At 35.6% G+C, this 72,089-nt stretch overlaps 4 protein-coding genes across 5 annotated transcripts; 2 read left to right on the top strand and 2 right to left on the bottom strand.

Moving 5' to 3' along the window:
* The first annotated feature begins 5,714 nt into the window (after positions 1 to 5,714).
* Positions 5,715 to 12,190, top strand: LOC113094031 (pre-mRNA-processing factor 39-like). 2 transcript variants are annotated; one of them, XM_026259656.1, is made up of 14 exons: positions 5,715 to 5,885; positions 6,984 to 7,435; positions 7,504 to 7,629; positions 7,732 to 7,850; positions 7,928 to 8,095; positions 8,179 to 8,341; positions 8,685 to 8,792; positions 8,917 to 9,081; positions 9,478 to 9,604; positions 9,684 to 9,952; positions 11,183 to 11,367; positions 11,448 to 11,522; positions 11,728 to 11,845; positions 11,933 to 12,190. In XM_026259656.1, the coding sequence occupies exons 1-14, from the start codon at positions 5,873 to 5,875 to the stop codon at positions 12,017 to 12,019; spliced, it is 2,175 nt and encodes a 724-aa protein (XP_026115441.1). In that variant the 5' UTR covers positions 5,715 to 5,872; the 3' UTR covers positions 12,020 to 12,190. The 2 variants fall into 2 exon arrangements, with proteins under 2 accessions (XP_026115441.1, XP_026115440.1); XM_026259655.1 differs by having other exon boundaries at positions 11,930 to 12,190.
* A 5,393-nt stretch (positions 12,191 to 17,583) lies between these two features.
* Positions 17,584 to 21,687, bottom strand: LOC113094026 (peptidyl-prolyl cis-trans isomerase FKBP3-like). Its single transcript, XM_026259651.1, has 7 exons — positions 21,530 to 21,687; positions 20,775 to 20,876; positions 20,612 to 20,710; positions 20,396 to 20,531; positions 18,763 to 18,830; positions 17,847 to 17,944; positions 17,584 to 17,753 (listed from the first exon to the last, which is right to left on the bottom strand). The coding sequence occupies exons 1-7, from the start codon at positions 21,635 to 21,637 to the stop codon at positions 17,699 to 17,701; spliced, it is 666 nt and encodes a 221-aa protein (XP_026115436.1). The 5' UTR covers positions 21,638 to 21,687; the 3' UTR covers positions 17,584 to 17,698.
* A 2,892-nt stretch (positions 21,688 to 24,579) lies between these two features.
* LOC113094027 (salivary glue protein Sgs-4-like) lies at positions 24,580 to 25,473 on the top strand. The gene has a single exon (XM_026259652.1). It carries the CDS (start codon positions 24,580 to 24,582, stop codon positions 25,471 to 25,473), a length of 894 nt encoding a protein of 297 aa, XP_026115437.1.
* Positions 25,474 to 47,624: 22,151 nt separating this feature from the next.
* Positions 47,625 to 67,720, bottom strand: LOC113094033 (MAM domain-containing glycosylphosphatidylinositol anchor protein 2-like). Its single transcript, XM_026259659.1, has 9 exons — positions 67,310 to 67,720; positions 62,809 to 62,957; positions 61,348 to 61,525; positions 56,129 to 56,149; positions 55,266 to 55,421; positions 54,626 to 54,787; positions 52,098 to 52,231; positions 51,457 to 51,556; positions 47,625 to 50,003 (listed from the first exon to the last, which is right to left on the bottom strand). The coding sequence occupies exons 1-9, from the start codon at positions 67,602 to 67,604 to the stop codon at positions 49,915 to 49,917; spliced, it is 1,284 nt and encodes a 427-aa protein (XP_026115444.1). The 5' UTR covers positions 67,605 to 67,720; the 3' UTR covers positions 47,625 to 49,914.
* Between the last annotated feature and the right edge of the window lie 4,369 nt (positions 67,721 to 72,089).

Raw genomic sequence — 72,089 nt, 5'->3', positions numbered from 1 at the left:
ATAGTTTTCACCTTTGGCAGATTTTTTCCCCCCGTTTTAAGAAATAACCAATAAAAATCTAAAAATAAATATATTGAGTAGATAATAAGAATTAATATCTGAGGTCATTATGCATCTCCTGCAAATGTCTTGGTTTGATGATGTTCATATATTAGCACTGGAATACAGAGTGTAATCATTTTTTCTTCCCCAGATTATTGCTGATGTGAGGAAGCAGTGAGGAATCCGCTGTATAGTGATCATGCTCTCTGCCCTTTAACCTCTCAAATCTGAATATATACGCCAATCAATCTAATTTTATATCGAGTATGAAGAGATCTGTAATATGCTTGACTGTATGTAATGAGAAAATAAATCACTTAATGCAACATCCATTATTTCTTTGCTGGGTTTAAAAGTTTTTTTTTATGAATGATTATGTCTTCTTTTATTATAAACATGAGTGCAGTATTAGCATTGGTATCAACATTATTAGAAATGTCTGAATGAATCAGAATCAAACGATTAAGTGATTAATGCAGAGATTTTCTTCCTTAGTATTTCTGTCTTGTTTTCTGGTATAAATGAATGCTTTCAAACGATTAATGGCTTTAGAATATGAGCTGGTCATTCTGTCGATTCATTCAGGGCTGCTCTGGGTTTAGTACAAACACAACACTAGTCTGTGGAGGTATAGTCTCGTCTCTGAGAACAGCTTTCCTCAGCTTTCCTTAAGACTGTCCTTGTCCTGTTTGCAAGTGGCTAAAAGGGAAGAAAAAAGAATACATAGAATCAGTTCACAGTTTTATGAAAAGCAATGAAATCCTTATAATCAAGTGATGATAAACTTAATCGGTAACACTTTTGAATAACGGTCCATTAGTTAATATTAGTTAACTACTTTAGTTAACATGATCTAAGCAAGAACAATCCTTCTACAGCATTTATTAATCTTAGTTGATGTTCATTTCAACATTTACTATTGCATTATTTAAATCAAAAGTTGTGCTAACAATGAAAAACTGTATTTTCATTAACATGAACAAAGATGTATAAATACAGTAATAAATGTACTGTTCATTGTTCATGTTTGTTAATGAATTAACTAACATTAACTAAAGGACTAGTATTCTAAAGTGTTACTACATCTTTGTAAATAAGTAACGGTAGTGAAATTAAAGAGAGAAGCTTTAGCTCCATCATTAATCTAGACAGTCAAAGGGCTCACTCTGTATATTGTGCTCTTAACACCATTTAGTTTATTATATAAACGGCAATATAAGTTAAAACGTAATAAGAATTCATTTAAACTTTGAATTCTTATGAAGTCTCAGCTTTCACTGATAACTACGTTAGCGATATCGCTATCTATTATTAATAGTCTGACACTGGCTGTCAACATAATGTTAAAAATGACCAAAAACATCGAGAAAGAACAGCTGAGTCTCACCTGTGAAAGATAACACCCCGAGATCTGTTTTTATTATCGTGTGACGGTTTGTAGGTGTCCAATCTGTCTATGATTCTGGTTTGTTTTCTTCTTTCCTGATGTGAGAGTTATGAGTTGTCCGCTCCAATATGGCGGCGACGTTGACGTGCGGTCGAGCGGCCAATGAGGCGTCTAGGTATTTTATTTTATTTATTTTTTATTTATTTATTTTTTTGGACTCCGAAGCGCGTTTCGGGAATCGTTTGATCGGGGCTTCGGAGTTTGCAAAACATTTGATTCAGATCGGGACTCCCAAGCGCGTTTCGCGAATCATTTGATCGGGGCTTCGGAGTTTGCAAAACATTTGATTCAGATCGGGACTCCGAAGCGCATTTCGTGAATCATTTGATCGGGGCTTCGGAGCGAGTTTGCAAAACATTTGATTCTATCATGTAGGCTACTAGATCAAGTTTTAATAAAGAGAAAAGAGGTTTAGAGACAGATTTTTGTTAATAGCCTGTTAGTAATCCCACAGTCCATAGCATCAGTAACTGTATAATTTAGTAAGGGAAAATTAAAACAAAATAGGATGAGTTTCAATTTATTTTTTTTGTAGCAATGGTCATCTTAACCTCTGTGCAGTGTTCAGGGTATTTCAGGACCCCAAATTATATTCTAATTCTAATACTGCATCATACAAGTGTTTATTTGAGTTGAATATTTCGATATTCATGTAAGGAAACGAAGCCATAATTTGATAAGTTTACATTTACATTTATTCATTTAGCAGACGCTTTTATCCAAAGCGACTTACAAATGAGGATAAAAAACAACAACACAACAAAAAGAGCAACAAAAAGTTTATAAGCGAGAATAAATAAGATACTTGCAAAATGAAGGCAGATATTGTCTGATATGTTAAGAAATAATATAAAATAAAAATGCTAAATAATTTTGCCAAAATATTTGACTCAAAAAGTCCAGATGATTCAAGCTGTTCGTGACTGTGAGTGTAACAGCAGCAGCAGAGATTATTAACCGGAAATGAAAACATTTAAAACTCTGATTCCTCGATTTAAAAAAAAATAAATAAAAATGTAGCAAAACATCACATTCAGATGATATGTAGAAGTCTCTGTGATTATCAGTGTCAGACTGTGTGTGGTGTTTTGTCCGGGGCTCGTGGGACAGGCGCACTACTCTGACTGTGACGTCATCATCCTGGGGAGGGACTTTGAGAGGATTCACATCATCCCAGGAGCCAAACACGGGAACATCCAGGTGGACACACACACACACACACACACACACACACACACACACACACGGTTCTGGCGTCCAAACAACATCAAGGTCTTTATAAACTGTTACAGCACTTACTCAGATTGACACATAGCATAGCTTTTAGCCTCATGGTTGTAGTTTGAGGTTTAGGAATTAGTTTTTTTTTAGCTGTCTTCTGCTGAATGCTAAAAAGATGATGCTTTGAACACCAAACGGTTGATGGTACCCATTCACTTCCATAGTATTTCTTCCTGTAGCATAGAAGTCAATGGGTGCCGTCAACTGTTCGCTCTCAAAAAAACATCTTTAGTGTTCAGCAGAAAAAAAAGCACTTGTTCAGGCTGAGGAAGAGTAAATGATCGCAGGATTTGATTGTTTGATTCCTCTCACACAAACAATACAGTTATATAAGTGTTAATCTAAACTGTGTTTGAATATGAAGCACTTTGTGTGTGAAGACATTTGTCAATCAACCAATCAGCTGTCACTCGATTTCAGAGCCGCTAACTAGAATAAGATCACAGCTACTTTTATTTTCAGTATAAATATGGAGTTGATAACACGAGACTTGATGAAATAAATTAATATATTGAGTAGATAATTAAAATTAATATCTGAGGTCATTATGCATCTCCTGCAAATGTCTTGGTTTGATGATGTTCATATATTAGCACTGGAATACAGAGTGTAATCATTTTTTCTTCCCCAGATTATTGCTGATGTGAGGAAGCAGTGAGGAATCCGCTGTATAGTGATCATGCTCTCTGCCCTTTAACCTCTCAAATCTGAATATATACGCCAATCAATCTAATTTTATATCGAGTATGAAGAGATCTGTAATATACTTGACTGTATGTAATGAGAAAATAAATCACTTATTGCAACATCCATTATTTCTTTGCTGGGTTTAAAAGTTTTTTTTATGAATGATTATGTCTTCTTTTATTATAAACATGAGTGCAGTATTAGCATTGGTATCAACATTATTAGAAATGTCTGAATGAATCAGAATCAAACGATTAAGTGATTAATACAGAGATTTTCTTCCTTAGTATTTCTGTCTTGTTTTCTGGTATAAATTAATGCTTTCAAACGATTAATGGCTTTAGAATATGAGCTGGTCATTCTGTCGATTCATTCAGGGCTGCTCTGGGTTTAGTACAAACACAACACTAGTCTGTGGAGGAATAGTCTCGTCTCTGAGAACAGCTTTCCTCAGCTTTCCTTAAGACTGTCCTTGTCCTGTTTGCAAGTGGCTAAAAGGGAAGAAAAAAGAATATATAGAATAAGTTCACAGTTTTATGAAAAGCAATGAAATCCTTATAATCAAGTGATGATAAACTTAATCGGTAACACTTTTGAATAACGGTCCATTAGTTAATATTAGTCAACTACTTTAGTTAACATGATCTAAGCAAGAACAATCCTTCTACAGCATTTATTAATCTTAGTTGATGTTCATTTCAACATTTACTAATGCATTATTTAAATCAAAAGTTGTGCTAACAATGAAAAACTGTATTTTCATTAACTTGAACAAAGATGTATAAATACAGTAATAAATGTACTCTTCATTGTTTGTTCAGGTTCGTTAATGAATTAACTAACATTAACTAAAGGACTAGTATTCTAAAGTGTTACTATTTCATCTTTGTAAATAAGTAACGGTAGTGAAATTAAAGAGAGAAGCTTTAGCTCCATCATTAATCTAGACAGGGGTGCAGGAGAGGGCTCACTCTGTATATTGTGCTCATAACACCATTTAGTTTATTATATAAACGGCAATATAAGTTAAAACGTAATAAGAATTCATTTAAACTTTGAATTCTTATGAAGTCTCAGCTTTCACTGATAACTACGTTAGCGATATCGCTATCTATTATTAATAGTCTGACACTGGCTGTCAACATAATGTTAAAAATGACCAAAAAACATCGAGAAAGAACAGCTGAGTCTTACCTGTGAAAGATAACACCCCGAGATCTGTTTTTATTATCGTGTGACGGTTTGTAGGTGTCCAATCTGTCTATGATTCTGGTTTGTTTTCTTCTTTCCTGATGTGAGAGTTATGAGAGTTGTCCGCTCCAATATGGCGGCGACGTTGACGTGCGGTCGAGCGGCCAATGAGGCGTCTAGGTATTTTATTTTATTTATTTTTTATTTATTTATTTATTTTTTGGACTCCGAAGCGCGTTTCGCGAATCATTTGATCGGGGCTTCGGAGTTTGCAAAACATTTGATTCAGATCGGGACTCCGAAGCGCGTTTCGCGAATCATTTGAGATCGGGGCTTCGGAGCGAGTTTGCAAAACATTTGATTCAGATCGGGACTCCGAAGCGCGTTTCGCGAATCATTTGAGATCGGGGCTTCGGAGTTTGCAAAACATTTGATTCAGATCGGGACTCCGAAGCGCGTTTCGTGAATCATTTGATCGGGAGCTTCGGAGCGAGTTTGCAAAACATTTGATTCAGATCGGGACTCCGAAGCGCGTTTCGCGAATCATTTGAGATCGTGGCTTCGGAGTTTGCAAAACATTTGATTCAGATCGGGACTCCGAAGCGCGTTTCGCGAATCATTTGATCGGGAGCTTCGGAGCGACTTTGCAAAACATTTGATTCAGATCGGGACTCCGAAGCGCGTTTCGCGAATCATTTGAGATCGGGGCTTCGGAGTTTGCAAAACATTTGATTCAGATCGGGACTCCGAAGCGCATTTCGCGAATCATTTGATCGGGAGCTTCGGAGCGAGTTTGCAAAACATTTGATTCTCTCATGTAGGCTACTAGATCAAGTTTTAATAAAGAGAAAAGAGGTTTAGAGACAGATTTTTGTTAATAACCTGTTAGTAATCCCACAGTCCATAGCATCAGTAACTGTATAATTTAGTAAGGGAAAATTAAAACAACATATAATAAGTTTCAATTATTTTTTTTAATTTTTTTTGTAGCAATGGTCATCGTAACGACGTATTTATATGTCTATAAGGCTGTAACCAGAAATGACGTCACGGTTGTTTTGAGTTTCGTAGCGCGGTGCGCATGCGCAGACACTCGTGTCCTTCTCTCGGCGCTCGACGCATCGGTTGTTGAATGCGACAGAAGGCGGCCATTGGACCACATGTTATCAACCGCATTAAACTTCGAATAAGTTGTGAAAATATCTGCCGTTTGATTCCAGTTTCATGGAAGATTCTGGTAAGTATCTTTCCCGCCGTAGTTTTCCCGCATTTGCGTGCGTTTGTTTCTGTGGTAAATGAGCGGCGTCGGTTAGTTAGCATCTTAGCTAACGCGTGAAGAGACCAGGCCGACACCAGACCGTGTTCATACTGTAATAACACGCTGTGCTGGTTTTGAAACGAATTCGCCTTTGACATGGCACTGCGAGCGTGTTTTGATTAATTACTCGCGTACGTTCACAAACTAATGTTAATTCGACGAATCATCGAGTGTCGTTTGAGCAGGAAACGCGACACAAACGTAATATACAACTATTATTCCTCCTCTGTGTGTGTTTACACAGACCAAACACATGATAACCCTTAGCAGTGCGAAGTCTAACAAATAGATGCAGTTTAGACGCAATTATGAGCATTTGTAAACGACTGGATTATTTTTGAGGCGTCTTTATCACAACTTTGCGTTTGTCAGATCGACTTTATTTGTAAATCGCTTTATGTAATACTAATTGTGTCAAAGCAGCTTTACAGTCTTTAAAGAGGTCTTATGCAAATTAAAGTCTTCGATTCATTACATTTGTAATGGCATTAAATGTTGCATGAACTGCATATTTCTCAGTATTTTTTATTTGTTTTCCTGAAGAAATATATGAACATCCTGATATTAAGAGACAATGCTGTCCACAAGTTTGTGATCAGAAAATGTATTTTTCAGCTCATCAAGGCTGCATTTATTTAATAAAAAATACTCTTAAAAATTGTGAAATATTATTCTAGTGTAAATCATCTGTTTTCTGTGTGAATCTGTGTTAAAGTGTAATGTATTTCTGTGATGCTCCGCTGTATTTTCAGCATCATTCCTCCAGTCTTCAGTGTCACATGATCTTCACAAATCATGAAAATATGATGATTTACTGCTCAAGAAATATTTCTGATTATTTCTTTTAAAAATCACACCAATCCCAAACTAGAACAGCAGTGTACATTTACTGAAAAGGCTTTATCTCCTTCTAGAAGTGTTTCTAACATCTGATGAACATTTTCGCTGTAGTCTGCTGTTGCTTGGTTTTATATTGCCAGCAGAGCTGTGAGATGATTGCTGATGTGTGTTTTTCAGGTGAGCTCATGACCGAGATGTTGGACAAGAATAACGGGGACGCTCCTGCTATGGAGGTCCCAGGGGTCGATTACGTCACAGAGCCGACGGTGAACCCAGAACCCCACGAGTATGATCCGATCCAGCAGACGTCTGCTTCAGAACCGCTTCAGATGCAGAACGACGACCACACGGCCAGCGCTCCAGATCCCGGTGTGGAGATCTCCAACGGACAGCACACGGAGCCGGACGCTGTGACGCAGCCCGAAGCCGGCGACTCGGAGAGCCCTTCCAACATGGAGCTGGAGGACGCTCCTAAAGAAACCTCGGAAGCGGTGGAACCGGCGACAGACGCAGCTGCCGCACAAGATCCCGGGCTTCCTGCGGAGTACGAGCGGCTCTTTAAGGTTGTGGAGGACAACCCTGAAGACTTCAACGGCTGGGTGTATCTTCTGCAGTATGTTGAGCAGGAGGTGAGTGTCTTTAAAGCAGTCACATGCAGACGTTCATCAGTGGCTCATGAGCGTTTCTCTGCTTTCAGAGCCACCTGGAGGCTTCGAGGAAGGCGTTTGATGCCTTTTTCCTGCACTACCCCTACTGTTACGGCTACTGGAAGAAGTATGCAGATATCGAGAAGAAGCACGGATACATACACATGGCCGACGAGGTGAGTCTCAGTGACTTCAGGACTGAGCAAGGCGCAATAAAGTCACCAGAACACACATTTAAAAACAAAGCATCATGATTTGAGTGTGTTTTCCTGACGCAGGTTTACCGCCGAGGTCTTCAGGCCATTCCTCTCAGCGTGGACCTGTGGCTTCACTATATCACCTTCCTGCGAGAGAACCAAGACACTAGTGACGGCGAGGCGGAGAACCGCATCCGAGCGTGAGTGCTGCGCTTAACAAACAACGTGATGATCTAATGACCGAATCTACTGGCTTACAGTCCATGTGTTCCTTCAGGTCCTATGAGCACGCCGTTCTGGCCTGCGGCACTGATTTCCGCTCCGACCGTCTGTGGGAGGCGTACATCGCTTGGGAGACGGAGCAGGGGAAGCTGGCCAACGTCACGGCCGTGTACGACCGCATCCTGTGTATTCCCACGCAGCTGTACTCCCAGCACTTCCAGAAGTGAGCGTCGCTTCAGATATCTGCTCCGGTACGCCTTCAGGCTTCCCACTGATTAAACACCATCGCTCTCTCTCTCTGTTCAGGTTCAAAGAGCACGTCCAGAGCAACAACCCCAAGCACTTCCTGTCTGAGGAGGAGTTCGTGCAGCTGCGGGTGGAGCTGGCTAACGCTAACAAGCCCAACGGAGACGACGCTCCGGGAGAAGAGCTTCCTCCGGGAACAGACGACCTGCCGGATCCAGCCAAGGTAAGAACGCCGTCTGTCATCCGCGGGCTTCAAAACATGGCAGAGGTAGGGTACGGCGTCTGATCCTGGACACGTGTGCAGGTTTGAAGAGGTGTCTTTCCGTTAGCAGCCAATGAACACCTGAGGTTGGCATCCAATCAGGGACTTGGGCTTAAAGTGGGACGGGCTCGTGACGGCATGCCACCGTCCCATCACCGGCCAGAGCTGATTCACTGGGTGTGCAAACCGTACTGTTTCTGTCAAACTCATGGTGACGTAGACCTTTTGCGTAGCTGGACATCAGACGAGATAAAGTGTTTGCTCCTGCGATGCGATGCTCAGGACGCTGTGTTCTGCTCTCCAGAGAGTGACGGAGATCGAGAACATGAGGCATAAGGTGATCGAGACCCGCCAGGAAGTGTTCAACCACAACGAGCACGAAGTCAGCAAGCGCTGGGCCTTCGAGGAAGGGGTGAGTGTCTCCTTTATAATCATCTTAAATCACTTTGTGAATCGCTAAGCAGAATTGAAATGCATGCGTCTTGTCGAAACTCAGTTCTTTTGGTTTCCTAACGAACGCCGGTCTCGCTCCGCAGATCAAGCGTCCGTACTTCCACGTCAAGGCCTTGGAGAAGACGCAGCTGAACAACTGGAGGGAGTACCTGGACTTCGAGCTGGAGAACGGGACGCCGGAGCGTGTGGTGGTTCTGTTCGAGCGCTGTCTGATCGCCTGCGCTCTCTATGAGGAGTTCTGGATCAAGGTAGTTACACGCTGCAGCCGCTCGCGCTCGCTCCCTCTCTCCAACCTTTGACCTCCCTCATCACTTCCACAGTAACTCTTGCTGCACTCTTTGTGTGTAACGTTGATATTTGACTGTATCTGTTATATTAGGGGATGGCCTGCTTGCCACACAAGATTTGACTGCAGCATTTGCCAACTACGTTGCACCTCTCCGTCTCCTTCTACCTTACAGAAACTTATCTTATTGGTTCCATGAAGGTGCTGATGGGTTTAAAACAGAAATTCTCAAAACGATCTTGTCAATGGAAATTCAGCAGTTGCGGGGATGTGAAGCGAAAGCTCAATCTTTATGTGCTCTCTTCCCTCTCTCTCTCTCTCTCTCTTTCTCTCTCTGTCTCTCTCTTGTTTTGTGAAGTACGCCAAGTATCTGGAGAGCTACAGCGTGGAAGGCGTCCGGCACATCTTCAAGAAGGCCTGCACCATCCACCTGCCCAAGAAACCCACCGTGCACCTGCTCTGGGCCGCGTTTGAGGAGCAGCAAGGTGAAATATGAGACGTGCCGTCCAACTGGTCACAGTAAAGAAGTGTATTTTCCGTCTGATGTGTGTTGATGTGTTTCAGGCGGCGTGGAGGAGGCGCGGCGGATCCTGAGGGAGATGGAGGAGGCTGTTCCTGGTCTGGCGACGGTGAGGATGAGGAGGGTGAGTCTGGAGCGCCGGCACGGACACATGGAGGAAGCAGAAGCCCTGCTGACGGATGCCATCTCCAACGGGAAGAACAGCAGCGAGGCGTCCTTCTACGCTGTGAAACTGGCCCGACAGCTGCTCAAAGTGCAGAAGAGCATCGGGAAGGCCAAGAAAGTGCTGCTGGACGCCGTCGAGAAGGATGAGGTGCTGGTTCACTTCCAACATGAAACAAAGATTTTAGATTCATAACTGTAATATCATTATTTTACATATTTAATTATGCATTTTATTTTTTTTTATTTATAAAATGTATACATTTTGTTTTAAAAGATTATATTTTTTTTAATGAATTATAATAAAGATATTGTTTTACTTTCAGTAAATGAACAAAAAATATTTAATTGTCTGAATGCGAAATGGACATTTAATCTTAACTAATATTTTTTTTTTTATATTCAAAAAAAATATATATATATGTATATGTAATTTATTTTATATGATACATTTTTAAACTTTTTTATTTTGAATTAAAATAGATTTTTTACTTTCAGTAAATTAACAAAAAAATGTTTAAATTGATACTTACATTGTTAGAAAAAAATTCTATTTTGAATAAATTCTACTCATTTTAAGTAGAAACACAGGTTCCCTAAAAATCTGAAGCAGCACAACAGTATCAACACTGATAATAATGATTTCTAAAGGATCATAAAACCCTAACCCTAATCCTAACTGCAGTAATTATGCTGAAAATTCAGTGCTGTGTCACAGAAAGAATTATATTTTAAAGTACAATAAGATTAGAAAACAGTATTACAAATTGCAATAATATTTCACAATATTACTGTATTTTTGATCAAATAAATACAGCACTGATGAACAGAGGAGACTCCATTAAAGACATTAGATATCTAAAATATATACATTCCTATTAGTGTCAGCCCTAGATTAGTTAAAATGTTTCAAAATACAACTGCGTTGTTTTGATTTGTGTGATGGAAAGACAAATAGTGTGTCATTTAAAAATAAAAATAGTATTAAAATATTGTCTCATTCTAGTGAACCAAAAAAATAAAATCAGTTTAAAAATGGAAAGCGATAACTTTGTCATAATATTGTTTCAAAAATTAAAGCTGGCGCGGTTATTGCATGCTTTTGTCCTGCACTTTATTTATTAGTTTATTAGAATTGGCAAGAAAACAACAAAATGGTTTGAGTAACATTTTAGTCCTTGAAGACCAAGAAAGTAGTGCTTGAAGAGTTTAATTGAGCAGTTTCTGTACTCATAATTACGCTGGTCGATGGAAACCCAAGAGTGTCAAAGACAAACAGAACATCGTCTGAATGAAGCAAGGTTTTAATGTTTAATCACAGAAGTGAACTGAACTCTAGCAGCCTCAGCCGTTCTCTCATCAGGTTGTTTGTGTTTCTCAGACGAACCCGAAGCTGTACCTGAACCTGCTGGAGCTGGAGTACAGCGGAGACGTGCAGCAGAACGAGACGGAGATCCTGGCCTGCTTCGACCGAGCGCTGAACAGCCCCATGTCTCTGGAGCAGCGCCTCACCTTCTCTCAGCGCAGGGTCGAGTTCCTGGAGGACTTCGGCAGCGACATCAACGTGTGAGTGTATGATCTGAGTCTCAGACGGCTGTGCTTCTCTCAGCAGAGCTGCTCTGACAGGTTCTGTTGTCTTCTCTCAGCCTGGTGTCGGCGTATGAACAGCATCAGAGACTGGAGACGGAGCAGGAGTCGCTGAAGAGGAAAGCAGAGAACGGGTGAGGGACAGGAAGAGCAGAAACACGTCATAAACCCATCCTCCTCACTATTTCTGTCATGTTTTCTAGTATAAATATCTTAATCTACTTTAATCAAGTGTAGAGATGTGGCTCCGTGTGTAACAGTGACTCCATTAGTGGATTCGTGTATTGAAGCGCTGGTTAGAGGATGTGAATCATTGAGACGGATGTGTGTCGTCTGTAGATCAGAGGAGTCGGACTCAAAGAGACAGCGGACAGACGACCAATCAGGAGCCTCGGGTCAGATGATGCAGGACATGCAGGACAATCACGCCGGATACAACTACAACAACTGGTACCAGGTCAGTCCTGCAGTGTGTGTGTCTCTCTGTCTGTGTGTGTGTGTGTGTGCTCAGCGTGACCGTGTGTGTGTGTTCTCTCTCCAGCAGTATAACTCATGGGGCGGTCAGAACTCCTGGGGTCCGTACGGTCAGTACGGTCAGTATAACCAGTACTATCCTCCTCCTCCAACATAACGGAGCCGGCCGTCTGCTTCAGCTTCTACATTCATCGTCTCCAGCCACACACTGTGTGTTCCTTTGGTTTGTTAATGAGATCATCTCCTCTCTGTGTGATCCTGTTTTCAAAGAAACGTGACATGATGTTTTTTATTTTGCCTTGGTTTCATAATAAAGAGATTGACTTCCTTCCTGTCTGAACGAGTGATTTTTATTGTGTGCTGTTCAGTAGTCTGCTGTCAGTAATGTAAATCATGAAGATCCTGTAGAAGGGAAAATCAGTCCATTGTGTCCATTTTTGCCACTGAATTAAGTTATTAAATGTTTATTTTTATATTTGCACAAAAACAACTATGCATAAAAAGTATAACAATATACTATACATTTAATTGTCAATGCATTTGAGATTAAAGTGATAATATTTGCTTAAAGTTCCTATGTGAACTGGCAAAATTGCACAAAAATTAGTTTATAATCTTTAAAAACAAATTGCATTAGATACATTGATTTCCCTAGTAATCGCTATATATATATTTACATAATGCCAGTAAATTATGCATTATGTATTTTTTTTCTTTTTAAATGTTGCTTTCGAAAAAAAAAAATCCTACATATGTGTACAGATATAGTCTTGTGTATTTATTTATATTAAACTTTTTAAAAATAATCTATCATGCAGCTTCTGAAAGACAGTTGCACAAAGCACCTTTAAAATAATTCACACCAATCCTTATTTTATTGGTCTAAAATTATTATTTGTAGAATTATTATAAAATGTAGGACATTTGCTCGTTTATTCTCATATGTATTTACTATTTTCGCAAAACAAAATATATACGTATATATTGTGAACACAAGTGGCAAATTCGTGTATAATATACATTTTTTTAAATAAGTGGTGGTGGAACTATGATGTCACTTTGTAGGCAAAAAACCGTTATAGAAAAGTATATAAATATTTTTTTAGAATAACCAATTAATAGTTCCCTGTATTTTATATTGTTGTTCGACAAGGTTTAATTTTTTTTTTTTTTGCCCTGAAATGCAAGAAGCTAAGCTAAAATAACATTTTTTTTTGTACGGAAATGTGTATTTAATAACAGCAGAGTGAGCGAGGGTCTGGATATGGTACGATTAAATTTAGTTAATACAGAAATTCGTGATTTTATGTGTCCTTTAGTTATGATTTATGATTTATTCACTATTTATTACTAGTGTCTCGTTTCAGTTTTGTATTTATTCCGGTTTATATGAGAAAGTTAATGTAGCGTGTATATCTCACGAACTATGGTTGAACACAGAGTTTATTCTTGCGATAATCCAGAAGTTTATGGAAAAACCCCATTTGTTTTTTGGCGAGATCTCGATTGACGTCACGGTCACGTGGTCAGACTCTTCCCAGAGTTCCTCGCTCCGCGCATGCGCGCTGCCCTTTCCTCATCCGGTTGTGGATCGACGAGCATCATCCGAAGTAAGGCCCGCTGATCAAATCACTTCTCGGTCGCGTTTGACGGCTTTATTGTGCGTTAATGCTGCATGAACCGCTGCGAGAACCGTTCCCGTGTTTGACGATCAGATCCCGAGCAGAAATCCGTGAGAACGAGCCGCTTCTGTGTGTTTGTGTCTCTCTCCGCGTGCTTCCCTCGCGCCGCCGCTGACGACACATCACTGAGCTATTATAATAATAATATAATATAATATAATATAATATAGATCAGTGGAATACACTCATGAACTCTGATTAAACACCGTTCAACAAACACCGAAAGAATCGGTTAATAATTCCTGTGCATTAAACCTTAGTCTCGGTGTTGATTCTTAATATTGTAATGTTACACGTAACATTTAAAAGTGTTGCATTTTAAGTTTAAATTATAAAGTTGCATTATAAAATTGTTAGGTATTTAAAACGTTAAAAAAAAGTTGCTTTTAACTTAAAACTTAGTTTAAAAGTTAAAAGTGTTTGCTCTTAACTTGAGCCATTTAAAATGGCTGTTAAACATTTTAAAAATTTAGTTTTTAACTAGGGCCGGGACTTTAACGCGTTAATTGAGATTAATTAATTACACAAAAAATAACGCGTTAACTAAGATTAATTAATTACAGAAACAAAATCCCGCATTTTTAATAACGTATTTTTGCACCGCGGAACGTTTCTCACTGGATGAGTTTCGGCGGACCGATTATACTGGAGCACCAACTAGCGTTCGCATATCACCACAGCACATCGAGCCTCAAGGATCACCTCAACGCAAAACATATAGCATCTAGCGACTTTACACTGTTTATGTTGAACTATGTATTATTTTGTTGGTGCAACAGTTTATGTTGAACTCTTTATTGTTTTGGCCAAGGTTATTGAGAGTTGGACTTAGTATGTTATGGCCTCTGAAGCAACAGAGAGATGTTTTCTAATAGTCAGTGTTTCCAATGTTCTGAATGTAATTGACAGTATTGTGTTTTACTTAAAAAAAAAAAAACACTTTACAGAAGGTTCCAGCACCTATAAGCTTCCTGAATTTCTGAAATGTACTATTTCTAAATTGTTTCTAAATATGCTATTGCTACACTTAATGTCAAAAATTGCACTGGTCTGCTAGACTTGGTTGAACAAAAATAAACAATATTTTGTTGCTTAAGCTTATGTATTCAGTCATTATTCAATGGTATACTATAAATCCATGTGAAGAAAAAAAACTTCTCACTGTTCTCAGGTCAAATATTTATATGCGATTAATTTCGATTAATTAATTACAAAGCCTCTAATTAATAGATTAATTTTTTTAATCGAGTCCCGGCCCTATTTTTAACACAAGTAGTTTTACCTTTTTTTGGTTAAACTTAGTTGCTTTTAACTTAAAATTGTATTGAGCTTTCATAAAATGCTGCATTCAGCATTAAAAGGGTACCTAACTTTAAAAACGTTTTTATTAAAAGTTTTTACCTTTTTAAATGTTTAACATTTATCTTCAAAAATAGTTGCGTGAATGTTCAGAATTGTTTGCTTTTAACTTAAAATTGTTTAACATTTGTTACAAATAACTTGAAATGGTTACAAATAATGTTTAAAATTGTTGCAGTTAGCATTAAAAAAATATATTTAACATAATTACTTGAAGAACACTGTTGGGTATAAAACGTAAAAGTTTTGCTTTTATCTTTTAAAAAATTGTTTACCATTTAAAAGTGTTTGCTTTTAACTTTAACACAATTTAAAATGGCTGTGTTAAACATTATATTCTTTTTAGTTTTTAACACAAGTAGTTTTACCTTTTTATTTGGTTAAACTCAAAGTTGCTTTTAACTTAAAATTGTATTTAGCTTTAAAATGTTGCTTTCAACATTTAAAAATTATTGGTTTTATCTTTAAATTTTTTTTAACCTTTTAATTGTTTAACATTTAACTTAATGTTTTGTGAATGTTCAGAAGTGTTTGCTTTTAACTTAAAATTGTTGAACATTTGTTACAAATAACTTGAAATGGTTACAAATAATGTTTAAAATTGTTACAATGAACATTGAAGAGTCTTTAATGTTGTAAGATGTACCAATTGATGCAGCTGATATGGTGTGTGTGTGTGCAGCTCATCATGCAGCTGTTCCTGCGCGCTCAGACTCTTCACACACTCGATGTGTCTGGACTCCAGACCGTCCGTGATCTCAAGGTGAGCCGCTCCGCTCTCGCAGCTGTGAGCAGAGTCTGCTGAGGTTATGATGTGTGTGTGTGTGTATGACGATGGTGTGTGTGTGTGCAGGCTCATGTGCAGGCTCTGGAGGGGGTGTCAGTGGACGAGCAGGTTCTTCTTCTGGCTGGATCTCCTCTGGAGGACGATGTCTCTCTTCTGGACTGTGGTGTGTCCGAGCACTGCACTATCGAGCTGACCGTCAGACTCCTGGGAGGTAATCACAATTCTACACTTTTGTAGATAAAATAAAATATTATAATAATAAAATAAAAAAGGTAAATGTTTTCATATTTAAAATTTACTTTTTATGTATTTTTGGTAAATATGTAAAATCGATATGATTAATTTATATATATATATTGTGTAAGGAAAGTATTCAGACCCCTTAAATTTTTCTCTTTGTTATATTGCAACCATTTGCTAAAATCATTTAAATTATTATTTTTTTTCTCATTAATGTACACACAGCACCCCATATTGACAGAAAAACACAGAATTGTTGATATTTTTGCAGATTTATTAAAAAAGGAACACTGAAATTTCACATGGTCATAAGTATTCACACCCGTTGCTGTGACACTCATGTATGTAGCTCAGGTGCTGTCCGTTTCTTCTGATCATCTTTGAGATGGTTCTACAGCTTCATCTGTGTTTGATTATACTGACTGGACTTCAGCGGTCTATAGAAGAGCTTACAGCTTGACAGGGCTCCACTCACTGGTGTCTGTGTTTGTGTCGATCAGGTAAAGTCCACGGATCTCTGGCTCGCGCCGGTAAAGTAAGAGGACAGACTCCCAAAGTAAGTCAGTGGTTCCTTTATTAACGAGTGTTTGCTGTAGTGTGGGACAGAAGGTCTGACCGTGGTTCTGTCCGTCTGCAGGTGGACAAACAGGAGAAGAAGAAGAAGAAGACTGGTCGGGCCAAGCGTCGCATCCAGTACAACCGCCGCTTCGTCAACGTGGTGCCCACCTTCGGCAAGAAGAAGGGTCCCAACGCCAACTCCTAAACCAGCTCGACTCGCTTGGAGAAACTGATCATAATAAAGATTCTCTCTGAACTCTGAGCCACAGACTCCTGCTTTACATGAACACCAGGACACGGATCAAATAAGAGAAGAGGAGGTGAAGAAATATACTGATTAAAATAGAAAACTTTGACTTGTGCTAATTATTCTCATCTGGAGGAGGTTACAAACAACTCCTTAATTGCATGTTAAATATGATCCATTACTATATGTAAAACAAACGGGTCAAATTAAATATAACAATTTGATAGGTTTAAAGATATTCTGTAAACATGCAATTCATTTTACTCACACAAAAAAAATCTTGCTCTTTATATACATCTATGAAAACAATGTAGTTTCATAAGCGTGCTTTTATATATTTTAAATTTAATATATTCCATTTATACATAAAACAGCAAATAACTTGTAAATATAACATTCATTTTATTTTTTCAGAGATGAATTAATATTTAAATATTTTTATCTCTATCTACTAGTTTATATCTATAGACAGAGACATAATATTAATTTAAAATAAATAATTATATACAGTACACACTACCGATCAAGAGTTTGGGATCAGAATGTTTTATGTTTTTAAAGAAGTCTCTTCTGCTCATCAACACTGCATTTATTTCATCCAAAATACAGAAAAATACTGTAATCTTTCAAAATATTATTACAATATAAAATAATGGTTTCTATTTTAATATCCTTTAAAGTGTAATTTATTTCTGTGATGCTCCGCTGTATTTTCAGCATCGTTCCTCCAGTCTTCAGTGTCACATGATCTTCAGAAATCAGAATAATATGATTTATACTAATATTCTTTAATCCCAAATTTTGACTGGTAAAGAGTATATATTTATGAACACACACACACACAGCTGGGTTTGTTCAGGGTTTGTCTTTTATTGGAACTTTACAATCATGCAAAAATAGTCAGAAAAGTTTTCCTGTCAGACTGAAGAATCTCCATCATGATGTAATGAACAGCTTCATCCATCAATCGATGGAGACGAGCTCCACCTCAAAGATCAGCTTGGCATTGGGAGGGATTCTGGAGAGGAAGGTTAAGGCAGGAGAACGTCTCAGACACACACACACACACACACACACACACACACACACACACACTGATACTGAAGGATACTTGGAGTCAGGAAGGCCTTTCCTCCCATAAGCCCATTCAGCTTCGATCTCCAGCCGCGCCGTCTCGCCTTTACTCATCACCAGCAGGCCTTCATCCCACTGTACACACACACACCCCACACACACACACACACACGCACGTCAACAACACACAACCATCATACCCCTCTAAACTACTAAAAACGATAAATAATAATATAAAATCTAAAAATAATAAATCAACTGATAATAAAAAAATCTTATTCAAAAACTACAGAAGTTAAAAAGAATTATATAAATGATGAAACAAAACTTTTAACAAATGAAAACAAAATATAAAAATCGAATCTAACTTCAATTTTTTTTAAAACAACTATACAGACATCTACAAACAAATAAAAACGATCAAAACAGCTAAATTACTAAACCTTTAAAATGAAATTAGAATATAAAAAAGCTTGTAGAAAAAAATACTAAATTACTAAAAATGGAAATAAAATTTAAATAAAAATAGGAAATATAAAACTTAAACTAGACTTGTACTAGAATATACTACATATATTTAACTAAAATGAAAACTAATATATATATATATATATATATATATAAAATTTAAATTCAATGAAATTATAGCTAAAATACTAAACTTTAAAATGAAAATAGAATACAAAAATAATCTAGTTAGGAAAATAAAAACTAATTACATAGTTAAAATGACAAAAAAAATGAAATTACTAAAACTAATTAAAATAAAAACTATAAAAAGTATAGGAACTAAAAACTAAATGACTTTTTTTATTAAATTGATAACAGACTTTTAAAATAAAATAAATTATAAAACTTAATTCAAAGCTGTATAGACTTTAAAAAGGCAAATACTAAAGATAAAATAATAATAATTAAACTACTAAATGATAAGAGAGTATGAAGTGCTGTACCCCTCGGATCACTCGCCCCATCCCAACCTTGAAGCTCAGAGGTTTGGTCTGCTTCTTCTTCTTTGCAGCTGAAAAACAAAAATCAAATAAAAGAGCATTTATACTAACTATGATCTGATTACCCAACAAAAAACAGATTTAGCTTATGGTGAATTATTTAATATTAAGTATAATTTTTAATATGTTTTAAAGGAGTCCCATTTTCCACAAGTTTATTTGTTTCTTTAGGGTCATCTTGAAATGTCTGTAACATACTCTGCGTAAAATTCCTCAATAATCGTGTAAAACTACACCCCCGTCAAAAGCAGCTTTGCTAGTTCCGGTGCATGTCTCTTTAAATGATAATGAGCTCTGCTGACCACGCCCATCTCTTCCATAGCGATTTCAAATAATCATGAGATATATAAAGTTTGGGACATGCTTCTTCTAAAGGTGTGTTAAGGTTAGCGCGTTGTGTGTGTGTGTGTGTGTCGAGGTTAGCGTGTCGTGTGTGTGTGTGTGTCGAGGTTAACGTGTCGTGTGTGTGTGTCGAGATTAGCGTGTCGTGTGTGTATCGTTGTTAGCGTGTGTGTGTGTGTGTCGAGGTTAACATGTCGTGTGTGTGTGTCGAGGTTAGCGTGTCGTGTGTGTGTCGTTAGCATGTCGTGTGTGTGTGTGTGTCGTTGTTAGCGTGTCGTGTGTGTTGTTGAGGTTAGCGCGTCGTGTGTCTTGTTGAGGTTAGCGCGTCGTGTGTCTTGTTGAGGTTAGCGCGTCGTGTGTCTTGTTGAGGTTAGCGCGTCGTGGGTCTTGTTGAGGTTAGCGCGTCGTGGGTCTTGTTGAGGTTAGCGCGTCGTGTGTCTTGTTGAGGTTAGCGCGTCGTGTGTCTTGTTGAGGTAAGCGCGTCGTGGGTCTTGTTGAGGTTAGCGCGTCATGTGTCTTGTTGAGGTTAGCGCGTCGTGTGTCTTGTTGAGGTTAGCGCGTCGTGGGTCTTGTTGAGGTTAGCGCGTCGTGGGTCTTGTTGAGGTTAGCGCGTCGTGTGTCTTGTTGAGGTTAGCGCGTCGTGGGTCTTGTTGAGGTTAGCGCGTCGTGTGTCTTGTTGAGGTTAGCGCGTCGTGGGTCTTGTTGAGGTTAGCGCGTCGTGGGTCTTGTTGAGGTTAGCGCGTCGTGGGTCTTGTTGAGGTTAGCGCGTCGTGGGTCTTGTTGAGGTTAGCGCGTCGTGGGTCTTGTTGAGGTTAGCGCGTCGTGGGTCTTGTTGAGGTTAGCGCGTGGTGGGTCTTGTTGAGGTTAGCGCGTGGTGGGTCTTGTTGAGGTTAGCGCGTCGTGTGTCTTGTTGAGGTTAGCGCGTGGTGGGTCTTGTTGAGGTTAGCGCGTCGTGTGTTGTTGAGGTTAGCGCGTCGTGTGTGTTGTTGAGGTTAGCGCGTCGTGTGTCTTGTTGAGGTTAGCGCGTCGTGTGTCTTGTTGAGGTTAGCGCGTCGTGTGTCTTGTTGAGGTTAGCGCGTCGTGGGTCTTGTTGAGGTTAGCGCGTCGTGGGTCTTGTTGAGGTTAGCGCGTCGTGTGTGTTGTTGAGGTTAGCGCGTCGTGTGTGTTGTTGAGGTTAGCGCGTCGCGTGTCTTGTTGAGGTTAGCGTGGCATATGTGTTGCACGCGTGTCTCACTAGCAGGGATGTTGCTGTCGAACACAGTCCCGTCCTCCAGTGTCCCCGTGTACCAGCAGCTCACAGTGTCTCCTTTCTTGGGGAAGTTAGTCTTGTCTCCTTTCTTCAGGATGGTCTTTGTGAACTTCGGAGGCCCCTGAAGATCAACCAACCAACAATCAATTATTGACAAGTGACGAGTGAACAGGAGAAAGGTTCTAATGATGCTTGTCGTACCTCATCCACTGGCTCCATCTTGATCTCTTTGGGAATATCACTGATTTTAGCAGCTTGAACCTTTTCAGTCACGGCATCCACGTCTGTGCCCTTAAACCTCTGAGAAAAACACAGCAATCATGGAAATATAATTCACATGCACAAAGCTGAGTGTGTTTGTTACCTTGCTCTCAAACAGCTGGTTATACGCCTCGATGAGCTGCTCTTTCTTGGCTGTTTTTGCCACATTCTTGATGTTTCCAAGAAGTTTGTGTTCAGATAGAAACTGGAAATAAAGAAAATAAAAAGAACTTTGAGAAAAATGATGACAGATGAATTAAACCTGCGTTTTGAGCAGTGTAGAGTAGCGCTTGTTGTTTGTCGTTTCTCGGTTCACAAATGCAGATTTTATGTTTACGCAGGGCGATATGCAAAGCAACATGTAAAAAGACAGTATAAGTCATAATAATCAGTAATTATGTCCACACTGGATCCAACAACTGCCTCGTTTGTACGGGTTTTACACAGCATCATAGTATGGTGAGCTGCTAACATTTCCGTCACACGCTTGAGGTATTAAGCCAATCACAACGCACTGGATAGCTGGCCAATCAGAGCACACCTAGCTTTTCCGAACGATGAGCTTTGTAAAAATCCACGTGTTTCAAAAGGCGGGGCTTAGAGGAGAAACAATAATTTACCGCATGTGGAAAATAATGTTTTTTTTTTAACCTTAAACCGCATAAACACATTGCATAACACCAACAACACAAAATAATGTTATTTTTAGCAACGTCACACGACCCCTTTAATTCAAACGACATAAACGCATGAGTATATTCACAGATGTGACGCATGCGCTTTTGCGGCGTGACTCCGTGACTCTGAGCGTCACACCGGGAGCTTTTAGCGGTGAATGCGGTAGAAGTGTAACGCTACCGAGTGCGCTGCGTTCTCCTGTATGAATGTGATCAGTTCTCTTTTCGGTATTTCTTCACTCTTGAGCTGCTCGTCGCTCCACGCTCGTTCTGGATCCGCCGCCATCATGAACAGCACGTGCCGGTGAACAGCCAATCAGCGCTCAGCGCGTCTTAAAGGAACAGTGGCAGTCAGAGCTGCGTAGACCCTTCTCCATTATTCTCCACTGTTACCATGGTTACCTTGTATCCACTGATCTAGATCAGTGTTTGTATCCTATTTTATTTGCAATTATATTATTAATTATTAATAAATAAATCTATACGTGCAGTTAACATATTAATAAATTTAATAAACGAAAATAATATATATATGATTAAATAAAGTATATTATTTAATGTATTGCATTCATATTTATATCATTTTACTTATTTAAATATAATGTATTATTATTATATATAATATGTATTAATATATCAAATATTAATGTAATAACATACACATTAATTTGAATATATACAATACATAAATTAAATTATATATCAATTTATGCATTATATGTATTAAAATGCATATAATTTGTTCCCTATTTAATACCGAACTGGGAACAAGTACTTGATTATTTAGTGCAGTATTTCAGCAAGAGACTCACTGATTAGACAATATTGATAATGCGTATTAAAATCTTCATATTTGTGGTGACAGATGAAGCTCTCGTGTCTTGATTTTGTAAATTAAAGAAAAAAAAGAAAGTTTCTTCACATCTTATTGATGTTTTATATGAAAATCACCTGTCTGGGAAATTAATATGTCATTTATTTCATAGCCTGTGTGTAAAATCTCTTCATTAAAGTGTGTTCAGATCATGTTTGAAGAATAGCAAATAAAAACCATATAAAAGATTTAAATGTTTATACAATTAATTGAATTGAGTCTATACTAATATTTACATTTTAGTAATTTAAACAGTTCTCCTATGTTTTTAATCCAATATTATAAATGTCATTGGCATGAACACACACACGAGGGCAGTAGATTCACACTCATATCAAGGCTTTTATTCAGCAAGGAATTGATCAGAAGTTATAAAAAAAAGCCTAATATTGAATGTTTATGGAATGTTTTTATAACTTCATTAATATTTGATATACGTATCATTGAGAGAAAACATTTGTATGATGTTGTACTTGACTGAACGTTGTAAGAAACATTTTTTGAGACCTTTAATGCTGAAATTGCAACAAGACATTTTAACGCTCTTTGAAATTTAAAAAATAAACATTTAAAATAATGTTTCATTTCGTATGAAAACATATGCTTCTGTAATCAGCTCTGATCTGATCCGTTTGATCCTCATTTAAAGCTGCTGTCTGTTTCCAGAAGGACAAACAACGCAGGGTTAAAAGAATCTCCTCAGATCTTCAGAATCCATCATGTTGGGTCTAAATTGAATCGGTCTGCTCTGATATGAGACTTGAATAATATAAGAAAACAATCTCTGGATGGGGAGGAATTATATTTCACATCAGAAATGGCAGAACTGTGTGTTCCCTGAAACAGTCCTCTGTTCAAGCTTTTTCACCGTCAGGGTTAAACAGCTCTCAGAGATTACAGAGCTGAGCCGGGCAGAGTTTGGCTTCCAGGAAACCAGCTTTATATGATCACAAATACAGTAAAAAATCATCTGTTTTCTGTGTGAATCTGTGTTAAAGTGTAATTTATTTCTGTGATGCTCCGCTGTATTTTCAGCATCATTCCTCCAGTCTTCAGTGTCACATGATCTTCAGAAATCATGAAAATATGATGATTTACTGCTCAAGAAACTGTTAGGTCTTTTAGATATTAAAGATTATCTTCTGAACAATCAACCAAAATGAAGAGCGTTTATGCCTGAAAACAAGAACAAATATCTGCCAGTGTGGAAAGAAAATGTAATTTGTAACATTATAGATCTTTTGTTACATTAGAAATGTCGGAAGTTTTGTAACATTATAAATGTCTTATGTTACATTATCAATGTCAGAATTTTCGGAACGCATGTCTTTCGTAACATAAATGTATTATTTTATGTTGTAAAAGTCAGAATTTTTGTAACATGTCTTTTGTTACATTATTAATCTCAGAATTTTTGTAACGTCTTCTGTAACATTATAAATATTATTTGTTACATTATAAATTTCAGAATTTATGTAACATGTCTTTTATAACATCATGAATGTCTTTTGTGACATTATTAATGTTTTTTTAACATTATAAATGTCGTTTCTTACATTATTAATGTCAGAAGTATTATTCATTTTATTATAAATGTTTTTTAATACGTTCTAAATGTCAGAATTTTTCTACCATTACAAATATCCGATTCTTTTAACATTATAATTGTCTTTATTGAACGGCAGATGTAATGTAGAAGGCTATGTAATTTTAGGTCACAAATGTCACAGTTTCTTTAGGTAGATTTAATTCTAAATGAATCAGTTAATTTGTTACTGTATTTTCTCTACTCTGACCTACTCTAAGAAACAGAAGTGTTCAGCTGGGATGTTCTGAGATAACACACAGAAAACAACTGCAGTAAACACAGACTGAAATCTCTGCCGAGGTGTAAACGCTGAAAGGACTTTGGTTAGACTTTAGAACAATGTTGCTAAGAGCAGTCGACCTTTGACCCCTCACTGATGCTGCATTCAGTCAGACTGGCCTCTGGAGCACCGTTAATTATTTCTCACTGATGGCGCGATCCATCAAGGGGATGGGATGGGAAATAAACGAGGAGAAGTGAAGAGAGCCGGCCTCCAGTAAGTGTCTGTGTGTTGATCTCCCATGATCCTCTCCTGCTCAGGAACGGACTCCTGTTCTCTGTGAGAACTGCATTGAAAGAATGAACTCGGAAGGACGTGAGGACACAGAACACATCTTTGTGAGAATTGAGATGCGCTGTGATCTTGCTGCTCAGCTGTCAGTTCAGTGCTGTCTAGTTAGGGAGCTCCCTATGTAGACAGCTGATCGGACGTTGGAAAAGATCCAGAGAAAACATGATTTATACGTTTTATTCAGCAGGCGATGAGCTGATGGCCGTAGATAAGTCCGCTTATCCTGCGTCCTGCGACCTGCGTCCTGCGACCTGCGTCATGCGTCATGCGACCTGCGTCATGCGACCTGCGTCATGCGACCTGCGTCTTGCGTCCTGCGTCATGCGACCTGAGACCTGCTACCTGCGTTATGCGACCTGTGTCATGCGTCATTCGTCCTGCGACCTGCGTCCTGCGACCTGCGTCATGCGACCTACGACCTGCGTCATTCGTCCTGCGACCTGCGTCATGCGACCTGCGTCATGCGACCTGCGTCATGCGACCTGCGTCATGCGACCTACGACCTGCGTCATTCGTCCTGCGACCTGCGTCATGCGACCTGCGTCATGCGACCTACGACCTGCGTCATGCGACTTGCGTCCTGCGTCATGCGACCTGCGTCATGTGTCCTGCGTCCTGCGACCTGCGTCATGCGACTTACTACCTGCGTCATGCGACCTACGACCTGCGTCATGCGACTTGCGTCCTGCGTCATGCGACCTGCGTCATGTGTCCTGCATCCTGCGACCTGCGTCCTGCGACCTGCGTCATGCGACCTACTACCTGCGTCATGCGACCTACTACCTGCGTCATGCGACCTGCGTCCTGCGTCATGCGTCCTGCGACCTGCGTCCTGCGACCTGCGTCCTGCGACCTGCGTCATGCGACCTACGTCCTGCGACCTGCGTCATGCGACCTGCGTCATGTGTCCTGCGTCCTGCGACCTGCGTCATGCGACCTGCGTCATGCGTCCTGCGACCTACGACCTGCGTCATGCGACCTGTGTCATGCGTCATGCGTCCTGCGACGCATAGAGCAGCAAGTTCTGCGACCTGCGTTCTGCAACCTGCGTCATGTGACCTGCATCCGGCGTCCGGCGACCTGCGAAATTAATGCATTATAATTACAAATAATAAGTAATAATCTACAATAAAATGCTAAAACTCCCACATGAAATCAAGATATGAATTGAAATCATATTTATTTGCCCTTCTGGAATCATGGAGTTTCAAGGAATTGTGAGAAATGAATTTAATATATCAACACTCCTATATATATATATATATATATATATATATATATATATATATATATATATATATATATATATATATATATTTAAACAATTGGGCAACAAGCAGTGTTTTCAGAGTTTTTTTAATTAAACTGTAATTTAAATCATGATAAAAAAAATACAGAAAATGAAGGTTCATTTAAATAAAAACAATTAGAAAACAATCATAGTTTACATAAACTATATATTATGATTCTTAACTGTCATTTTAAATATAATATGATACATATGCTAACCTCACTACACACATGGCACACTGTAAATATGATACATATTTACAAAAATATATATTTGCATATATAATCCCAGGAAAGTTGAAGTTTAGTGTTTAACTGAGCATCATTGACATTCATCAGGCAGCATCAGTAACGAGCGCTAGTCGTTAGCATTCGCTCGGTCACTGGAGCATCATGGGAAATGATTTATTCAGGAGCGCCGCGCTCTCTTTACCGACACGTACCGCTCTTCATCTCTTATGAAAGTTCTTATGAAAACTCTGCGGCTGATCTCTAGCCGTGTGACCGGAGGAGAGTTGAGTCGGGATCATCGTTATCCTGCGGATCACACATCAGGTTATCAGCCGGAGACTTAACGAGGGTCCTGACGACTGTAATAACACTGTAATACAGCTCTATACATCAAATGTGCAGCACTTTCTCAATGGCATAACCCCCCCCCCCCCATATATATATCATCAAAGTCTGTGAAAATGTCCACCAGGTACACCTAAAATGTAGAATTTAAAGTGTGATTCTAGTGTCCAGATACTTGCTATTGTAGCTTGTGTTTAGTTTCGATCCACCGGTTAAGCACAACTTAATATCTGCAAACTAAAGTTTTCAGCTCTGTGATAAACTTTTATCTTCTGCTTCCTGCTTTTTTTCACAGAATGAACTGAAGCAGGGCCAGAAAACAGCCCTGACTATGAAATATCACTTTAATTTGAGTGCAATAATAAAAGCAAAAGACAACATTAGTCCTGGGCGAGTGTCTCCCAACGGGATTCTGCTCATTCTGCTCTAAACACAAGCCAGAAATTAGAGGAGCGTGTCTTTAAGAGTCAAACACATGCAGTCATTACACTCAGGAATCACTCGGGCAGTGTTTTTAGTAGACGTTTGCAGTTTGTCTGCCTTTTACCTTCACAAAGTTAAAGAAGTACTAGTCAGTCATCATTTACTCACCCAGAACAACAAGTTTCTGTTTAACATGCAGTGAACATGCAGAGAGATATATAACTCAAAGCTCTTCACCACGACCTGTCAAAATAAAAGTCTGGTTTAACTTAAAGAAATTGTGACATAAATATATTTCTATTGTATAGTAGAGGGTAATATATTACTAATAATTAAAAATGTATATTAAGGAATAATCACAATAACAAATTTGTAAATAAAGTTGTTTTTATTAATTTTATTAATTTTTATTAGGCATGCTTTTTAATTATTAATATGTAATGAAAAATGGAAAATGGAATGCAGATAAAAAAAATAAATAAATATATAAAAATAAAACATATTTTGATTATTAATTATAATAAATTGTTGTTAAATTCAATAATAATAATAATTAGATATGTATTTTTTTTTGCTAAAATTGGATAAAATAAATAAATAATAAAAACAGAATCCAGAAAAATTAAAATGGAAATGGAAAAAAAGAATAAAAACATATTTTTTATGACCTTAAAAACAAAATTTTTAAAATACTTTTTTGTTATATTATATGTTTCAGTGTTCAGAATTGAATTTAATGATTATAATGAAATCCAGAATAAAGAGGATTTAGGAAAAAAATTAAATAAAAAAATGAAAAAAAAGCAAATTTTCATCAGTCAGAGAACATCCAGACACATTGTTTTTATAAGTTCATGTAAATGAAGGTTTTTTGTTAGGAATATAAAAAATGTATTAACTAATAAAATAACTCGTGATAACGTTAATAAGACACATTATTTTTGACCTTAACAATAAAATTTTAATTATAATAAAAGTTGAGATTTCAACGTTCATAAAATGTTCTAAATAATATTCAAATAACGTTATATTTTAGGTGTAAATAAACTTAGAAGAACGTTGTAAGAAACCTTTTAGTAACCTTTAAAAATAATATTTTAATTATGATAGAAAATATTTTTCAAATTATTATTATTATTATTTTATTTTTTTACAAGCTTCAATTTCTTCCCGTATAATACATATTTTTCTCCTTTTGATGAAAAGTGTAAAGTGTCTCTTCTAACTTCCAATCTCTGGATCCTCCTCACATACGCTGGCATCTGGAGAGCTAAAGGTGTGTTTACAGGAGCAGAAAAGAGATTCACCCAAATAAATGTTTCATCCACACCTTCTCCAAACTGAATAATACATCACAACCTTGAAAAGCCAAAGCGAATGTGTTTGTGACGCTCTCATGTCCTTGAGAACATACATGAGTCTCCCACAACAAAACATGATTCAGAAACAAGCATTTCTGTCTCGTCTTCCGGTATAAATATCTAAACATTCATAAATTGAGACTTATATTTAGATGTTTGTATTGAAAAAACAAGACAATAAGATCATATTCAGTCAGATGAAGTCAGAGAGTGTGAGCGTTCATAATCAGGATAGCAGATTGTATTGTGCTCAAGTAATTGTGACAGGACACTATGAATGTGTTTTAAATTGCGTGACCCATTAAGAAGCCGGACTGTTTTAATTATGCATGTCCAGCCCACCAGCAAAATGAACGACATCTGAGTTAGTCATTTAATTATTGTAAAATGAATTGTTGCACTGCCTCTAAAAATTAATCAGTTTATATTTCTACGTTGTACTGGATTTACTGTGATAGGACACAGTTTAAAATTCGTCATGCCGCAGACCAGTTTGGGGAAATGTAGAATTGCATCACTTGTTCACTGCAAGTGAATGGGTGCCGTCAGAATGAGAGTCTGATAAAAACATCACAATAATCCACAGTCCATCAGTGAACATCTGGAGAAGACAAAACCTGAAACACATCCAGCATTAAGATGATTTTAACTCAAACACATAGAGTCTATAATCCAGAATAACACTTCCTCCAGTGAAGAAGTGTTCTGGTCTGAATCAGGAGAGAAATCTGCACAGATCAAGCATCGTTTAAACATATCTAAACTAATCTGTGAGAGACAACAGCAGATGCACTTTTCACTGGAGGAAGTGTTATTATGGATTACAGACTCTATGTATTTATCAGCTGTTTGGACTTTCATTCTGACGGCACCCATTCACCTGCAGTGAGCCAGTGATGCAATGCTACATTTCTCCAAATCTGACGAAGAAACAAACTCATTAGCTCATTCCTGGCTGAACTGTTCCTCTAAGTCCATCTGAAGTCAAACAGATCCTTGAGTTTAATGAAAACTGAATTGTTCATCATAGTATAGTCATAGTAAAACTCCATCTGAAGGTCATTCTATTCACATGGAAATCTGAGACCCTAGTTCTTGACTTGCGTGAGCGTCACATACGTGTCAGAGACGGTCGTCCGGTGTCTGGATCCGTTCGGCTGAAGCCCGGCTCTTTTCTAAATCAGGAGATATGGCGCTTTCATAATTAGATTTGCTTTGGTGCGCCGTGGCCACATTCACTCTAATCTATTTATGCATTCCCTTTTTCAAGCCTCATTGAGATTCTATCGCCTCATATTTGCACGTCGGCTGTCAAAAACGGCCTTCCTTTTCCTCACAATTTAAAGCTCATTTCCTGAGCGGAGATGGACAACGATTGATTCAGCCTTCTGGAACTTTTCATTTCTCGAGTAATTTCTATGTGGATAAAAACACGCGAACTCAAACGCAGACGGTTTATTCTGCGAGTTTCAGGCATATGTGGAAGCACTTTAAAGGAATGTTCTGGGTTTAAAATAAATGAAATGTATACCAAAATATGATTCTGAATCTGAATGTTAAATATGAGATGTAAACAATTAAATATATTTTAAAAAAAATTAATATATTTACTTCCACCAAAATATCTTTAAAAATGTATTTTACGGGGAAATAAATACATTTCCAGTACTACAGTCACCTAGATTTGGTCAAATGTGAATAGAATAGCCTGCTAGAAATCCAAACTAATAATGATTTAATAATGTTTAATAATGTTTAATTAATTGTTATTTATGCACGTGTGTTATAGACAACAAAGTTTGTCTTCAAAAGTAGCATGCGAATGTATTATCATGGATTAAAAAAGATATTTGGAGGGCAAAATACATTTTTAAAAGCTTTTAAAAAATGTATTTTAAAATATGTATTCTGAAAGATATAAAAATAAAAGGCCAAAAATATATAATATTGGTCATATGTTTACAGTAACACATTTTGAAACAATTTTTTGGAAACATATATTATTTTATATTTTTCAAAGTCTTAAAAAATAAATGTTTCCAAACATTTGTTTCAAAATATATTACTGTAAACATATTTTCTACCATATCTACCATCATGTACTAATACAGGCTCATGTCACTTCCTGTTTCTCCATCACTTCCTGTCCTCTTCCTATGCTCCTAATGAAACAAATGTAGCAAACAGAAGGATTAAAACACAAAGTCGTCTCATTTCACAAGGTTTGAGCGTCTGTCATAGACATGCGAGTGAGATCGAGTGAAGTTTGATCATTTAGAGCCTTAGTTTGTGAATCAAATATGACACAGTGGCCTTTATAAGGTTAATAACATGTTCTAGACTAGAGAGTTTATTTGGTTAAAATTCTTTAACTTTATACGTAGAGTAAGTCAGAGAAGTGTGTGATGCAGACGGATGATGAGGAGAGAGAGACATGAGCACTAATGAGGAGCTGAGTTCAGGGTCACGGCACCACATCACGATTCTCTCCGCAGGGAACGAAGGTTACAGCCCTTCACCTGACGTGACTTTACCACATTATTTGCACTTTACTAACCACATGAACATCTGGCTCTCGTCACAATCTCGTTCTGACTCAGTATGACACTTTCCATTTCCAGAGATATTGTCTAGAGATTGTAGAATGGAAACAAAATGTTTCATAATAATGCAGTATGCAAAGTTACATATACATGCAAACACATACACTCACTCATACACACATACAACATCTCTGAGAATGATTTAAAGAGAGTCTTGGTACGGCCAGCTGTTGCAAAGACAACAGCATAAATCAATGTTTGTGGCTTTCAGAGGAGCTGTATGAGATAATGGAGTAATATGTGCACTGAATATAATGACGCGGAGAGCCTTTCACTAGTGAGATTAATATGCTGCTCCTATGAAGGTTCAGACATAAATCACACGCTAATGAGTGACAGTGAACAACATTACTGTGCAAACTCACACTCAGATATTTATAATTCATAAATGTCTCTAGTGAAGCTTTGAGCTCTGTGTCACTATGAGCAACAGAGATATTAGTCACATGACATTTAGGGCTCAGGTGATTGGTCCAAACCTCTGTCACTGAGATCAATGTTAAATTAAATTAAATTAAATTAAATTAAATTAAATTAAATTAAATTAAATTAAATTAAATTAAATTAAATTAAATATTTTTAATATATAATATACTAAAATATATTTACATATAATTTTAATTATGAATAAAATGCATACTACCACACATTCTGTTTTAAAGTTTCTGTTTTAAAGGCTGCCTTTACTTTACAAAAGTGCAGTAAAACTGTGAAATGATGAAATATTATTCCAATTTAAATTAGCTGTTCTATGTGAATATATTGCTAAATTAAATGTTAATAAATAATTTATTTTAAACAGTTAAAATAAAGATAAATTAATACGTTTAATTCATCAAGGATGCATTAAATTGATCAAAAGTATCAGTACAGATATTTATAATGTTACAGTAGATTTTTATTTAAAAAATGCTGTTCTTTTGAACTTTTTATTCTGCTGAAAAATAAAATGTATCACAGTTTCCACAAAAATATTGTGCAGCACAACTGTAACAATAAATGAAACCAACATTCCATTTAAACTAATTATTTAATGAAAAAAAAAGCAAAACCGTAATAATGTTGCATAATAATGATGTGCATAAGTGAAATGCTTTAGTCAAACACATTTAAAAGCGGTTTGATCTGATCAACAGATGCAGCAGAGAAATAATCACACTATTAATCTGAGTACAGCATGTGATCTCCATTAGTCTTCTGAGAAACTGCAGATCCGTCTCACTGCTGTAATTGTTTGTTTTAAAGTACGATTTTAGTCTAATTGAAAATGTCACGATACATACATAATGTTTCCTCCAAACAAAGCATGGCTAATCGTCATCCCACAATGCATTTGGAGTTAAGCGAAAGGCATTAGGCATGGATGAACTGCTTAGCTAAACGTTCACAGCGGCATTACAGACACACAGAGCTGAGTAGATAGAAATAAATATATATATTATTTTCTTTTTTTTGGAAATGTCTTGACATATAACTGAAATAATTTAAGTAGAAGCACTAAATTCACTGAACTGGAAATAAAAACACTTTAAATCTAAATAGTAATATTGATAAAGAACCAATTTATACAAATATAAAAAGCACATAACAAAAAAAAATAAATAAATGAAAACTGATAATATAAAAACAAAAGCTAATTCAAAACATCAGCATAAACTATAATGATTATAACTATAATAGTTATAAGTAATACTAAAATAAAACCAATTCCTATTGTGAATGATATATTAGTGTTATACTAAAGCAATGGCAATGTTTGTCTTCATGTTTCATCAAAATAACTCATTTAAAGCTGAAAACATGTTGTTGAAAACATGCTCATCCTCAAGTCATCCAAATTAAGGATGAGTTTGTTTCTTCATCAGGTTTGTAGAAATGTAGCACTGCATCAGTGTCTCATCAATGGATGCTCTGCAGTGAATGGGTGCCGTCAGAATGAGAGTCTGATAAAAACATCACAATAATCCACAGCACTCCAGTCCATCAGTGAACATCTGGAGAAGACAAAACCTGAAACACATCCAGCATTAAGATGATTTTAACTCAAACACATAGAGTCTATAATCCATAATAACACTTCCTCCAGTGAAAAAGTGTTCTGGTCTGAATCAGGAGAGAAATCTGCACAGATATGATGTGATGTTTTTATCAGCTTTTCTGACAGCAGCCATTCATTTGAAAGAAATACACTTTTATTTTGAAGCAGAATCAAGAAATATACAAACTAACTCATGTAACCCTGTTCTCTTCTACCAGAAAAATATACTCATGTGCTATGATCTAGATAAAACTATCTCCTGCAGTGAGATGTTTTTTTCAAAATAATAACTTTATTAGTTCAGCCTGCCGTTTCAAGAGCTTCTTCATCTTGCAGAAGGACTTGGTGCGACTCGCTCCGATCCTCTGGGATTATTAGACATTATTAGAGGCTCAGTACAGATGAAACTCCCCGCGAGAGCTTGGCTATCACATCGGATGTGTTTCCCTCATGCGACGCAGATGTTGATCTGCACTTACACGACTCCTCCTCTCACAGCTGATGTGAATAAAGGCACATCTGGGCCGATCGTGGTGCGCTGCTCTCTCAGGAGACAAACACGGACATCTGCGACAAACGCCAGGAGAAAAACCCTTTGTCTGAGAGAACACTCAGCTCTTACTACAGTGAAAACAACTTCTGTACGAACCATGTTCACTCAGAAATGTATAGTTATTTTCACAAATATTAGAATGGAAATGTATGAAAGCTTGTTTCTGCCACAGGATGCAACTTTTTTTCTCACAACAGACCTTTTATCTTGAAATTTTTAAGATTTAAAATCAGAATCATGAAAAAAAAAACAGAATTGTAAGATTTAAACTCAGAATAAACTGGGTTGTGAGATGAAATCAGAATGGTAATGTTCAGAATTATGAAATAAACATAGGATTGTGAGATTTGAACTCAGGATTGTGAGATTTAAACTCAGGATTGCAAGATTTAAACTCAGGATTGCGAGATTTAAACTCAGGTTTGTGAGATTTAAACTCAGGATTGTGAGATTTAAATTCAGGATTGAGAGATTTAAACTCAGGATTAGCTAGATTTAAATTTAGGATTGTGAGATTTAAACTCAGGATTGCGAGATATAAACTCAGGATTGTGAGATTTAAACTCAGGATTGTGAGATTTGAACTCAGGATTGTGAGATTTAAACTCAGGATTGTGAGATTTAAACTCAGGATTGTGAGATTTAAATTCAGGATAGCTAGATTTAAACTTAGGATTGTGAGATTTAAACTCAGGATTGCGAGATTTAAACTCAGGATTGCTATATTTAACCTCAGGATTGTGAGATTTAAACTCAAGACTGTGAGATTTTAACTCAGGATAGCTAGATTTAAATTTAGGATTGTGAGATTTAAACTCAGGATTGCGAGATATAAACTCAGGATTGCTAGATTTAAACTCAGGATTGTGAGATTTAAACTCAAGATTGTGAGATATAAACTCAGGATTGTGAGATTTAAACTCAGGATTGTGAGATTTAAACTCAAGATTGTGAGATATAAACTCAGGATTGTGAGATTTAAACTCAGGATTGTGAGATTTAAACTCAGGATAGCTAGATTTAAACTCAGGATAGCTAGATTTAAACTCAGGATTGTGCGATTTAAATTCAGGATTGTGAAATATAAACTCAGGATTGTGAAATATAAACTCAGGATTGTGAGATTTAAACTCAGGATTGTGAGATTTAAATTCAGGATTGTGAAATATAAACTCAGGATTGTGAGATTTAAACTCAAGATTGTGAGATATAAACTCAGGATTGTGAGATTTAAACTCAGGATTGTGAGATTTAAACTCAGGATAGCTAGATTTAAACTCAGGATAGCTAGATTTAAACTCAGGATTGTGCGATTTAAATTCAGGATTGTGAAATATAAACTCAGGATTGTGAGATTTAAACTCAGGATTGTGAGATATAAACTCAGGATTGTGAGATTTAAACTCAGGATTGCGAGATATAAACTCAGGATTGCTAGATTTAAACTCAGGATTGTGAGATTTAAACTCAAGATTGTGAGATATAAACTCAGGATTGTGAGATTTAAACTCAGGATTGTGAAATTTAAACTCAGGATAGCTAGATTTAAACTCAGGATAGCTAGATTTAAACTCAGGATTGTGCGATTTAAATTCAGGATTGTGAAATATAAACTCAGGATTGTGAGATTTAAACTCAGGATTGTGAGATATAAACTCAGGATTGTGAGATTTAAACTCAGGATTGTGAGATTTAAACTCAGGATAGCTAGATTTAAACTCAGGATTGTGAGATTTAAACTCAGGATTGTGAGATATAAACTCAGGATTGTGAGATTTAAACTCAGGATTGTGAGATATAAACTCAGGATTGTGAGATTTAAACTCAGGATTGTGAGATTTAAACTCAGGATAGCTAGATTTAAACTCAGGATTGTGAGATTTAAATTCAGGATTGTGAAATATAAACTCAGGATTGTGAGATTTAAACTAGGGGTGCTCCGATCACGATCGGCCGATCGTTAATGCGCATCTCGTCAGTAAAGCGGTTCTCTAATCAGCGGTTAATTCCATCAGGTGCGTGATTTCACATAGAGCAGCTGTTACTACACAGAGCCGTTGTTAATAGAGAAGATGGGCCAATAAACGCTGAAAATTAACGTGATTTGCGCATCTTCTCTATTAACAACGGCTCTGTGTAGTAACAGCTGCTCTATGTGAAATCGCGCACCTGATGGAATTAACCGCTGATTAGAAAACCGGCTTTACTGACGAGATGCGCATAACGATCGGCCGATCGTGATCGGAGCACCTCTAATTTAAACTCAGGATTGTGAGATTTAAATTCAGGATTGTGAAATATAAACTCAGGATTGTGAGATTTAAACTCAGGATTGTGAGATTTAAATTCAGGATTGTGAAATATAAACTCAGGATTGTGAGATTTAAACTCAAGATTGTGAGATATAAACTCAGGATTGTGAGATTTAAGCTCAGGATTGTGAGATTTAAACTCAGGATAGCTAGATTTAAACTCAGGATTGTGAGATTTAAATTCAGGATTGTGAAATATAAACTCAGGATTGTGAGATTTAAACTCAGGATTGTAAGATTTAAACTCAGGATTACGAGATTTAAAATCAGAATCAAAATATAAAGTCAGAATCATGATATATACTCAGAATTGTCTTAAGTCTGAATTGTTATTAGAGCTGCACTAGAAACCGATTTGCTCATCTTTCAGTCATTTGTGTTTCTGATGTGATTAAAATGACTTCATGAAAGTGAATCGTCTTTGTGACTGTTGTATGTTGATTGGCACTTCAGTCCTAATGATGGCAGTATAAAGCAACAAAACATACATTTTTGTGGCTCATTTTGAGGTTTCACTGTAGAGTCGTACCTTCAACTGATTTTGCAGATTCACTTTTATTTAACTTTGAACAAAAACATCAATTTCAGTAACTCTATTCCAGGGTCATTTAAACGTCACAGTGGAAATTAACCACAAAAACTGTAGCCTGATGTAGCATTGATCTGAAATCAGTCTATTTTCCTTCACAACACTGCCTCACTGTAATTAGTCTAAGGACAATTTACTGAAATTAGGCCTTGTTTTACAGACAATAGCCTCTTTTGTGACTATTTTAAGTTGAGATTCACTGGAGATTTTGGCAACATCAAAGGTGTAAAACATTAATTAGAGGATAAACTCTAAATGCTAAAAGGGCTGTGAGTTTCAATACATGTGAGAAATGCACAAATAAAAGATTACATAAGGCTTACTGTTTATACTTGAGATTTATAAACTTAATTATTAACTTAGATATTAATATCTATCTATCTATCTATCTATCTATCTATCTAGCTATCTATCTATCTAGCTATCTAGCTATCTATCTATCCATAAATTGCACATTATGTATTGTGAGATAAACTCAAAATAAAAATAAAATAAAATAAATAAATAAATAAATTAATTAATAGTTTATAAAGATGACCAATGGATTCTTAATTAAAATATTTTATACGCATTGCAATTAATTTTAAAATAAATATCAATGTCAATGTTAAATTTATTTCTATAGCACAATTAAACACAACAGTTGACCAATGTGGTTTACAACAATTCAAGAGACAGTTAAAAACATCAATAAATAACAAAACCAAGTATTGAATATTAAATACAGTAACAAATAATTTCGTTTTCATAATAATTCAGTAACAAACAAACAGTGCAATACATTTCATAATTGATCAAATGGCAGTTAAAAAAGGTAGATTTTTAACTTATATGGATGGAGCAGATCGAATACTGGAGGGTTAATTTATATAATAAGTGTTTATATTGGGACTATTTTAGATTGCTTTGGGGATACCGCGGCGGAGTAACCCAGTACCTTTGTGATTCTTCATAGACATAAACAGAGAGAAGTAGTTCCGGCTACAATGTTCTTCCGCAAGACGCAAGCAGTTCTGTTTATTAACCGCTAGAGCGTCAAAAGTTACCTACCGCAGCTTTAATTGTCCTGTAATAATTTGAATTACAGTAATGTAGCCTTTAGCTATTTAAACAGGATTTGACCTATGCTTTTATCTGCTTGTCAAATCATTGAAAACAAAACCCATGTTCTTTACCCAAGGTTTTGCAGAGTATTAAATTACCTAGGGTTATTTGACTAGGAGAATCAGATGAATCAAAAACTATGATTGAGGAAATTTAAAAATAACTAATCTTTCAGGTCAGATAGCTAGGCCCTGAGTGTTTTCAACTCATCAGTATTAGGTTTTAAGGGTAAATAGACTTGAGTGTCATCTGCATAGCAGTAAAACGACAACCTATGTTTCCTGAAGATAGACTCTAATGGTAGCATATATAACAAAAAAAGAATGGGAGCCAGAATAGATCCCTGGGGAACACCACAAGATAAAACAGACGAATACTCCCTAATATTAAGACTGAACTTACTTATTTGAGAGATAAGATCTAAACCAGTCAAGGGAAGCTCCTTGGATACCTTTGAAATAAATAAATATTTAATGGGTGACCAATGATTTCTTATACTGCACTGTAAAGGAACAGTTTCTAAACAATTACATAATTTAGAATTACTTGGAATCTGTAGAGAAACAGTCTCCTTGAGTCTCTGCGTGCGGGCCGACCCGAGGCCAACACAACACTTTCATCAACTTCAGTAACTCAAAGTCTCCGCGCCTCACACCACAACAGACATGTTTCTTTATGTGAGAGTCTTATCTGACTTCAGACGAGGATCCACTCAATGAGACGAGAATGAAAGACAGAAGATAGTAGTGAAGGAGGAGAAACGGCCCTCGGTCCCTTGTCTCCAATCGACTCGTTTGTTAAACACATCTCACATCCTCTGGAGAAAATCTGAGACAATCTGCTTCTGTGAGAAAACTGACTCAATGCCAGATTTCAGATGTTAATTTGAAAAACGCATCTGCGCTCACGTGTTCCGGTGAAACTGTTATCTGGTGAAATCCTTCCTTTAATATTCACAATCATTATAAGAAAGACATTTGTAGGTTTATTTCCAACAGAAAGTGTAAAAACACACATTCTTGTGCTTTTAAAACATGTTTCTGTTCATTTGAACATCACCGATTCAGTCAATACAGTGAATTTGGATGAATTATCTGTTTATCTGACCAAAAATCTGCTTGCAGTCAGAATTGCAAGAGTTAAAATATATATATATATATATATATATATATATATATATATATATATATATATATATATATATATATATATATATATATATATATATATATATATATATATATATATATATATATATATATATATATATATATATATATATATATATATATATATATATATATATATATATATATATATATATATATATATATATATATATATATATATATATATATATTTCATAACTCATTATGGGGAAGTTGTGGCCTAATGGTTAGAGGGTTGGACTCCCAATCGAAGGGTTGTGGGTTCTAGTCTCGGGCCGGCAGGAATTGTGGGTGGGGGGAGTGCATGAACAGCTCTCTCTCCACCTTCAATACCACGACTTAAGTGCCCTTGAGCAAGGCATCGAACCCCCAACTGCTCCCCGGGCGCCGCAGCATAAATGGCTGCCCACTGCTCCGGGTGTGTGTTCACAGTGTGTGTGTGTGTGTGTTCACTGCTCTGTGTGTGTGCATTTCGGATGGGTTAAATGCAGAGCACAAATTCTGAGTATGGGTCACCATACTTGGCTGAATGTCACTTCACTTTCACTTTCAACTCAGAATTCAGAAAAAGTGAGAGTTGCAAATTAAAAGGATTTTGTAAATTCAAAATCCTGAGAATAAAAGTCAGAATATTGAGATAAATATATATTCATACATTTAGAATTCTGAAAAAAATTGAGAATAGTTAGATAAAAAACATTGAACTTCATATTTATTTTTTATTCCATAAACTCATGATTCTGAGAATAAAAGTCAGAACTGCAAGATAAAACATAATTTTTTTAATTTATTTTCTTAAAAAATTTTATTCCATAAAGTCAGAATAGCGAGATACATTTTTTTTTTACTTCTAAACTCAGAATTCTAATATATATATATATATATATAGTATTTTTATACCTTGGCAGAAATTTAATTCAAAGGCAGATATTTTCTTTTCAGTTTTTAGTAAAAGTGAGTTTCTTAACAGCCTGAGCAGGAGGTTGTTAAAGCTGACAGACGTTTGTAAAGTCAGTCTCATGAATGCAAACTCACCTGAGAAGCGCTGAAATCCTGATGAATTGGGCTCAGATCCATTCAAATGCAGATACCAGCAGTGATATATCAGCACACAGCTTCTGGAACGCAATTCAAGCAGACAATAAATAAAGTTCATGATCATCGATAAAACGGATTTTGCTCCATAAGCATCAGAGCCAGCGATGTGTTTTTCATTTGCATTCAATTAGACTCCGTTACAGATGAAAACATTCCTTCAATATGATGCATTTATGCAGTCTGTTCCCCGAGACCATCTGAGAATCAATAACTAGAGTTTCTGCAGCAAACGTTTCCATTGTGAACTTCTGGTAAAATAAACTTTTATGCTTAAACACAATGAAACATGGAGTGAATCCGTGTCATTAACTCACACCGCTCATCTATTTTCATTCACTGCATTTATTATTATTTCATAAAAAATGAATAATAATGATAAATGCAATATTCATAAATATTCAAATGTAAAAAACATTCTATACAACAATAAATAAATCAACATTACAAGAAATTTTTATATTTAACACAAAATATATATTTGTATATATATTAAATTACTCAGTACATTTATAAAGCATTATTATTTGTATAAATCATGCATTTATGAATTTAATTAATGATCATTTTAATATTTAAAAATCATTGTCAGTACAATAATAATAATAATTTAAAACTGCCATAATGATTATTTGCATTTTAGAAACAAGTTTAAAAGAGCAATTTAACAGATTACTATAAATACAAAATCTTGAAAAATAAATATTATGAAAAAACAATGAATCATTATTAGACAAAAACTATTTTCTATAAAATATATAATATTATATTCATTTATTATATATAATATTAATATTCATTATGAGGATTTTGGTAAAAAAGATCACCGTGAACATTTAAATCTGTGTGATGTCTCCTTCAGTGCAGAAAAACCGGATAAAAAAGTACTTTTTTTTTATTAAAACGTGTTAAAATGTTAAAAAAAAGTGTTAAAAATATTTGTATGCACAATTAAAACAAATTACATTTCACGGCAAAATATAAATAAATAAATAAAGAAAATGAATCCATTAAAATATTTAATTAAAAGAAATTTAAATATTTAAAATAGAATATATATTACTTTTCTTTGCACAATGCATTTGTAAAGCATGATAATATATATAAATCACTTACTTTTCGAATTTAATGTGTGATGATTTTAATAGGGTATTTAAAATTCCTTGGCAGCACAGAAATTAGAATTTAAACTCATTATGATCATTATGTTTGTTTGGATTTAAGAAATGAGACTGATGTTTTAAAATAGTAATACTAATAGATTACTATTTAATAAATCTTAAAATGTATATATATATATATATATATATATATATATATATATATATATATATATATATATATATATATATATATATATATAAGACAATAAACAAGTCAATATTATAAGGAAATTAAATATTTAATATCAAAGATTTAGTTGTAATATTTTTCTGTTATTTAAAATGTGCAGTACATGTGTAAAGCATGATTAGATGTAGAAAATATCAGTTTACAGAATTTGAAAATGAATTTAAAAATTATAATAATAAAAAAAATTGGATCTTGGGGCGAAATAAGAGATAAACTGATCTGCTCATATCTGTGTAAAAGCCTCTCTTCTCCTGGCGTCCATCTCTGATACGGCGTTCAGATCGATCAGCTGTGAGAATCCATACAGTATCTGCAGCACAAGCTACAATTAAAATGTTTCGCTCCAGTGTTTCTGAGGATCAGGCTTCAGTAAGCCGCTGATCCGGAGCGGACACAGGTCAAACATCCTCAGATAAACATTCAGCATCTTCACCTGAAGAACCCCAGAGCACATCTCGCTCAGAGGAACATTATTTAAAAGTTGCTAAAACATTTCTTATAATGTTCTACTAACTTTATTTTCACCCAAACTAAAACATTATTTGAATCAGGCTGAATTAAATAGGCTTTATTAGTTTGACTAAATCCTGTTCATTGAACTATTTCTCTTCTGAGACTAGATGTAGTTAGTTTCTACATTCACCAAACTTTGCTCCGACTCAGGTTGCTTTTACTTTATCCAAGTGAACCAACTTACAGTTTTTGTTGAACAGACATCAGACAAACAGAAAAATCACGTTAGAAACATGCTGAAACATGCTAAAAAATGTAACAACACATTAAATTATTTTTGCAACATGCTGAAAGATGCTAGCAACATGCTAACAACATTCTAAAACACATTAAAGTGTTATGTCATGTTACTAAAATGCTGAAACATGCTAGCAACAAATAAAACATGCTAAATCATGTCCACAAACGTTTAAACATGATAGCAACATGCTACCAACACTTTTAAACACATTAACAACAAGTTTAATCATGTTGCAAATATGCTAAAACATGCAACATGCTAAAACACGTTCATGTTTTAAATCATGCTAGCAAAATGCTAAAACATGCTGAAACATGTTAATAATGTGTTAAATCATGTTAGCAACATATTGAAACATTACCAAAATGATGAAACATGCTAGCAACATGCTAAAATATAGTAACAATGGGCTAAATTATTTGAGCAACATGCTAAATTATAATTATTATTATTATTTAATTTTATTTATAGGCACCTTACAAGGCACTCAAGGACACCTTACATTGAAACAACCAACCTTAAGCAGCAGTACTATTTAACACAGCCTAAACCGACCTAATACAACCATACAAACAATCAAATAAAGCCTGTCTTAAAATATGGATCTTAAGGCAAGACGTAGTTCTATAAATAAGGAGGCACAGGACTAAAGGCTGAATTTGAGGGAGAACAAGATTAAGTACAGAAAATGATCTTAGAGTGCTAGTAGGAGTGTATATATGAAGAAGGTCACATAAGTATAAAGGAGCAAGATTATTAAGTGCCTTGTAAGGTGAAAATTTCAATTCAATACAGTATTTAACTGGGAGCCAATGCTAGTGTGGTATCATGGGAGTAATGTGTTCACTTATAGGAGTTTAGCAAATAATTGATTCAGCTGAATTCTATACTAGCCGAGGTTTATGGAGAAGCTCTGAAGGAACACCATAAAAGTGTTACAATAATCAACACTGGAAGTGACTAAAGCATGAACAAGAATCGCTGTGCTCTTTACTGAAAGAGCCGGACATATACTAATATTAATTATACTATATTAATATTATGCATGTGGAAATATGCAGAGCGAAGGTGTATTTATGTCATTTATGTCATCAGCATAGATGTAGAACTGAAAACCAAATGTCTTAAAAATATTACCAAGAGGTAAAAGATAAATAATAAATAAGAGAGGACCCAAAACTGAGCCCTGTGGAACCCCAGTAGTAACATATGAAGGTTTTGATTTAAACTGCTTCAATTGTAGAAATTGAGTACAACCCATTAGATAAGATCGAAACAAAGTTCGGGCAGTGCCTTTGATTCCATTAGACTCCAAGCTGTCTAACAAAACACTGTGTCAAAGGCTGCGCTCAAATCAAGAAAAAAAGTAAATATAGAAGTCCTGAGTCAGCAGCTGCCAATAAATCACGGGAAATCTTAACGAATGCAGTCTCAACACTATGATGTGAACGGAATCATGTTAACAACATAATAAAACGTATAAACTAAATGTTTATACGTACTCGCTTAATCATGATAGAAACAGGCTAAAACAAGTTAACAACATGCTAAATCATGTTAGCAACATATTAAAGCATGCCAAACCTGCTAGTGATGTGTTAAAACATGTTAACAGCATGTCAATTCATGTTAGCAAGTTCCTTAATAACTAGTTAATAACATGTAGAACATGTTTATAACATTTTATTGACTTAGTAAGATCTTCAAACTTCAAGGAATTCAAAGTTATTTCAAAACCTTCACACAGGGAATTGTCAAGCCAACATCAATGTTTGTTTACAAACTTTACTCATCTAGTTTTTAATATTCTAAAAACGCTAAAATGTCCAGTTTGTCATGATTAAAACATTATTTAAAGGTTACAACAAAAAAAAGTTTCTTAGAACATTCAAGAACAAATAACATCATAGACATCACAACATTATAAGAACGTTCCGTAAACGTTACTTACATGTTGTGAGAATGATCCCTGTTAGGGATGTGGATGTGGATGTGCTGTCAGAACAATAAAGATTCATATTTCTGTCACGACTGCAGATTTTGCAGGTTTAGACTGTGGCGGCGTGAACAGCGAGAGCTTCCAGTTCACTCAAACCTCCACACATCTACACTCAATCACTCAGGTGTGAAGTATAAACCGGTGGCAGTCGACTGGAGAAGCTCTTATGAGAATCACCCACATGGAACAAAACACACGACCGCGGGCTGAGATTACACACAGCGCTAGACTGAATGCTTAGAGTCTGTGAAAACACTCGCAGCTCTGCGGTCGACACACACATAAACACACAATACAAAATTATACTCTTCATGCAGTTATGTGGTTTAAATACACTAAAGGTTTGGAATAATAATTATTTTTGAATGTTTTTTTTTTATATGTCTGCTCTCCAAGGTGATATTAATTTGATCAAAATACAGTAAAAATTTTGAAATATTATTACAATTTAAAATAGCTGTTCTCTATGTGAATCTCTGTTAAACTGTAATTTATTCCTGTGATAAAAGCTGAATTTTCAGTATCATTACTCCAGTCTTCAATGTTTCTTGAGCAGTAAATCATCATATTATTCTGATTTCTGAAGATCATGTGACACTGAAGACTGGAGGAATGATGCTGAAAATACAGCGGAGCATCACAGAAATACATTACACTTTAACACAGATTCACAAAGAAAACAGATGTTTTACTTTACAAAACTATTTCATAATTTTTACTGTATTTTTGATCAAATAAATGCAGCATTGGTGATCCGAACAGACTGCAGTATTGAAGTCAATATTGCACCAGTGTTTATTTGTTATTTACACACAGTCGTCCTTTTCTTAAGGATACAGTAATGATTTAAGACCTCAGCGACGTTCTGCTTCGATGTATTGATGCTGTGGACTTTCAGAGGAGCTTTAAAGTACAGGTGAACAGACTATCAGTCCTGATTTACTGTCTTTGAGAAAAACACCCGCTGATCCACTTTAGAAACTATTGAAATAACGAGCGCCATCAATCCCTGAGAGCATTCGTTAAACTCAGAGTGAGTGTGTTGTAATGGCTTCACAAATGAAGAATCCTCATTTAATGGACGGATGATAGATCTGGTGTTGAATGTTCCTCAAAAACACGATGTGATGCATTTGCATCCTTTGCATTTTCTCTTGCAGCGTACACAAAGAAAGTGTAATGTAATGCACAATGACACTGTGCACCAGAGACGTCAGGATGCATGTTAATGAGCGTCTGAGGCTCGAGTCCTGCTTGCTCGGACGTGACGGAGATCAGAGATGTTGAGATGGCGTCAAAGCTTCACATTCAGACCAAAGATACCCGCAGGAACGGATATGAGCTTCATCTGACTGATACGCTCGCCCACAGGTAGCAGAGACACATAATGAAGGACATAATATCTGCAGGACACAAAAACAACCAGCATCATCACAGAACATAAACCTGCAGATGCTGGAAAGCCCAAGTGAAGGTTCAGACCTCCTTCATCTTCCTCTCACATATATGTAGCCGTATGAACTTGGACTTTTGATGAATTGAAGCTACATAGTATGGAAGCTTGTTTCCAGAAATTGCAAGTCAATTTCACAAAACACTGTAACAGTGATGGGTCTAATTATTATGTGTTCAATAAAAACAATGCATTAGTGTTTTGCCTGCACTGTTCCTTACTGGAAAAATTATCTTGGTAATGGAAAAGTCAGTCGAGTTACTCCACAACCAAATGATTCAAACAATGTTTCATAATGTCACAATATCATATTCCAATATCATATTCCAATAACGTGAAGCTGAGAGATCAATAAATCAATGACACACACACACACACACAGCTGGCGTTCAGTGTGATGTGAAGCCAATCCAGACAGCAGATAAATAATGACTCCGGGTCACTAAAACACTTCAACAGCAAACGGGCAAGAGTCCAGAGACGCATTACAAACATCATTTCCAATTATTATATTGTGGGATGTATCATCTAAACAACACATGCAATATCAAGTTCTCAATATTTCACGGCATGTAAACATCAAATATTTTGTTATTTGAAATAAAAGTTACATGAAATAATATTTTATTTCAGCTAGCTTCTGGAGCAACATTTTTCATTTTCAATTAGTTTAACTTGATTTACTAAAATAATTCAAACTGAAACAAAAAACGGGGAAAAAAATGTCAAAAACACAGTAACACTTTAAAAGAATCAACTATAAAAACAGAAAATATAATATTTACAAAAATAACAAATACTATTATAGTATCTCAATGATAATAAAATACTCTTTTTTTTCCCCAATTACTTTAATTTTCAAATTTTCAACTTAATTTTTAAAGTTACAATATTTCATTAATTTCGAACTATTTTATTTTCTGTATTGAAATGACACGGCTAGTTAAAAATTTAGTATAATCAACTGAATTAAATTTTTTTTTACGTTGAATCAAGTTTCATAATTTAGTATGTTTTCTATTTGTTTTTTTAATCTCATGAATGCTCTATTCTTAAGTACATTAAAAAAGCTATAAAACATTTAAATGTTGTGCAAAATATAGGTATTTATAGGTAATTTACAAATGTCTCAACAAACAGCTCCTACAGTGACAACATGCCCCACTATGAAAGGAAACTAACTACATTTAGAAATGTTGAGTATTGTTTTTGTTGCCTAGTCAAGATTGTTAAAACAAAATCTTGCAAAAATCAATAATGTCTAATAAGACAGCAAAATACTCCAGGAACACAGGCAGAAGGACTTCCTACAATGCGTTTCACCAACACAGATGTAAAATAGCTTTCTTTATTATTATTTTTTCATTATTAGTTGCAAGAATGACACAGAAATGGATGGCAAATCCAAAGAAATACAGTGAAAGGAAGCATTATTGGATGTTAAGCGAGTATAATGACTGAACGGCTGTTACAGGACATCAGATCAGACCAAACCATTTACACTGAACTCCAGTGATTGACCTGCAGTCAGCGAGAAAAGCAAACTTCTTCTGCATTCATGCACTTGTGTTGGTTTAGGATAAAATGTCTGTGAGAGCGAGAGAAGCAGCCATAAAGCTCTTCAGAAGATGACGAGGTCTTCAGATCAGCTCTACTAAAACACTCGACGCTTCTGCGGATGACGAACTGAATATATACTGTATATGAGATATTCTGGAAGGTCTGACACCACGTTTATTCTTTGATCAGTGTTTTGACTGGAACATTCATTAATGTCCCAACCCTCCTATCGAATTCAGATCGGTAAAAAAAAAAAAAAAAAAAAAAAAAAGCAGCACATAATTTTTTTTTAATCCATTGATTTTAGAACAGAAATAAAAGCTTCTCACATGGATGAAGAATATTAAAATACACATCATTCATTTTTTTCTAGATTTTTAAAAACACTTTTTAAGACATATAACCATTTAAAATAAATTGTTATGTGCTCGGGTCATTTTTGACCCGGAAGTGAATTGATTACACAGGAATTTTTTTCATTTTTTTTTTTTGGCATCTATTAGTTAGATCGGTCTCAAATTATTTCTGTAAAATAAATGTAGCCTCTTTCCTGTCTCTCATAGACTTTTAGGACTGAATTCTGTTGGTAATCTAAATAAACAGGCACAGAGTCACTATAAACAGACTAAAACAAATCATAGTATCTAATGAACTAAAGCCCAATGAAAATCTGACTAAAATGACTAAATTTGATAAAGGAAAGAGTTGGAAAGAGAAGAAGTCCATATTTTACTATGCTGCACTGCAGAATTTTTTGTCTGGTTATGAAACTAAAATGAATGAATTTTGTTTGAAAACATTCCAGAGTAATATTTACGTTGTTAGAAAATGAATATGTCGTTTTTGAGAAGAGTAAGTTGTAAGTTCAAAGGAATTTAATTTAATTCCATTCATTTCAATGGGTTCAATTCTCATATTAAATGATTAAAAAAAATTCATATGATGGTATATCAAAATAAAATTTTCATTAATATTTTTTAAATATATATTGTTTCTCGCATCACAGTGTTTTTACTGTAGTTGTTGTAAAATGTGAAATTTCCAATAATTATTGAGTTTTCTCAAATATTAAAAAGGGGTAAAACACTGTAAACTTGGATTTTTTTTTTGCGAATTCCCTCATTAATGAGAAGTTGCCGATCAGAAACAATATGGCTTTAGACAAAACAAATTTTACAAGCTCACGTTTCACCAATGCAAAAATGCGATAGGAGGGTTAAATTTGACCAATCGTTACCCTGTCAAAATTTCATCATGGCATTCGAGCTGGTGATACAATTTTCCCAACACTTTTCAGACAATAATCAGAATGTAAATGTTTAAACATAAAAGTAAAACCCAGTGAAAGTCTAATTCAAACAATCAAAGCAACAGTTCCACACTAAACGAACACAAACGATTGTGAATCATTTACCAACAATACAGAATAATAAACAGCAATATTTACAGTACATTAAATACTATGTGCAGTACATAGTATTTTTAATAAAACACTTGAATGACTTTTCGGAAGGAGTTGTTGAATCGGACATTTTGAAGTGATTCACTCGAATGAATCATATGCGAACACCAAACAAAAAGTGCAAAAAAATCATTGCAATACTCACAATGTTGGCTCGTTTTCACCAGCAAATCATTACAAATGTATTCAACCCAGCTCTAAACAGAAAACACATTACATCCATGACTTCAAATGATATTTCTCATGTAGTATTTGTTCACACAGAAACAAGCTAAGATGCCTTTAGCCCTTAATTAACATCATTAGTATTGGTTTGTTTTCTTGTGGCCGTCTCATTTTTACATCATAAAGACTCTGACACTCTGTTTGGCTGATTTGACTTGTATATTTGACTCGTGATTCGTTAGACGGATGATTCTGAAGTCCTGTAACGAGCGTCAGTCATCGTACTGTGAATGAATCTTTTACATCATGCCAACACATATATGTGACGTCACGTCCTCCGGTAAAACCAGGAGATTAATCACGCTTCATTATTCACCGGCTCGTTCTTTCAGACATTTTCAATTTCATGTGAACTATTACTTTAAATGACTTCTGAACATCTTTGACTGTAAGTCAGCTTTTGACGTTTTTCGTATTTTTTTTTTAACCCTTTGCATGAGCGATATTACCATTATGTGAAAAATCTATTTAAAAATAGCCCATGCGAATGTAAAGTAGTATTGATTCAATTAGCTTCGACGCTTTCAGTGTCACGTTTTATTTTCACGTTGAGTTTGCAGGAGGACGCTCACATATATGATGCTTCTAAACGGTTGAATCCTAAATGTTGTGCTTCCTTTGACTCGTACACAAAACATCTCGTATAAATCAGAGCTTCTTTACATATACAAGTTGTACAGTTAACAAACCGGCGTGTTTCTGCCTGTTTTTAATATTTTCAGCAATGCAAGGGAGACGACGAGAAATAAAGACAATAAAGTCGGAACATTTGAATGTAAATCAGGAGAAACGAGACACAACTCGACACGTTTCTTTTTTTTTAAAAGCATTGATAAGTTACCACCACTGACTTTCACAGTTCGTGTGTAAAAGCTGAGACACATTCTGAATGGAGTAATAAAATATTATTATAATTATGAATATTTTGTGTTTTTATTTTTATCTCAGAATGCACATTGTTCGGTATATAAATGACAGAAGCATGACGGTTCGGGATGGAGAGCGTGACATTCGTCCATACATCGTCCTCCAGCAGCCAAACATCGTGGAAATGAGTATAAAATAGCCCATCAGAGATGTTAGAAACATGGACGTTTGGTGTCGATGGCCAGGCTAACGGATCAGTTTTGTTTGTTTTTTAACCTGAAGGCACTTCTTTTTTTTTTAACGGCAGAAACTCTGTCTCAACCGGTGCTGGGAACGATGACGAACCATCACAGACGCCAAAACACGCAAGGTTCTCCACTTGGGAACGTGAGCACAGTGTTGTGAATAAAGCGTTTTAAAGCGCCAATCTAAACCAAATCCAGAACAATTCAAGATCGGGACTATCAGAAGAAGATGAGATGTACTCCAAAGCACAACAGCATCTCAAGATGGAAAACAGGGAAGGGGAATCTTCATTCACGATTAAATCCAGATTGCGATGTAGTCGTTGTGCTTCTCAGGTCAGTGCTCAAACCCTCGGTTGGTTCCAGACATCGAGAGAATTTATTTTTAGCATTAGTTATTACTTTTCTGTTTGTGGTTGTGCCTTCCAAGCGATCCGAAAGCATGAATCTTTGGTGATTATATATTGAGGGACGTGTCTGGAGTCTCTTCTCACGTGGAGTGTCACCTCAGACCAATGAATACGGTATAAAACAGTGTGACGCTCAATGGCCATATACTGGAGACGCTGTGTGCAGCCGCTCCTCTGATCGCTGTGGGAAACACACAGAGAAAGAGATTACCATTAAACCAGATAACCAGATCACTTACGGTACATCAATTTACGGTAGCCATTGACTTCCACAGTATTGAAAAAACTACCGTGGAAGGCAATGGCTACTGTCAACTGCATGGTTGACAGCATTCTTTAAAATATCTTCTTTTGTGCTCATCAGAAATTAGAAACTCATACAGGTTTGGAATGTCATAAGGGTGAGTAAATGATGAGAGTTTTCATTTTTGGGTGAACTGTCCCTTTAAACACGGAATTTTCTGGCTTTCTGTAATTTAACTGTTATACAGGAGGGGGCGCTATTACACATCTTCTGAAAGAGTATTTAATATCTGGTGATCAAAACACAGGTGAAGAAGAGACGTGTTTGTAAGCGAATGCATCTGTAAAAAAACGCGATCATTGAACATTAAACATTCCCTATGTTGCATCAAAACTGCCTTATGTTACCAAATGAAATGTTTGTAATCTGGATGCGATCAACGCTGCTCAAGATTGATCTGAATAAGATAAGGTTTCTTTTTTTTTTTTTTACGCGATTTTCTAAGCTTTCTGTTCAAAAGCTTTTTTTTTTTTTTTAAACCTACCAACAAACAAGTGTTAATAAAAAAAAAAAAAAAAAAAAAAAAAAAAATATATATATATATATATATATATATTCAAGCAGAATCCGCTCATTTGCATACAGGGATGGTTGACAGCTGTTAATGCACAATCATTATTTTACAAAAAAAAATGCATTTATACCATTAATACTTTTATTAATTATAAAAAAAATGTATAGGTATATTCAATGGGTGCAGAGTGAGCTCCAAATCAAATCTCCAGGTGCTCTCTAGAGAACCAGACTGAAAAACAAATATGCATCCTTGTTCATATTTTCATGCCACACAATATAGTTCAAGCAATGAAAGTTTTGTGAATTAAAAAAAAAATGCAGGTGGTCAATGGCAATTAAAAAAAAGAAAAGAAAAAAAACGCCGGGGAGGAAAGAGTTAATACCTGCTTTTCTCCATGAACAGCACTCAGAAGGATCTCTGTGATGTTTTTCACACATACGGTTGCTCATAAATGTCTCTATAATCATCCTCTAGTGCATATAATAACAAGAGCGTTTGATCATTCTCTAGATCTCACAACCCGATCAATAAGAGAAAACATCTCTTACAGAATAATAACAGAAACCTGATGCCTAATAAATATTGATTAACACATAACTTCACTTCATGATTACAGCTCTAGATTGGCTCCAGAAGGAAGGGTTTTCATCTGCTCTCACCGTCGCTCTCGTCCACTCCAGCTCATTACCTGGCCTCATTTCGTCTTTCTCGCTATTTGTACACGTGTAATTACTCAGCTCTCCTGGACGTACAGTAATTGTGCTTCACATAATTACAGCCTGGCTACCATGGAGATGCATGCTTGGTACATACGATTGGACGGAGGGTCAGGACACTCCCCCTCCTCGAGAGTGACATCATCGATGGCGATGTCCCCCTCGATCCCGGGGCCGCGGATGCCCTCGAACATCACCTGTGTGATGGAAACCAAACAAACAACATCTCAGGAGCCTCTTCTCATTCTCATCAAGGCTGTTTTTATTTGATGAAAATACAGTAAAAATTGTGAAATATTATTCTAGTGTAAATCATCTGTTTTCTGTGTAAATCTGTGTTAAAGTGTAATGTATTTCTGTGATGCTCCGCTGTATTTTCAGCATCATTCCTCCAGTCTTCAGTGTCACATGATCTTCAGAAATCAGAATAATATGATGATTTACTGCTCAAGAAACATTTCTGATTATTATCAGTGCTGAACACAGTTGTGCTGCTCAATATTTTGGTGGAAACTTATACATTTAAAAAAAAAAATCGGGATTCACAGATGCATAGAAAGTTTAAAAAAACAGTGTTTATTTGAAATAGAAATCTTTTGTTACATTATAAATGTCTTAACTGCCACTTTTCATTAATTTGATGTATCCTCAATGAGTAAAAATCTACAAAACAGACCCCAAACCTCTCATAAATGCTTTATAAATACTGAACGTGAATTATCCGTACAGTTCGCTCACCTGGAAGGAGGCAGTGGGATGGATGCTAATTTTGGCTTGTCTCCATCGGTCCCCTTGGTTCCCGCTGAGAGACCAGACTGGACCGGCTTCTGAAGTAGACTGACCTTTCTGCTTCACAAATGCATTCAGAGTGCCTGCAGGAAAATACAACTAATTAATTTAACAACTGACCTCCTCGGTGCCGTCCAACAGAAGAGCTGGAGAGCGCAACTCAGTCCAGGAACAAACACATGCTGTACTTGGTTTCTACCTGCTCGGTTGATTAATTAACACTCATGCTTGCTTTGGGTACTTTGGAAAGGTGTGTGGAAATCTTAAAGCAAAACTCGACTCTATGACTGTTTTTTTCATGGAATGGTCAGTTTTGTGGTTTATTTTGCTTCCATAACATGTCTTCTTTCAGGCTAGTGGAAAGAAAATATTCCCATTTCAGTTCCAACACATATTTGTAAAGTTTGTTTCAGTCAAAGCCATCTGATCTTTAATAATATTCTAAGAATGTTGGCATAAAAATGTTTCTTACATCGTTCATGTAACATTTTTCCTGAAATGTTTCAGTTGGACTTCCACCCAACATTTTTTAAATGTTACAAATTGCTTCAGAACTTTCAGCGAACATTCAAAAGTAACGTTCCCACGATGTTTGGAAAATGATCAAATGGAATGTTCTGTTATTGTTTCCATAACCAGAACATTTCAGAAACAGTTTGAACATTCCGAAATAATGTTTTTATGAAATTTTAGCAAAATGTACTTACAACATTATTTTGTTAGCTGGGTTTAACTGTAGTGTATTGCCTTAAACAGGACATTATGGTCAATATACTCAATCTTCGTGAGTGGAACACTAAAAAGGAATGAAAGGGTTTCTCCTCATGTTAATGTAAGTGATATCCTCTTATCCTCTTAAATCTACTCGTCTCTCGTTATATTCCAGCAGCCGCTCTGCAGGGAGAAACTGTCTCGTTTAGAGATGAATGAGGTGTTGTGCTGGTTCTGGACGTGATCGGGTCTATCGGCATGAGGAACACGGTTAATGAAAGCACTGTGACCACTGCGACGAGTGTTTGCCATGAGCTCTGGGATATAATCTAGTAAAAAAATGCAAAGAGGAAGATCTCCACAGACAAACTGATGCGAGACTCATTAATTAGCTGTGACTTGAGCGCAGGTAACATCTACTCTACACAGAATCACAGCTCACCACATTTTCCGTTTTTGTATGTTTTCGTCTTTTTCACACCTGTTTTTTCAACCCAATGTACAACAAATATCACAGTCTTTATGTGTGCAGGTTCAAAGCGCTCATTAATCTTTAAAACGTTAATATGTGCAAGTGGGAACAAACTGTGAATTTAAACATGGTAAAATATGTTAAAAATACTTTTAAAAGTCAGTATTGTCATTATTGACAATCTATCAAAACAAAAATAAAAGTAAAAAACTTAAAATTTGCTAAAAACACTAAAACTTCAATTAAAGTTTTTAATGTTGCTTTGGCAACTAAGTAAAATAAAATTTGTTTAAATTACTAAATCTAAATTAGTAGAACTAAAATAAAAAAGATAAAATCTAAATAAAATGATATGAAAAAAAAACTAATAAAAATGACAAAAACACAAAATTACTACAATTCACATTAAAATAAATAAAATAAAAATAATAATAATGATAATTTGAAATTTTGCATTGGCAACTAACTGGAAATATTTACTAAAACTAAATTACTAAATTAAAGCCTATATATATATATATATATATATATATATATATATATATATATATATATATATATATATATATATATATATATATATATATATATATATATCTATATATATATATATATATATATATATATATATATATATATATATATATATACACACACACATATATATATTTAATGAATTTTTAAAGACAAATGCAATAATATTAAAAGTCACACTAAAATCAAAATGAAAATGGAATGAAAATCATGTTCAGTAATTAAAAAAACTAAATTATTAAAATAAACTATCAATCTATTGAAAACTGTAAATCGTTAGTGAAATAAACAACTGAAATGAAGCTGAAATAAAATAAAAGACAAATATTAGCTAAATTAATATAAACTGAAATGAAATTTTAATTTCTAAAACTAAATGACTAAAACGTAATTAAAAAATGAAGCTAAACAGAATTCTACAAAATCAAAAATTAATATAAACAAATTGTATATAATAATTATACAAAATTATAAATTAACAAAACAAACAAACAAACAAAAAAAAACATTAATAAATATTAAATATTGCTCATAAGAGTATTATTGCCAGCTGAGAGCACGATCAGAGTAGGGGTCAGATATCACATGCTCTAATCCACTCCGGCATGTCAATCATGTGACAACATGCCCCACTACAGGGGTCAAAGTGTGTTCAAACACAAAACATGGCAGATGTTTAACAGCTTTCAGAAGAGTTTGAGGTTTAGACTGTCTGCAGATCTGTGTCAGGTGAAGTGATAATGAGATCCGTCGCTCTTACCGATGTGTTTGCCGAACATGTGGAAGTAGAAGCTGAAGCAGTACGCCGGCGGGCTGCTGATGCTGTAGGAGCTTTTAAGAGCCACGTTGAACGTTGGGCTCAGGAGACGAGCCGTATCACCCTCTTTTCGAGGTCTGGACGTCTCAATGTACATGTAGAAACCTGAGGACCACACAAACACAGCCATGACACACATACTGTCACACATGAGCTTCGGTGGCTAATTCTTCCACTATTTCTCATTACTTTAATACCAAATAATTAAAAAATAACCCAATAAACAGACTTTTTTTTTTTACATATTATAAATTTGTAATGTGTAATAATAATATGTAATGTATAATAAACTATATTTTACATAAACTACTTATATAAACATACACATACAGTATATACTACTATGACTTTACTCTGTCCTACAAAATAAGAAGCTAAAATCTCTGAATTGCTATTTTCATATGAAAGTGAATGAATGATAATAAAATGAAATACATTTTTAGAACAATAAATTTATATGTAAAAAAAGAAAACAGTTCTTGATCAAATATTAACTTCTAGATAACGTAATGTTCTGTGAAGGTGAGTTTGTGGTGATAACAGTCTGTTCTGTGCAGGGTTTGATCCGGTCCGAGGCTCGTACCCTGTTTGGAGCCGCTGCGGTCCCCGCTGGGCCCCGTGTTGGGCGTGTATTTAGTGTCACGTGTAGCTGCGCTGTGTCTCGTCCAGTCGAAGTCATCGTTCTTGTCCTGAGTGAACATACAGACGGGATCCTCCTCAAAACTGCAGTGAAACTCTCCTGAGAACGAGCAGAAGCAGGATTAGTTCAACCAGACATCAAACCGTCGTCATCATCAAAGTGATCAGATAATAAGAGTAATTTAATTTAATTTAATTTAATTTAATTTAATTTAATTTAATTTAATTTAATTTAATTTAATTTAATTTAATTTAATTTAATTTTATTTAATTTTATTTTATTTTATTTAATTTTTACAAATTAAAATGAATGGACTAAAATATATTAAATACTTCAATTTAAAAAATATTTAACTATTTCTTCATATGTAAAATAAATAAAATAACAACAACATAGATTTAATGCATTTAATCATAATAATAATTGTTTTAAATATTTTTACTTATATGACTTTATTTGGACGTATCTCTATCCATAACTCTTACAAAAATTTTTTGAATATATCTAAAATCTGTAAATGACTCTTTATGTAATCAGTGTAGATGCATTATCAGTAACATTACATCGCATTAGGCTTTGTTTCTTGTACAAATTCCTCATATTTTTAGCATTTTAGGGTGGAAAGTGTCTGAGAGACTCTTCACAACGTCAGGACATATCATTATAACACAGGACAAGAATTCAGCAGGTGCTGTTTATTGATAAATATTCATTGGTTTGATTAAACTCCAGCAGGAGCGACACTCTTCAGAATTTAGGATCTTTACCCTCTCGAAGGAAGGAAGGAATAGTGAATAAATACTCACTCAGATGAGGATTGATGGGAACTGTGAAGAGAAAAGATTAAAACATTCATCAGATGAGCTGCTGAATAATAATAAACACATTGCAATTCAATCAATAACAATAATTCATTATTATTAATTCACATTAAATGACCTTTTTCCAAACTGACCCCTAAATGGATTCATTAGAATTTACTAAAATCACTTCTTCGAAAAGCAAAATGTATTGAGTTACACCAAACCTAACCTTAAAATTAATACTTCTCACACATAACAACAAAAACAAATACTAAAAAAATCCTAAATGGCAGAAATTGCTAGTAAATTTCACAAATAATAACAAAGAAAGACCAATGAAGTAGAAACGCTGAAATTATATTTTGCTTAATTTTTTTCATCCAGAAAATCTGAAAATAATAAATTTACTCAACAACAGTACTTGTTGTTTCAGTTGCTGTAACAATAATATCTTTATTAGCAAATTAAGACAATTATCATTGCATGAACAAACAAAATTAGATTGGCTGACAACATCCTGCAACATCTGGACAAATCGAGGATTTATGCAAGGATCGTGTTTGTGGACTTTTGCTTGGCTTTCAACACCTTCATCCCAATACTCTCCCAGAACAGACTAACCAAGCTCTCTGTCCCTAGCTCCATCTGTCACCAGATCACCAGCTTCCTTACAGCTAGTGAAACTCAGTGAAAGATGTCAAACATCCACAATATCAGCACTGGCGTCCCTCAGGGGTATGTACTCTGCCCACTGCTCTTCTCCCAGTACACAAACGACTGCATCTCTACTCCAGCTCCTGAAGTTTGCAGAAGACAGTACAGTCTTCAGTCTCATCCAGGACGGAGACAAGTCTGCTTACAGACAGGAGGTTAAAGAGCTGGCTGTCTGGCGCAGTTATAACAACCTGGAGCTAAACACGCTCAAAACAGGAAAGATGACCATAGAATTCAGGAGAACTTCTATAACTGTCTGGTTTGGCTCAGCTACAAAATCAGATATCAGAATACTACAGAGAGCGGGTCGGACAGCTGAGAGGATTGTTGGGGACCCCCTGCCCACCCTCCAAGTACTGTATGAATGAATATATATATATCACCAAGTTCTGTCATAACATAACATTAATTTAATCTGATGAAGTTCTTAGCATTAAATGACTTACAGGTTACAGGTTCATGTTGCATATGCAGCCAATGAGCTTTCTGCTTTAGATTTAAATGGCTGGTTAGCATTCACCTGAGCATTCCAGTGCTCCATTCATACCCAGATTAAAATGACTTGAACATGAAACCTATCACATCTCAAATAATAAATAAATTCTTAAATAAAAGACTAACTTAATGAATAAATTGTGTGTATTTCGAGTGTCTTAAAACATCACAGTTTCGCTGCCTGACTAAAAAATATGATTTTTAAACAAATGTTTATGCATCTCTTTCTGGTCCAAACCAAATGTGTTTCTACACTCTTAGAAAAAGGGTTCATGGGGTTCTATATAGAACCATAGGGTTCTTTACTCAACTCCAAAGAACCTTTTATGCTAAACAGGTTCTATAATGACAAGAAAGAACTTTTGGCACAAAGGTTCTTTAGGCTATTATTCATTCATATATTACATTATTCTGCAACATTTTGTATTTGAGTGAGTGAAGTGAGTGAAGTGACATTCAGCCAAGTATGGTGACCCATACTCAGAATTTGTGCTCTGCATTTACACTGTGAACACACACCCGGAGCAGTGGGCAACCATTTATGCTGCGGTGCCCGGGGAGCAGTTGGGGGTTCGATGCCTTGCTCAAGGGCACCTAAGTCATGGTATTGAAGGTGGAGAGAGAACTGTTCATGCACTCCCCCCACCCACAATTCCGTCCGGCCCGAGACTAGAACTCACAACCCTTCGATTGGGAGTCCAACCCTCTAACCATTAGGCCACGACTTCCCCAATTAATTTGTAATTAAATTATTGTTTGTAGTAACTTAATATCACATTTTAATCATGCTGATCTTTGGAGAAAAACTGAAATGTCACTCTACGTGTGACATTGATTAACTACATAAAATGAGATAAATATATAGATTTTCTAACCCCCATATCTTGAATTTTGTGATTATTCTCATGCATTCATAAATGCATTTGAATACACCGAATAATGCAGTGAAAGAATGCACTCAAAATGCACACGTTCACTAGTATGACTTCATCATATACATCATATGCCTGCACTTTTTAGGCACAATTTGTTCCGTTTTTGAATATACTTGATACTGTTAAATGCACATTTTTAAAACAAAAAAACGAGTTCACATATCACACCTAAACACGCGTGGAAAACGTAATTAGAACTAGCTACTAAATTAGTTAAAAACCCCTATCCATACAGCTATGATTCGTGAACCCCAAACTGACTCAAATGATTTGCGATCCTGCTTCGAACTCCCGCACTGACTCAAAAGATTCGCGATCCCCAAACTGATTCAAATGATTTGCGAAAACGCTTTGAACTCCCGAACTGATTCAAATGATTCGCGATCCCCAAACTGACTCAAAAGATTCGCGAACCCGCTACGAACTGCCGAACTGACTCAAATGATTCGCGATCCCCAAACTGATTCAAATGATTCGCGAACCCGCTTTTGAACTCCCGAAATGACTCAAATGATTCGCGATCCCGTTACGAACTCCCGAACTGATTCAAATGATTCGCGATCCCCAAACTGACTCAAATGATTCACAATCCACTCCGAACTCCGAATTTCATAACATTTACTGAAATTAGGGTACGAAAAGTATGTTGTTAACAAATAAAATATCAATATTTTTAATTCCGAACTGCTTTCCATGTCGAAACATCCACGAACATAACCAGGTGAGCAGATCACTCTCTCACTATTTGATAGCTCTAGTCTTTATCCACTCATCATCATCATCATCATCATCCACCAATCAGAACACACGAGAACTCTCTGACCACAGCTGCTGTGCTTCAAAAGCTCTTGCAGCAGCTCAACACTGGTTTTCTCTGAGGTGGTCGGATCACATCAGATTGTGGTTAATCTTGCAGATCATGACTTATATCTACTCTTCCTCTCCCTGCAGTTTGGTAATATAAAGATTCCTCCTCTGAACTCCCACCTCTTCTGTGGGTTTTATTGTTCTGGGTCTGAATTTGGACTCCTGGGGTCTCAAAAAAGAAACATTTTCAATCTCCAAGGTGAACGTTATGACAACACCAGTGTTGTGCTAGTTACTAAGAAATATTAACTAGCTACAGTTACTAGGTACTTAATTCAAAAAGTAACTCAATTACTTTGTTGATTACTTACACCAAAAAGTAATGCATTACTGTTAAAAGTAACTTTTTAGTTACTGTTTTAAAGAACTTTCTTTAATGTTCCCATTAATGCGCTTTTATGCGTTATGGTCTATACAAACACAAAGTAAAACAGAAAGTAATTTTCAAACACTATTTTGATTAAGTCAGACCAGCACAAACTGAATATTGTATATCACAAGGATTTCTGAAATAAATAACAAAACACCTGAATAATATATTCAGAATCAAAAACTAAAGTGGCTTCTGCATCATAAAAGCTGTTGTGTTGAGCCCTTAAAAATGTTCCTTTCACAGCTTAAGTATGAAAACTATCAACAATGGACAACATAACACAGAACTTTTTGAAATAAATAAATGAAAGCAATCTGAATTATTCATTCACACACACACACACACACACACACACACGCATATATATATATATATATATATATATATATATATATATATATATATATATATATATATATATATATATATAAATGCTGTTTAAAAATGAAATCTATGTTATCATGCTAAGGATCTGACTGAAAGCCGGTGACTCCACAGTAGAGACAGGTGCATGTTTTCTACAATGTGTCACCTGTATGAGAAAAACATACAGAGAATCACTTAAGACACTTTGCTGTAGACCCATTCCACATAATAATATTCATTAAAACTGTATGTTAACACGTAGGAGCTTGCTGCATGAATCAGTGAGTAGGCTACAGTTTACAAATCCATGGGAACAGATTGCGAATGTGTGCGCGCAGATTATGAATTCGTGGGTACAGATATAAAAACCGAGGGTACGGTTTACAAAATCTGAGCTCCCGGATTGGAAATTCGTGGGCTAGGTTAGAACCATGTCTTTATGCTCAACTAAAGTGAAATAATGAGCATATTTCCACTTTGAGAAACTCATGTTGCTCTCGCCGTGACTCGCCATGACTGCCGCACATACTTGAATAAACGGAGACACGCCCACAGTGCGCCTTCGTGTTTACAGTGGTTGGCATCCACCAATCCCACAATGCTTCACTGCTGCAAACAGGTTAGGCTGCACTTCAGTCAAAATTTATTAATTTTTTAAAAAGAAACGGACAATGCACCATATGTTAACGGTAATGGAGTTAATTTATTTAAAAAGTCATGCGTTACAGTATAAGTTACTGTCAAAAGTAACTGCGTTACTAATAACCGTTACTGCCACACACTGGACAAACTGACTCAAATGATTCGCGATCCCACTCCGAACTCCAGAACTGACTCAAATGATTTGCGATCCAATTTTACAATTCTTTATGAGTGATATTAATGTAAATTTGTAGATTTGAAGTACTTCTATTCTCTATATTTCCATTGTGAGTTATATTAATATGGATTTGTAGTTTTGAGGTACTTGATGTTGTTCTAACCCTATTTGCATTATTTATTAGTGATAGATTATTGTAATATAACAAATTGTAATATATAGATGTAGGTGAAACTCTATTTTCATTATTTATGAGATTTTTTAAATGGTTGGTGTTTTAATGTTGATTTGTACATTTAAAGCCTTGAATATTTGAAATTACAGTAGCATTCTTTCGGTAATAGTGATTATTTTTGTTAATATAAATAAATGACTAGTTCTATGCACTTTGGGTGTGCTTTTTTCAGTATTCTTGGGTGACTCATTTATGTGAATTACATTTTAGGGTCTTGATGTTTGTCAATTATATGAAATATTTAATCCGGAGGGCAAACGAAATAATCATGAAAGAACCCCTAAAAGGTTCCATATACAGTAAAACCTTTTTCCAAGACTGGAGGAATGATGCGGAAAATATAGCTGCACATCACAGAAATAAATTACACTTTAACACAGATTCACACAGAAAACAGACACTTTAAATTGTAAATACCGCTGTACGTGACGACTCGGGTGGAGGAGTCTCCCTCTCCGAAGCGTGTGATGGGCGTCAGTCGAACCACGTAAGCTTCGGGTCGGATGAGCTCCGTCAGGTTATGAGTGATCAGCTCTCCTTTCTGGATGTTTCCCTCCACCTGAATCTCCTGCTCCCACCAGCGCTGCTTCCCCGTCTGCACAGAGATCAGACCCAGATCATCACACATATAACACAGAGACTGAGAGATGAAGAAATCCAGGATCCTCAGAAGATGTGAGATGTTCTGGAGGCTTGTGAAGATCATTCCTCCGCTGAGGAACAGTGAAAGTAAAGCTCCTCAGAAGATCCTGAGGATCAGATTTGAGACTCTAAAACATGATTGATGGAGAATCAAGTAAAGCTGAGCTGCTTCAGTCCAGGAAGAGTTCATCTGGAGATATTACTGACCTTATTCTGACCTTTACTTGATCACAATCAGGAGAGATCTGAGTCGAGCTGAAGCTGGACGCTTGTACAGTTACACTAGAAGAGCTTCGAGTTGATAAAACACTTTAAACTATCAGAGACAGTTTGATCATTTAGAGCCTTGGGAATATGATACAGTAGCTTTATAGACTCACAAATTGTTAATTTAAGTATTAAAACCTCCACAACGCAACTTAGAGGTTGCTCTGAAAATTCTGATTTGATAACGGCAATAAAACAGACATTTTAAATTGTAATAATGTGTCATAATGTTACTGTATTTTTAATCAAGTAAATGCAACCATGGTGCATTTTATAAAAATAAATAAATAAATAAATATTTGCTAGCTGAAATAAAATAAGTTCACTTACTTATTTATGTATTTTTGTTGGTTTATGTCTATTATATTTGCAATGGTTTTAGTTTAAGACACACTCTCATCCACAAACTTGTCTTCAGATTAACCTTAAATATGCTTATCACTGGACCATTATTAAAAAAATAAATAAAAGATGAAATTGTGAAATGAAAAGAAATAAACATAACACAAATAAAATTAATATTTAAAGAAATAATAATAAATTAGGAAGTAAAAAATAAAAATAATAAATAAATAAATATAAATAAATTATTAGAAATTTCCAACAAACTAAGATGAAGACATGAGTATGAATAATATTAAGAATGCATATAAACAAAACAAACAAATAAATAAACAAATAAATGCAATACAAGAATACATTTAGTTTGAACAAATAACACACACACACACACAATTAACTGTTGACGAACATGCAATATAACAAAAACATTATTGAAAAATGTATTAAAATAATAGAATGTGCTGGAAAAAACTAATTAATTACAATTAAAAAGCATAAAATGTAAAATTTAATATAGATAATTTAACAATATATACATAAACTATATATATATATATATATAGACTTTTTCCACATCGCTCAGCCCTAATTTACACTCATTGGCCACCAATCTTCAAAAGTCCTCACCTGTCGTATCCCGAGGCGGTACACCATGATCCGGTCCACAGCGTTCGGGTTCATCTGTGTCCACTGCAGCTTGTATCCGTACACACGCGGCCGGTTCTGCCACAGCGGGTTATATGTGTCGTAATAAAACTCTGGAGGATACGCTTTCCCTGCACGGACAACACACACAAATCACCCGTTTTTATTTACATTAACATTACATTAACATTTCAATAACATGACGTCCGATACTTCATCAAAGCATCTTGTAACCCAGACAGCAAGCAGTTTCGGCTCAGATCCGGCCCACATCTGTCCAGCATGGATTTCACAACACTCACAACACTGTGAACAGACCACAGCAGGACGCTCATCCATCTGTCAGTGCATGCTATTAGAAATAGATGAACAACAAACAAACATTCATTTGTACTATGAATGAATGAGTAAATTAATTAATAAATAATATTATAAAGGAATCAATAAATTGTTATTGAATTATTAATAAACAATAAATTTTAAATGTAATCAAATTATATTATTTAACACCAATCAATCAATATATAACTGTGTTACAAATGAAAAAAATTTATAAAAATAAATAAATAAATGTAAAATAATAAATACACAAATTAATTTCTATTATGAATGAATCAATACGTTTTATATTGCAAATTAAAAAATAAATGGGAGAATAATGTAATTAATTAATGAAAAAATAAAAAATAACACATAAAAATCACATTGTATTACAAATGAATTACTTAATAAAAATAAATAAATGAATAAGTGAACTCTATTGAAAATGAATTAATGAATAAATAAATGGATGAATTATATTACAAATTAGTAAAAAAATGAACAAATTATAAATAAAAATATATATTTTTAAATAAACTTAATCACAAATAAATGTATAAATATTTTTTAAATAAATGAATGAAAACACATGAATAAATAAATAAACTAATTAATTAATTAATTTAAAAGTTTTAAGAGGTATTTTGACTTAAAATGCACTACTTTCATTCTCTTTTAGAATGTTATCAGACACACTGTGCTCCGTTCATTCGTCTGTGTGTGTGTGTGTGTGTGTGCGTGTCTAATATGAGAGTGGCTTTCACAAGTCATTTTGATGTGTAGAACAGTAAATCATCTGATTAAAAGACGGATGGAGAGATGAGGGTGAGAACGACGAGTGATGGAGGGATGAAAGAAGGATGTGTCTCACCGCTGAGAGCTCTATTGATTTATCTTCATAGAAACTCAGCATAACATTAACGAGCGGATGGATCTCATTATCAGTAATTCACCTTAAAATGGAAACGACTCAAGCGTTAAATGAAAGCGGCACAATACAACAAAACCTAACAAAGCAGAGCGACGAGCCGCTTCACACAACACTGTCTGGATGTTCATTCTGAGGATCAAACCGTCGTCTCGCATCTTTATCCATCAGATCGAGCACTTCTGCTGTCAAATAAAATCAATCAATGAGGTCACATGGGGAGAATATGATGATTTTATTTATTTACCCCTGCACCGCGCCAAACTTTCACATTATTACACTGAGGTCCAAACAACACTGCATAGACATTACATGCACAAAATAAAAACATCTTCTCATTTAACTATTGTAAAAAATATCTTTACATACATGTATTAATATTCATAAAAACAGAATCATATATGTATTTCTTATTCAATATAGGTTATATAATGGTTGATGAAGTATCTCAGTGTTCGTGGTGAAGTAGGCCGGTCTCCTCATGACCCACAGATGTCCACAGCCGGAGGAGTCTGGTTCTGCTGTGCGGCTCTGGCTCAGACCGGATCACTGTAAACCAGCTCCACAGGACGGCCTCTGATCCGCTCTTAAACAGACTGAACCGACTCTCCTGCTTCAGAAGATCTCAGAGATTCCCTGCATGAGTGACCAGATCCAAGAACACTGGACCGATTCATCCATCCATCCACCAATCCATCCATTCATCCATCCACCAATCCATCCATTCATCCATCCATCCATCCATCCATCCATCCATTCATTCATTCATTCATTCATCCACCAATCCATCCATCCATCCATCCATCCATCCATCCATCCATCTAACCACCAATCCATCCATTCATCCATCCACCCATACATCCATCCATCCATTAATCCATCCATCCATCCATCAATCCATCCATCCACCAGTCCATCCATCCAACCACCAATCCATTCACCCACCAATCCATCCATCCATCCATTCATCCATTCATCCATTCATCCATTCATCCATCCATCCACCAATCCATCCATCCATCCATCCATCCATCCATCTCCAATCCATCCATCCATCTAACCACCAATCCATCCATTGATCCACCAATCCATCCATTTATCCATCCATGCATTCATCCATCCATTCATCCATTTAATCATTCATTCATTCATCCACCAATCCATCCATCCATCCATCCATCTAACCCCCAATCCATCCATCCACCCATCCATCCATCCATCCATCCATCCATCCATCCATTAATCCATCCATCCATCAATCCATCCATCCACCAATCCATCCATTCATTCACCAATCCATCCATCCATTCATCCACCAATCCATCCATCCATTCATCCATCCATTCATCCATCCATCCATTCATCCATTCATCCATCCATCCATCTCCAATCCATCCATCCATCCATCTAACCACCAATCCATCCATTGATCCACCAATCCATCCATTTATCCATCCATGCATTCATCCATTCATTCATTCATTAATTCATTCATTCATTCATCCACCAATCCATCCATCCATCTAACCACCAATCCATCCATTTATCCATCCATCCACACATCCATCCATCCATTAATCCATCCATCCATCCATCAATCCATCCATTCACCAATCCATCCATCCAACCACCAATTCATTCACCCACCAATCCATCCATCCATCCATCCACCAATCCATCCATCCATCCATCTAACCACCAATCCATCCATTCATCCACCAATCCATCCATCCATTCATCCATTCATTCATCCATCCATCTCCAATCCATCCATCCATCCATCTAACCACCAATCCATCCATTGATCCACCAATCCATCCATTTATCCATCCATGCATTCATCCATCCATTCATCCATCCATTCATCCATTCATTCATCCACCAATCCATCCATCCATCTAACCCCCAATCCATCCATTCATCCATCCACCCATCCATCCATCCATCCATCCATCCATCAATCCATCAATCCATCCATCCATTTTTTCCACCAATCCATCCATCCATTTATCCATCCATGCATTCATTCATTCATTCATTCATCCATCCACCAATCCATCCATCCATCTAACCACCAATCCATCCATTCATCCATCCATCCATCCATCCACCCATTCATCCATCCATACATCCTTCCATATATCCATCCATCCATCAATCCATCCATCCATCCACCAATCCATCCATCCATCCATCCATCCATCCATCCATCCATCCATCCATCCATCCATCTATCTATCTATCTATCTATCTATCTATCTATCTATCTATCTATCTATCTATCTATCTATCTATCTATCTATCTATCTATCTATCTATCTATCTATCTATCTATCTATAATCTTATCTGTCTATTTGTATACTATGTCCTGGCAACAATGATATCAGTAACACCATAGCAACAGTCCAGAATCCCCTAGCAATGTCATGGCAACACCTTAGCAAACATCTGGGTGCTCTAAGTGGTTGTTAGTGCGTTGCTATGTAGTTGCTAGGGTGATCTGGGCATAACACCTGCATAGGAAAATCCTAGTATCTGCATAGGAACAACAACCTAGAATCCCCTAGCAACTGCAGAGCAACACCCTAGCAACCACCCAGAACACTCAAGCAAGTGTTTGTCTATCTGCAATCTGTCTGATAGACTACACAACCTTAAGCTTTTAAAACTACTTCAGCTCGGGCTTCCTAAAATTTTATTTTATTATTCTTCATCAAGTCTGGTCAAGTGAAATGAATCACCTTTCATTTGTGAAGGACTTAATTCACTGGAGTCTAAAAACAGGCACTGAAACATGGCTGTGAAATACATAAAACGCTGAATTCAGATTATGATTCTGTTACTGTGACGTGAAACTTGAGACAGAGGCTCCTCTCATATGTGCAGCATGTTTGGATCTGCAGAGTAAATGAATGCTGTTTTCAGCTCTTCACTCACAGCAGGAACACAAGCAGATCCATTACCCCTGCAGAGAGCGACGCTGCTCGCTTTGGGAGGAACCGGGCCAGATCTGAGCCGGATCAGCACTGTCTCTGGACTGAGACTCTGGCAGACGGAGCTCTGAGCAGATGGCAGAGCACTCATGAACGACTGGCACATGATCATCTACACTAAACCACAGAGCCAAACACAGCAGAGAAAGAGTCTAGACGCGTCGGGTCTAAAAACCTAAAAGATTCAATGGAAGTTAAAGCACTCTGCCGCAGGGTGATGTCGAGTGGGAGGAGTCTCACCGGTCACCAGGAAGGTGCAGCGTCCAGGCCCCACCTCGTTGATGATGTCACAGGTGTACTCGCCGTAGCCCTCCCGCGCCAGGTTGCGTACGGTGTAGTCGGTGTCGTCGCGCGAGTCGAAGGTGCCGGCGTGCAGCAGCCGTGAGCCCAGCCTCCACTCGTAGCGCAGCACGCGGGACGGATGAGCCCGAAGAACACGACAGTTCATGGACACCGTCCGACCCAAACCCTGCCGCACCTCCTGCCACACCGGCTCCACCGCCGGAGGATCTGAGAGACGGACAGAGAAACACATTACTGGAGCTGCCACACATCACATCATACATAAACAACAGAAAATACTGACCTAGAACATACACACCAAAGACACAAAACAAACACTCAATCGGAAACAACAATAAAATAAAAATAAAATTAATCTGTATTACCTCTTAGTTAGGTTTAAGAAATGGGAAAAATCCAACTCAATTAAAATAAAATAAAATAAAATAAAATAAATCTGTATTACCTTTTAGTTAGGTTTAAGAAAGGGAAATAAAATAAAATAAAATAAATCTTAATATCCTCTTAGTTAGGCTACTTTAAGAAATGGGAAATCCAACTCAATTAAAATAAAATAAAATAAAATAAAATAAAATAAAATAAAATAAAATAAAATAAATCTGTATTACCTTTTAGTTAGGTTTAAGAAATGGGAAAAATCCAACTCAATTAAAATAAAATAAAATAAAATAAAATAAAATAAATCTTAATATCCTCTTAGTTAGGCTACTTTAAGAAATGGGAAATCCAACTACTAAAATAAAATAAAATAAAATAAAATAAAATAAAATAAAATAAAATAAAACATTTTAGCACTTAGTTTGGTTTGAAAAACCGTAAATCCAACTAAAAAAATTAAAAAATAAAATAAATAATAAAATTGAAACATCAGATGATTCAGATCAAATGAATCAGTATGAAACTTGAGTTCAAAACCAAAGTAAAAAAAAAAGCACTCAATCAGAAAAGTAAAGTAAAGTAACATGCACATGTGCATACAATGAGAATCCACTTTAAATAGGGTATAGTGTTATAAATAGGGTATAGTGTTATAGTCAGTATACTATTGCCAACAGACTATGATGAAGACATGAATAAAAACATTAAATAAACGCTAAATGCATGCACAGATGCACAGTATGCCGCTCCACACTAATTGCATGGAGAAAGCTTGTAAATAACATTTTTAATTTCAAACAGCTGTAATTAATTTCTGCGTATCAGTAAAGAGCTGAATAAAGCTGGTTCAAGCGGCTCTGGAGGAAAGATGAACACAGAGCTCTTGATCTGAGAGGTCGAGCTGATCCTCCTCCAGATTCACTCCATCGAGAAGAAACGGCAGATTTATAATGAGCTCCGGGTGTGAGAGGCTAAACGAACACATCTGAGATCATCTCACACACACACACACACACACACACCGCTAAACAAAAGAAAGAGAGAGAGAGAGCTGCAGAAGTGAGTCAGATGATGACAAATGCACATGTGGGAGTTTTCCGTCTGGATGTAATGAAATAGTTGGTATTTGCTTCCGGAAAAAACAACATACAGTACAAGGACGAGGCTTTTACAGAAATGCTGCCGGCCGTATGAAGGGTTACGCTACATTAGAGCCATATGCTGTGGCTAATAAAGGTCCGGCGTGTTCCTTCTCTTCCTAAATTGAAGCAAACACAGTTCAATCTGACAGAGACTCAGATCTCTCTGGGAAATGCAGTCATATAATGGAGCAGCTTTTATCATCAGCTCTGATGTTTCTCCAAACACACAAACAGTCGGAGCAGTAGATGAACAGAGAAACAGTGTTTGTTGACAACATATGAATGCATTTCAGTGTCTGTCAGCAAAAACATCGACAGCAGCTTTCCTGAGTCTGAAAAAAATGATGTTATTAGATGTAACCAGATGTTATTCTGAACAAAAGCAGAATCAAAAGAAGGACAGATCATTTTAGTATTTCTGCTGTTCCCACCCCCTATGAACCTTTGTAAATCTATTCTGGATCCATATTAAATGTGTATTTTGTGTGCAAAAAAAGCATAACTTAATTATATATATATATATATATATATATATATATATACACAAATTTGTACTGAAAAAAAGGAGAAATAAAAAATTTTATTAAAAAAAATATAAAAAATATTTTTGGTTTTTGGCGTAAAGATGAAATAAAATATAAACAGTAGATAAAAAATTTAAATATTATTATTATTTTTTTTAGGAATTTGTAAATTTAAAAACATGTTTAGAATCATAATCATAATCATAATCTGATTGTAATTAAAAAAATAAATAATTTAAAGCTGTTTATATATATTTACAAAAATTAAACTATTAAAAAACTTAATTCATAAAAATAAAATTATTAAGACATCAAAAAAATCAAAACTGGAAAAAAATAAAATGCAAGCTAATACAATCTTTAATAAATATTATAGTACTGAATAAAAATAAATAAATAAAGATGTAATATTTAATATATTTATTATTTCATACTTTTTTCAAAGAGTCAACCTGCTTGAGCAAATGGTTTTCTTCACTAACAACTAAACCTTTTTAGAAATATAAAAGAGGGGAAATTATATAAATAAATAAAAATAAAAATAAAACAAATAAAATAAAATAAGCACACATAACTAAATAACTTGAAAATGTATTAAAATAACTAAAATGAAAACTGAAACATAAATGAAAGCTAATTAAATGATCAATAAATACTATTAATTAATGCTATATTTTTCAAAGAATAAAACATCAAACCATATGTTTAAAGGATATGATGTTGTTCTTATTTAGGAATTAGCTATTTAGGAAACAAATGACAAACACAGATAACAAAATTACCAAAATTATAATGAAATTTGAAAATATAGCAATGCAAGCTAAATCAAAATAAAATAAATACAATAATACTAAACAAAAAAGTTAAATGAAAACTATATAAATTATATAAATGCACGATAATTCTAAATACGAATAATATAATACTAAATTAAATAATAATTATAAAATTAAATAATTAATACTTAAAAAAACTGATTTTTTTAAAGAGTAAAACATCAGATTTAACCAAACTATGAAAATTCAAGCTAATTTAAAAGATGAATAAATATTATAATACCAAATGAATGAATGAATACAAACTATTTCCAGAAAGTGGCATGTTCAGATGTTATCAGGACATGTGTGTTCACAGGATTTATGATGTTGTTCTTCACTGAAGGAGCTGGGCTCAGATATAAATCAGTGGCTCTGATGTTTACTGGACTCAGACGTTATGATCTTTCCGCTCAGGTCAATATCGTTCCACAGAAATGAGGCTCTTAAGATTTCAGTCCAGATTTACAGCACTGCAGCGAACAGAAGGAATCATATTGAGCCTGAAGCTGCGTTCAGCCGCACAGGAACACAGCAATAACCTTCAATCACTGCTCCCTGACAGCTGTCAATCAATCAATCATCTTCATGGAGTCTGCATGTGCTGAAAGTAGAACTGTTACTGTTCATTAAAACTACAACTATTACGTATAAACTGAAATAAAATATAGATATTAGATAAAACGTTTGTTACCAATGTTGTCATGAGATCTAACTAAAATAAATTTAAATGGAAGTGATAAAATAACAAACCACAACTGAAATAAAAACAAAGTTCAATAGAAATATAATAAAAACAAATAAGAATGACAAATAGTTTTTGCTTCAACTAATTAAATATATAATTAGCTATTATAAATAATTGTCAGTAACTGATATAAAGATTAAATATAATAATAATAATATTAGATTTTAAAAACAGAATTTTCAATGTTGTCTTTGCATGAAATACGTTTAACTTGAAGTACTAAAAGTATATTAAAACTAAAACTGAAAACTAAAACTTATTATATATATATATAAAATGTAACAAAAAAGACTATAAATATAAAAATAGATTTAGTTCTGTTAACGCAAACCAAAAATATTAAATATTGGTTTGGAAAACTGAAATCCAGATAAAATTAAAGCTGCAAGCAGCGATGAACGGGCCCTCGCACCCGGGCTCACCGCCATCGTGTGGCTTTAGTAAAAAGGTGAACGTTGAGAAATATGCATTTAAACTCATAAATATAAGTGCAATATATCAAAGTTTATTCCATATGTGTGCCAATCTTCCTTTTGCCAGCAGGTGGCGCTATCGTTATAATGGAATATTGGCCTTCAGATGTGTTCAAGCCAGGACCCTTATCACACATGTGAAGTTTGGGCAAGATCGGACATTTTATGCCTGAGTTATAACATCTTTTATTCCCATGGCGAGACATCGAACTTCGTCATGGCGACATGGACATGCCTTTTAACAAAAACTCAAGATCTTCACAACTAAACATCACACAGGTCTTTAGATTAGACTGACCACAAAAAAGACATTGATGTCATAAAATTTCTAGGAGTAGTTTGTCACAGTGTAAAATATGTCACTTCCAGTTGCCAATAGGTGGCGCTATGACTATAACTGAATATTGGCATGTAGATCTGTTCAGGTGTAGAGTCTTATCAAAAATGTGAAGTTTGGGGCGGATTGGACATTGTATGTGTGAGTTATAGCACCATCATTTTTCATGGCGAATCATCGAAATTTGTCAGGCCGCCATGGACACGCCCTTTAACGAAACCTCAATTCCTTCGCAATTTAACATGGCAAAGGGCTTTAGATTACACTGACCAAGTTTGGTGTTGATCTGAATAAATCTCT

This window comes from Carassius auratus, unplaced genomic scaffold (assembly GCF_003368295.1).
Source record: "Carassius auratus strain Wakin unplaced genomic scaffold, ASM336829v1 scaf_tig00215230, whole genome shotgun sequence".
In the NCBI taxonomy this organism is placed as follows: domain Eukaryota; kingdom Metazoa; phylum Chordata; class Actinopteri; order Cypriniformes; family Cyprinidae; genus Carassius; species Carassius auratus.
The sequence above is the reverse complement of the archived record's forward strand: the minus strand, read 5'-3'. Positions and strand labels throughout refer to the sequence as shown.

Coding starts and splice junctions, on each gene's coding strand:
- LOC113094031 (XM_026259655.1), top strand. Junction 9,082..9,477: donor ATGAGGAGTTCTGGATCAAG/GTAGTTACACGC, acceptor TGTTTTGTGAAG/TACGCCAAGTATCTGGAGAG. Junction 11,368..11,447: donor TTCGGCAGCGACATCAACGT/GTGAGTGTATGA, acceptor GTCTTCTCTCAG/CCTGGTGTCGGCGTATGAAC.
- LOC113094026 (XM_026259651.1), bottom strand. CDS start 21,637: ATGATGGCGGCGGATCCAGAACGAGCGTGGAGCGACGAGCAGCTCAAG. Junction 20,877..21,529: donor AGGAGAACGCAGCGCACTCG/GTAGCGTTACAC, acceptor CTTTATTTCCAG/TTTCTATCTGAACACAAACT. Junction 17,754..17,846: donor AAAGGCCTTCCTGACTCCAA/GTATCCTTCAGT, acceptor CTTCCTCTCCAG/AATCCCTCCCAATGCCAAGC.
- LOC113094027 (XM_026259652.1), top strand. CDS start 24,580: ATGGCCGTAGATAAGTCCGCTTATCCTGCGTCCTGCGACCTGCGTCCT.
- LOC113094033 (XM_026259659.1), bottom strand. CDS start 67,604: ATGTGTTTCTCTGTCCGTCTCTCAGATCCTCCGGCGGTGGAGCCGGTG. Junction 62,958..67,309: donor CTGCACCTTCCTGGTGACCG/GTGAGACTCCTC, acceptor TTGTCCGTGCAG/GGAAAGCGTATCCTCCAGAG. Junction 56,150..61,347: donor CCGAGTCGTCACGTACAGCG/GTATTTACAATT, acceptor TTCTCTTCACAG/TTCCCATCAATCCTCATCTG.